The 72,089-nt window shown below is 43.7% G+C and overlaps 2 protein-coding genes across 5 annotated transcripts in view; both read right to left on the reverse strand.

Moving 5' to 3' along the window:
* Positions 1–32,868: 32,868 nt before the first annotated feature.
* AMER1 (APC membrane recruitment protein 1) lies at positions 32,869–49,176 on the reverse strand. Of its 4 annotated transcripts, none has more exons than XM_059910307.1 (2): positions 49,089–49,176; positions 32,869–36,390 (listed from the first exon to the last, which is right to left on the reverse strand). In XM_059910307.1, exon 2 carries the CDS (start codon positions 36,288–36,290, stop codon positions 32,910–32,912), a length of 3,381 nt encoding a protein of 1,126 aa, XP_059766290.1. In that variant the 5' UTR covers positions 36,291–36,390; positions 49,089–49,176; the 3' UTR covers positions 32,869–32,909. The 4 variants fall into 4 exon arrangements, with proteins under 4 accessions (XP_059766290.1, XP_059766288.1, XP_059766289.1 ...); XM_059910305.1 differs by lacking the exon at positions 49,089–49,176 and adding an exon at positions 48,387–48,526; XM_059910306.1 differs by lacking the exon at positions 49,089–49,176 and adding an exon at positions 48,228–48,351.
* A 16,609-nt stretch (positions 49,177–65,785) lies between these two features.
* The window catches only part of ASB12 (ankyrin repeat and SOCS box containing 12), a 6,661-nt gene continuing 357 nt past the window's right edge, over positions 65,786–72,089 (reverse strand). Inside the window, exons 2-3 of the mRNA XM_059911076.1 lie at positions 66,492–67,341; positions 65,786–66,062 (exon numbers count right to left, since the gene is read on the reverse strand). Coding sequence (XP_059767059.1) covers positions 65,929–66,062; positions 66,492–67,317 — 960 coding nt within the window. The 5' untranslated portion in view covers positions 67,318–67,341 and the 3' untranslated portion in view covers positions 65,786–65,928. The remainder of the gene's footprint in view (positions 66,063–66,491; positions 67,342–72,089) is intronic.

Here is a 72,089-nt window from a genome sequence, read left to right on the forward strand (position 1 = left end):
CAAAATTGGGATGATCTCAGCTAATATTTCTTCAAGTATTCTTTCTTTCCCTTTCTCTCTCTTATTGCCTTCTGGGACTCCCATTATGTGTATATACCCTTGATGGTGTCCCACGGGCCTCTTTATTCTTTCTCATTCTTTTTTTCTTCCTGTTCCTCAGACTGGATAATGCTAATTGATCTATCCTTCAAGTTTATTGATTCTTTCTTCTATCAGTTTAAATCTTCCATTGAGCACCTTTAATGAATTTTTTATTTCAGTTAACTTTTCAATTCCAGAAGTTTTATTCAGTTCTTTTTAAGACTTTCTCTTTATTAAGTCTATATTTAGTGAGACATTGTTCTAATACTTTTCTTTAGTTCTTTAGAAATGTTTTCTTTACATGTGCCATAATTTTTGGTGAAAAAATAACCTTTTAACTAATATAATGTGGCAACTCACGAAATCAGTTGCTCTCTTCCACGGGGTTTGTCTTTGTTGCTCTTATTTTTATTGCTGTTTTTTTGCTTAGTGGCTCTCCTCATCTAACTCTGTAAAGTCTGTATTCTTTAACATATGTGGCCACTGAAGTCCCTGCTTGGATAACTTAATGATCAACTAATAAATGGATAAAAATGTCCTTAAATGCCTGGAACCAGTACATTTTCCAACTGTTGCCAAGGAGCTCAGTGTGTATGTTGGAGCAAGCCTTCAAAATTCAGTCAGGCAGTTTTCAACTCTGTCTTAGCTTTCATGTTCATAGTGAAGTGCCTCAAAGTCAGCCAGAAATGAGAGATTAAGGCCTTTTCGTGTCTTTCCATTCAAATAAGGAAAAGAGCATAAATAAATGAAATAGAGAATATAAAAAAATAAAGAAAATCTGCAAAAAAAACCAAAAACAAAAACCTTTGTTCTTTGAAAAGGTAAAAAACTGGCAAACTTTTACCTCGTGATGAAGAAAAATAGAGAGAGAAAACTCAGATTACTAAAATCAAGGATAAAAGAGGGGGCATTAATACCAATTTTACAGAAATAAAAAGAATTATAAGGGAATACTATGAACAATTGTGTGCCAACAAATTAGTTATCCTAGATGAAATGGACAAATTCCCATGAAAACACAAATTATTGAAAATTATTCAATAAAAAATAGAAAACTTGAATAAACATACTACATATAAAGAGATTGATTTAGTAATCTAAAATCTTACTAAGAGAAGCCAAGGATAAGATGATTTCCTTATTGAATTCTACTACAGTTTTAAAGAGGAATTAACATAAATACTTCCTAAACTCTTCCAAAAAAATAGAAGAGAAAGGACCACTTTCCAACTCATTTTATGAGGCCAGTATTACTCTGATATAAAAATTAGATGAAGACATCATAAGAAAATGGGACTGCAGACTAATGTCCCTTATGAATATGATGTTAAAATTCTCAACAAAATACTAGCAAACAAAATATAGCAGCTTATAAAAAGGATCACACATCATGACAGAAATGGAATTTATTACAGAAATGAGAGGTTGGTTCAACATATGAAAATCAGTCAGTGCAAATCATGACATAATAAAGAAAAAACTATCAAATGTTCATCTCAATAGATACAAAGAAAGCATCTGACAAAATCCAAGACCCTTTCATAATAAAAATATTCAACAAATTAAGAATAGAAAGGGACTCCCTTAATCTGATAAAGCGTATCTACAAAAAACCCACAGCTAACACCATACTCAATGGTGAAATAGTGATATCTTTCCCCTTAAGATCTGGAACAAGGCGATGATGTTCATTCTGGCCACTTCTATGCAACGTTGTAGTTGAGATTCTAGTCAGAGCAATTAGACAAGGAAAAATAAAAGTTTTGCATATTAGAAAGAAAATAATAAAAGTATTTCTATTGTAGATGACATCATCTTAATAAATATACCCCCAAAAAGTAAACATTAGAGTTGATAAATTAATTCAGCAATGTTGGAGGATACAAGATTAATATACAAAAATCAATTGAATACACTAGCAATGAACAATCTGAAAACTAAAAAATAATAATTCAATTTATAATAAAATCAAAAAGAATAAAATACGTGGGTACAGATTCAACAAAAGAAGTGCAAGATTTGTACACTGACACTGTAAAACATTGTTGAAAGAACTTAATACCTAAATAAATGGAAAGCAACTCCATGTTCCTGGACTGAAAGACTTAATGTTAAGATTTCAATACTCTCCAAATTGATCTACAGATTGAATGCAGCCTACTAAAATTCCAACTTTTTTGCATAAATTAACAAGTAGATACAAAAATTCATATTGAAATTCAAGGGACCCAGAAAAGTCAAAATAATATTGAAAGAGAAGAACAAATTTGGAAGACTCATATTCCTAATTTCAAATCTTACTACAAACCTATATTAATCAAGATTGTGTGGCACTAGCATAAAGATACACACCTAGATCAATAAAATAGAATTGAGAGTCCATAAACATGCCCTTACATTATGTGTCAATTGATTTTTTTTACACACACACACACTGTATTTTATTTTTACAAGAGATAAATAGACTGACACCAAGCATTGTACATGGATGACTACAACAAAAGCAACAATGATTGCAATTACCAAACATGAAACACACTCATACTATGTCATAATATTGACATTCAGTCCAGTAATCAGAGGCAAAGAAATACAAATCAATTTTCACTGCAAAGTAAAGGAGCTGTTACAGTGGAGGATTACTGGACTGAGTGTCAACTGATTTTTGACAAAGATGCCAAGATATTTCAATGGGGGAAAGATTAATCTTTTCAACAAATGGTTCTGGGACAACTGGATATCCACATGCAAAAGAGTGAATTTGGATGCTTACCTCCTGCCATATATAAAAATTAACTCAAAATGGAACAGAGACCTACATGTAAGAGCTAAAACTAATTTAAAATTATAAAATTTCTAGAGAAAAACTGTTACGGGTTGAATTGCATTTCCCCCAAAAAATATGTTGCATTTCTAAACCTCAGCATGTAACCATATATGAAGATAGGGTATTTACAGAGATAGTAAAGTTAAAATGAGGTCATTAGGGTGTGCCCTAACCCAACATGACTGGTTTCCTTATAGAAAGGGGAAATTTGGACACAGAGACATACACACACAGAGATGATGCCACATGAAGATGATGACTGAGATCAAAGGATGCCTCTATGAGCCGAGGAACTCCAACAATTGCCAGCAAACCACCAGAAGCTAGGCAAGGGGCATGAAACAGAATTTTTCTCATAGATCTCAGAATAAACCAATCCTACTGACACCTTGATCATGGACTTCTAGCTTCCAGAACTGTGGGACAATACATTTCTGTTGTTTAAGCCACCCAGTTTGTGGTGCTTTTTTACAACATCCCAAGTATACTAATACATGAACATAGGAGTAAATCTTCATGACCTTAGGTCAAGCAATGTTTTCTTACATATGAAAGCAAAAGAATGAGTGACAAAAGAAAAAAGCAGAAAAATTAGACTTCATCAAAATTTTAAAATTTTGTGAATCAAAGGACTCTATCAAGAAAGTTAAAAATAACCCACAGATGGAGAAAATATTTGGAAATAATATAACTGATAAGAGCATAGTATTTAGAATATATGAATAAATTACAACACAACCAGAAAAAAAGGCAAATAATCTAATTAAAACTGGGCAGAGGATTTGAATAGATGTTCCTCCAAAGAAGATATACGGTAGTAAATAAGCACAAGGAAAATGCTCAGCATCATTCTTTATTAGGAAACCACAATTCAAAAAGTGCACTGCAATGCCTCTTCACACATACAGTTATGACAGTAACAACAACAAAAAAGTGTCTCCCTTTATGTAACTTATCTTTTCATCCTCTTGCTAGTCTTTTGCAAATCAAAAGTTTTTTAGAGATGAACCAAGATGGCGGAGTAGAAGGACGTGCTCTCACTCCCTCTTGTGAGAACACCAGAATCACAACTAGCTGCTGGACAATCATCAACAGGAACACACTGGAACTTGCCAAAAAAGATACCCCACATCCAAAGACAAAGGAGAAGCCACAATGAGACGGTAGGAGGGGCACAATAACAGTAAAATCAAATCCCATAACTGGAGGGTGGGTGACTCACAGACTGGAGAACACTTACACCACAGAAGTTCACCCACTGGAGTGAAGGTTCTGAGCCCCACGTCAGGCTTCCCAACCTGGGGGTGCGGCAACGGGAGGAGGAATTCCTAGACAATCAGACTTTGAAGCCTAGTGGGAATTGATTGCAGGACTTCAACAGGACAGGGGGAAACAGAGACTCCACTCTTGGAGGGCACACAAAAAGTAGTGTGTGCATCAGGACCCAGGGGAGACTGAACCAGACCTATCTGCTAGGGTTGGAGGGTCTCCTTCAGAGGCGGGGTGGGGGGCTGTGGCTCACCATGGGGACAAGGACACTGGCAGCAGAAGTTCTCAGAAGTACTCCTTGGTGTGAGTCCTCCCAGAGTCTGTCATTAGCCCCACCAAATAACCCAGGTAGGGTCCAGTGTTGGGTTATCTCAGGCCAAACAACCAACAGGGAGGGACCCAGCCCCACCCATCAACAGTCAAGCTGATTAAAGTTTTACTGAGCTCTGCCCACCAGAGCAACAGTCAGCTCCACCCACCACCAGTCCTTCCCATCAGCCCTCGTAGATAGCCTCATCCACCAGAGGGCAGACAGCAGAAGCAAGAAGAACTACAATCCTGCAGCCTGTGGAACAAAAAACACATTCACAGAAAGATAGACAAGATGAAAAGGCAGAGGGCTATGTACCAGATGAAGGAATAAAATAAAACCCCAGAAAAACAACTAAATGAAGTGGAGATAGGCAACCTTCCAAAAAAAGAATTCAGAATAGTGATAGTGAAGATGATCCAGGACATCGGAAAAGAATGGAGGCAAAGATTGAGAAGATGCAAGAAATGTTTAACAAAGACCTAGAAGAATTAAAGGACAAACAAACAGAGATGAACAATATAATAACTGAAATGAAAACTACACTAGAAGGAATCAATAGCAGAATAACTGGGGCAGAAAACGGATAAGTGACCTGGAAGACAGAATGGTGGAATTCATTGCTGTGGAATAGAATAAAGAAAAAAGAATGAAAAGAAATGAAGACAGCCTAAGAGACTTCTGGGACAACATTAAACCCAACAACATTTGCATTATAGGGGTCCCAGAAGGAGAAAGTACCCGAGAAAATATTTGAAGAGATTATAGTCGAAAAGTTCCCTAACATGGGAAAGGAAATAGCCACCCAAGTCCAGGAAGCACAGCAAGTCCCATACAGGATAAACCCAAGGAGAAAGATGCCGAGACACATAGAGATCAAATTGGCAAAAATTAAAGACAAAGAAAAATTATTGAAAGCAGCAAGGGAAAAACAAAAAATAACATACAAGGGAACTCACATAAGGTTAACAGCTGATTTCTCAGCAGAAACTCTACAAGCCAGAAGGGAGTGGCATGGTGTACTTAAAGTGATGAAAGGGAAGAACCTACAACCAAGATTACTCTACCCGGCAAGGATCTCATTCAGACTCGATGGAGAAATCAAAAGCTTTACAGACAAGCAAAAGCTAAGAGAATTCAGCACCACCAAACCAGCTCTACCACAAATGCAAAAGAAACTTCTCTAAGTGGGAAACACAAGAGAAGAAAAGGACCTACAAAAACAATCCCAAAACAACTAAGAAAATGGTCATAGGAACATACATATCGATAATTACCTTAAACGTGAATGGATTAAATGCTCCAAACAAAAGACACAGGTTTGATGAATGGATACAAAACAAAACCCATATATATGCTGTCTACAAGATACCCACTTCAGACCTAGGAACACATACAGACTGAAAGTGAGGGAATGGAAAAAGATATTCCATGCAAATGGAAATCAAAAGAAAGCTAGAGTAGCTATACTTATTTCAGATAAAATAGACTTTAAAATAAAGAATGTTATAAGAGACAAAGAAGGACACTACATAATGATCAAGGGATCAAACCAAGACGAAGATATAACAATTATAAATATATATGCACCCAACATAGGGGCACCTCAGTACATAAGGCAGCTCCTAAAATCTATGAAAGAGGAAATCGACAGTAACACAATAATAGTGGGGGACTTTAACACCTCAATTACACCAATGGACAGATCATCCAAAATGAAAACAAATAAGGAAACAGAAGCTTTAAATGACACAATAGACCAGATAGATTTAATTGATATTTATAGGACATTCCATCCAAAAAACAGCAGATTACACTTTCTTCTCAAGTGTGCATGGAACATTCTCCAGGATAGATCACATCTTGGGTCACAAATCAAGACTCAGTAAATTTAAGACCACAACACTATGAGATTAGAAATGAATTACAGGGAAAAAAAAGTAAAAAACACAAACACATGGAGGCTAAACAATACGTTACTAAGTAACCAAGAGATCACTGAAGAAATCAAAGAGGAAATCAAAAAATACCTAGAGACAAATGACAATGAAAACACGACGATCCAAAACCTATGGGGTGTAGCAAAAGCAGTTATAAGAGGGAAGTTTATAGCTATACAAGCCTACCTCAAGAAACAAGAAAAATCTCAAGTAAACAATCTAACCTTACACCTAAAGGAACTAGAGAAAGAAGAACAAACAAAACCCAAAGTTAGCAGAAGGAAAGAAATCATAAACACCAGAGCAGAAATAAATGAAACAGAAACAAAGAAAACAGTAGCAAAGATCAATAAAACTAAAAGCTGGTTCTTTGAGAAGATAAACAAAAATGATAAACCATTAGCCAGACTCATCAAGAAAAAGAGGGAGAGGACTCAAATCAATAAAATTAGAAATGAAAAAGAAGTTACAACCGACACCGCAGAAATACAAAGCATCCTAAGAGACTACTACAAGCAACTTTATGCCAATAAAATGGACAACCTGGAAGAAATGGACAAATTCTTAGAAAGGTATAACCTTCCAAGACGGAACCAGGAAGAAACAGAAAATATGAACAGACCAATCACAAGTAATGAAATTGAAACTCCAATTAAAAATCTTCCAACAAACAGAAGTCCAGGACCAGATGGCTTCACATGTGAATTCTTTCAAACATTTAGAGAAGAGCTAACACCCATCCTTCTCAAACTCTTCCAAAAAATTGCAGAGGAAGGAACACACCCAAACTCATTCTATGAGGCCACCATCACCCTGACACCAAAACTAGACAAAAATACTACATAAAAAGAAAATTACAGACCAATATCACTGATGAATATAGATGCAAAAATCCTCAACAAAATAATAGCATACAGAAACCAACAACACATTAAAAGGATCATACAACATGATCAAGTGGGATTTATCCGAGGGATGCAAGGATTCTTCAATATACACAAATCAATCAATGTGATACACCATATTAACAAATTGAAGAATAAAAACCGTATGATCATCTCAATAGATGCAGAAAAAGTTTTTGATAAAATTCAACATCCATTTATGATAAAAACTCTCCAGAAAGTGGGCATAGAGTGAACCTACCTCAACATAATAAAAGCCAAATAGGACAAACCCACAGCAAACATCATTCTCAATGGTGAAGAACTGAAAGCATTTCTTCTAAGATCAGGAACAAGACAAGGATGTCCACTCTCACCACTATTATTCAACATAGTTTTGGAAGTCTTAGCCATGACAATCAGAGAAGAAAAAGAAATAAAAAGAATACAAATTGGAAAAGAAGAAGTAAAACTGACACTGTTTGCAGAGGACATGATACTATACATAGAGATTCTTAAAATGCCACCAGAAAACTACTAGAGCTAATCAATGAATTTGGCAAAGTTGCAGGATACCAAATTAATGCACAGAAATCTCTTGCATTCCTATACACTAATGATGAAAAATCTGAAAGAGAAATTATGGAAACACTCCCATTTACCATTGCAACAAAAAGAATAAAATACCTAGGAATAAACCTACCTAGGGAGACAAAAGACCTGTATGCAGAAAACTATAAGACACTGATGAAAGAAATTAAAGATGATACCAACAGATGGAGAGATATACCATGTTCTTGGATTGGAAGAATCAACATTGTGAAAATGACTCTACTACCCAAAGCAATCTACAGATTCAATGCAACCCCTATCAAATTACCAATAGTATTTTTTACAGAACTAGAACAAATCATCTTAAAATTTGTATGGAGACACAAAAGACCCCGAATAACCAAAGCAGTCTTGGAGGGAAAAAACGGAGCTGGAGGAATCAGTCTCCCTGACTTCAGACTATACTACAAAGCTACAGTAATCAAGACAATATGGTACTGGCACAAAAACAGAAACATAGATCAATGGAACAAGATAGAAAGCCCAGAGGTAAACCCACACACCTATGGTCAACTAATCTATGACAAAGGAGGCAAGGATATACAATGGAGAAAAGACAGTCTCTTCAATAAGTGGTGCTGGAAAAACTGGACAGCAACATGTAAAAGAATGAAATTAGAACACTCCCTAACATCATACAGAAAAATAAATTCTAAATGGATTCGAGACCTAAATGTAAGACCGACCACTATAAAACTCTTAGAGGAAAAAATAGGATGAACACTCTTTGACATAAATCACAGCAAGATCTTTTTTGATCCACGTCCTAGAGTAATGGAAATAAAAACAAAAATAAACAAATGCAACCTAATGAAACTTCAATGCTTTTGCACAGCAAAGGAAACCATAAACAAGATGAAAAGGCAATGCTCAGAATGGGAGAAAATATTTGCAAATGAATCAATGGACAAAGGGTTAATCTCCAAAATATATAAACATCTCATGCAGCTCAATATTAAAGAAACAAACAACCCAATCCAAAAATGGGCAGAAGACCTAAATAGACATTTCTCCAAAGAAGACATACAGATGGCTAAGAAGCTCATGAAAAGCTGCTCAACATCACTAATCATTAGAGAAATGCAAATCAAAACTACAATGAGGTATCACCTCACACCAGTTAGAATGGGCATCATCAGAAAATCTACAAACATCAAATGCTAGAGAAAAGGGAACCCTCTTGCACTGTTGGTGGGAATGTAAATTGATACAGCCACTATAGAGAACAGTATGGAGGTTCCTTAAAAAACTAAAAATAGAATTATCATTTGATCCAGCAATCCCACTACTGGGCATATACCCAGAGAAAACCATAATTCAAAAAGACACATGCACCCCAATATTCATTGCAGCACTATTTACAATAGCCAGGTCATGGAAGCAACCTAAATGCCCATCAACAGACAAATGGATAAAGAAGATGTGGGACATATATACAATGGAATATTACTCAGCCATAAAAAGGAACGAAATTGAATCATTTGTTGAGACGTGGATGGATCTAGAGACTGTCATACAGAGTGAAGTAAGTCAGAAAGAGAAAAACAAATATCGTATATTAACGCACGTATGTGGAACCTAGAAAAATGGTACAGATGAACCAGTTTGCATGGCAGAAGTTGAGACACAGATGTAGAGAACAAACGTATGGACACCAAGGGGGGAAAACTGCAGTGGGGTGGGGATGGTGGTGTGCTGAATTGGGCCATTGGGATTGACATGTATACACTGATGTGTGTAAAATTGATGACTAATAAGAACCTGCAGTACAAACAAACAATACAATACAAATAACTAATACTAAACTTTCTTTGGGTTATTTGTATGGAAATATGTTAATATAAATGTTCCAGACATTACATGAAATTTCTAAAAATCTTATATGTTCTGCTATAATGTTATAAGTCATAATTCTAGTTATTAGTTTAAAATGTATATCTCAGAAATAACTAACTTTACTTGTCAATTTCATTATTATGAACTTTCATCAAATCTTTAACCGTCATCATTTTTAAGTCTTTTGTCATTTACAGACAGTTCTAGGTGTACTCTGATACTTTTGCAAAAATGTTCCTGTAAAAGGGTTTCATCTTCAAGGAATTCATGGAAAAGACTCTGAGAAGTACAGGTTTCTGGTAACTGACTATACTGCTGAACTGAATGAATAAGCATTTTCAGAACTCTAATGGAAAACTGATGAATTCATAAAAGTGCTAACAAAAGACCAAGATAATAAAAAAAATTAATTACATGGGACTGAGTGAACTGATGAGGATGATTATAATTTTTGTGACTTTCTGTTTGAATAAAAAATAAAAAATCCCACAAGAACTCAAAGGCAAAAAATATACAAATCAATTTTCACTGCAAAGAAAAGGAGCTGTTACAGTGGAGGATTACTGGACTGAATGTCAATATTATGACATAGTATGAGTGTGTTTCATGTTTGGTATTTGTAATCATTGTTGCTTTTGTTGTGGTCATCCATTTACAATGCTTGGGTCAGTTTATTTATCTCTTGTAAAAGTAAAAATAAAAAATAAAAAATAAAGTTTTTTAATTTTCCAAAGATCCAATTTAATAGTTTTTCCTTTTATATATCACACTTTTGTTATCAAGTCTAAGAACTCATGGCCTAGCCCTAGATCTCCCCAAATTTTCTTCTATTTTTTAAGTGTTATAGTTTTACATTTCACTTTTAAGTACCTGATCACCTTGAGTTGTAAATGATATTGGGCCTTTAATTTTTGCTTTACACATGTTCATTGTTATTATGTAGAGTTGTAATTAACTTTTGTGTATTGATCTTATATTCTCAACCTTGCTGAACTTTCTAGTCTTGGTTTTCCAAGGATGCTTTTATTTATTTCCCTTTATTCACAAGACACTGAATTCACAGTTCATTCTTCTTTTCTTTCAGCATTTGAAAAATATTCTGCCACTTCCCTTTGTCCTTCATGGTTTTTGATGAGAAACCTGCTGCCATTTAAATTCTTGTTCCCCTGGGGGATAGATCAAGATGGCAGCATAGGAGGATGTGATATTCACCTCCCTCCCTGCACACATCAAGATTACACCGACATGTGGAAGAATTCTCACTAAATCTAACTGGAAACTGGCAGAAAGGCTTCTGTACAACCAAGGTTGTAAGATAGATCCACATGTAACTGGGTAGGAAGGGAAAAAAAGTGATCAGGTCAGGACCTGTGCACCTGGGAAGAGACTCAGAGGAAAAGAGAGAATACATGGGTGGAGATCTACCCTGGGGAGTAAATGGTTTGAGCCATAGATTGGGTGCCCCAGTCTTGGGGTCTTACACAGGGGAGATGAGCCTGCTTGGCCGGTTGGAGAGCTGGGACTTACAAGAAGGCTGAGGGAAGCCTGGACTCTGCTCTTGAGGAGCATGTGAACCCTGGTTTGCCCTCCAGGCAGGGCAGAAAGGGCAGATTGAAACCACATGGCTGGCTGACCCTGGGTGGGGCAGCAACAGCCATTGTTGGCACTTATTCAAGCACTGCCTCAGAAGCAGCCCAGAACTGTGACTGCAGCCACTCCACCATAGCTCACATGCCAATATACACCAAGAGTCCACACAGGACTGCCTGCCCTGTCCAACAAGAGGGTGGGGGCTGCAGAGGCTGTAAGGAGTTGCCAGCTGTGGGAGACAAAGGGGACTTGGACCTGAGGCTGTGTCTGAGCAAAACAAAGGAAACAATTGCTGGTGCTGGCACAGGCAACACATCAGAGACAGCTCAGAACTCTTTCTGTGATCAACATGAGCTGAGAGCTCACATGGGCTCCCCTTGCCTCAGCACTCTCCCTCTCTGGGGCAAGGATCCCAGTGCTGGCGAGGGGAAAGCATACACTTAAAGGAAACTGAGCCATCTCAGGTCCGACCCCCAGGGCTGCTCCAGCATCTTGGGATCAGACCTCAGCCCAATCAGGTGGTGATAGCCATTGAGCAGAGGATAAATCCTATCTAACATCTGGCTCCAGCTGTAGCCCTTCTATCTCCAGCCCCACCCCTTATGAAGGTGATAGCTCCCAGCACATCCTGAGGAAAGATGTGACTTGTATCCATGTCAAATTCAGCTCTCCTACCAAAAGCACTAGGCACACACAGTCTGTATAGAGATGCTCCCACATCAGAATACACCTTCAAGATCACAACAGGTAACAGTTCACCTAAATTCATTGAGTCAAAGGAAGTTAAGCAAAAGGAAAAGGCAAAGGAACTCATCACAATTGAAAGAGTGAGAGAAAAACCCTGAAAAAATAATGAAAGAGAAATAAACAATTTCCCAGATAAAGAATTCAAAACATTGGTAATAAGAATGTTAATTGGATTAGGGAAAATAATATATGAATACAGTGAGAATTTTGCCAATGAACTGGAAAATATTTTTTAAAACCCAATCATAAAGGAAGAATTCAATAACTGAAATGAAAAGCGCACTAGAAGGAATGAATAGCAGACTATGTGTTACAGAAGAACACATAAGTGATCTGGAAAATAGAATAATGGAAATCAACTGTCAGAACAGAAAATAAAAAAACAAATTTTTAAAATGAGAACAGTTTAAGAGATCTCTGTGATAACAGTAAGCATATTAACATTCGTATTATAGGGTCACAGAAGGAGAAGGGAGAGGGAGGAGATCGAAAAAGTATGTGATGAAATTATGGCTGAAAACTTCCCAAATCTTAAGAAGGTAACAGATATCCAGGTACAAAAGCACAGAGGGTCCCAAACAAGTTGAACTCAAAAAGACCTACACTAAGACATATCATAATTAAAATGGCAAAAGTTAAAGATGAAGAAAGAGTTCTAAAGGCAGCAGGAGAAAAACAGGGTCATATACAAGAGAACCCACATAAGGCTGATTTTTCTGCATGTGATTTGTAGATCAGAAGGTAGTGGAATGATATATTCAGAGTGATGGAAGGGAAAAGCCTGCAACCTAGGATACGGTACCCAGCAAGATTATCATTTAGAATAGAAGGAGAGAAAAAGATCTTCTCAGACAAGCAAAATTTTAAAAGTTCATCAATACTAAACCTGCATTAAAATAAATGCTGAAGGGTCTTCTCTGAGTGGAGGAGAAGTAAGAATCTATACAAAAGGGGAAAACCATGTAAAATGAACTACAACTACAATAAACAGTTAAAGGATTAACATGAAGACTTAAAATATGACATCAAAAACACAAAATATGAGGAAGGGAGAAAAAACATAGATATCTTAGAATGTGTTTGAACTTAAATAACTACCAGTTTAAAACAAGAAGATATGGGTCAACATATATGAAACCCATGGTAACCAGAAACCTACAATAGATACACAAAACAAAAAATAAAGGAACACAAGCATAAAACTAAAGAAAAGCATCAAACCATAAGGAAAGCAACAAAAAGAAGTAATGGTCAGAGCAGAACTAAAAAGACAACCTGAAAACAAGTATTAAATTGGCAATAAGTACATACCTATGAATAATTACTTTAAATGTCAATGGAATAAGTTCTCCAATCAAAAGACATAGGGTGACTGGATAAAAAAGCAAGACCCATCTATATACTGCCTACAAGAGACTCACTTCAGACCTAAAGACACACACAGACTGAAAGTGAGGGGACGGGAAAAGACATTTCATGCAAACAGAAAGGACATGAAAGCAGAGGTAGCAATACTCATATCAGACAAAATAGACTTTAGAACAAAGGCTAAAACAAAATATGAAGAAGGGCATTATATAATGGTGAAGGGATCAATACAAGAAGAGAATATTATACTCTTAAAATATATGAACCCAATACAGGAGCACCTAAATATATAAAGCTAATACTGGGCTTCCCTGGTGGTGCAGTGGTTGGGGGTCCGCCTGCCAATGCAGGGGACAGGGGTTTGAGCCCTGGTCTGGGAGGATCCCACATGCTGCAGGGCAACTGGGCCTGTGAGCCACGGCTGCTGAGCCTGCGCGTCTGGAGCCTGTACTCCGCAACAAGAGAGGCCGCGATATTGAGGGGCCCATGCACTGCGATGAGGAGTGGCCCCCGCTTGCAGCAACTGGAGAAAGCCCTCGCACAGAAACGAAGACCCAACACAACCAAAAATAAATAAATTAATTAATTAATTTTAAAAAAATTGGGCCTGTCAAATTAAAAAAAAAAAGCTAATACTAACAGACATAAAGGAAGAAATATACAATAATACAATAATAGTAGGGGACTTTAACACCCAACCAACATCAATGGACAGATCATCCAGGCAGAAAATCCATACGGCAACAGTGGTATTAAATGACACAATAGACCAGTTGGAATTAATAGATACCTACAGGACATTCCAACCAAAAACAGTGGAATACACATTCTTTTCAAGTGCACATAGAACATTCTCCAGGGTATGTCACATGTTAAGTCACAGAACAAGGCTTAACAAATTTAAGAGGATAGAAAATATATCAAGCATTTTCTCTGATCACAATGTTATGAAACTAGAACTCAATTACAGTAAGAAAAATGGGAAAAGAGCAAACATGTGGAGATGAGACAACATGCTACTAAAAACCAAAGGGGTAAATGAGGAAATCAAAGAGGGAATCAGAAAATACCTCAGTTCAAATGAAAATTCAATCACAGCTCTCCAAAATCTACGGGATCCAGCAAAGGCAGTTTTAAAATGGAATTTTATAGCGATACAGGCCTCCTTCAAGAAACAAGAAAAATCTCAAAGAAACAACCTAAACTACCATCTTAAACAGTTAGAAAAACAAGAAAAAAAGCCTGAAATTGGCAAAAGGAAGAAAATAATAAAGGTCAGAGAGAAAATAAATGAAATAGAAACCAAAAAACAAAAATCAATGAAACCAAGAGCTATTTTTTTAAAGATAAACAAAATTGATAAACCTTTAGCCAGACTAACCAAGAAGAAAAAGAGGGGACACAAATAAACAAAATAAGAAACAAAAAAGGGAAAAGAGCAACCAATACCACAGAGATATAAAAAATCATAAGAGAATACTATGAACTATATCACAACAAATTGGACAACATAGAAGAAATGGACAAATTTCTAGGAGCATACAACCTGCCAAGAATGAATCAAGAAGAAACAGATAATCTGAAAAGACCAATCAGTAGAAGTGAAATTGAATTTGTAATAATAAAAAACGCCCAGAAAGCAAAAGTCCAGGACTGAATGGCTTCACAGGGGAATACTATCAAGCATAGAATGAAGACATAATACCTATCCTTCTAAAACTATTCCAAAAAATTGAAGAGGATGCACCAATCCTAAATTCATTCTACAAGATGACCATTATCCTGATACCAATACCAGACAAAGACCCTACAAAAAAAGAAAATTTCAGGACAATATCTTTGATGAATATACATGCAAAAATCCTCAACAAAATATTAATGAAATGAATCCAACAATATATAAAGTGGTCATACACCATGATCAAGGAGGATTTATTCCAGGGACTCAAGGATGGTTCAATATTCACAAATCAGTCAATGTAATATACCACAGTAACAAAAGGAAGGATAAAAATCATATGATCATCTCAATAGATTTAGAAAAAGGATTTGACACAATTCAATATCTATTCATGATAAAAACTCTCATCAAAGTTAATATAGAGGGAATGTATCTTGACATTAGCAAGACCATTTATGACAAATCCACAGTTAACATCATACTCATTGGTGAAAACCTGAAAGCCTTTCCTCTAAATTGAGGGAAAAGACAAGGATGCCCATTCTCACCACTTCTATTTAACGTAGTATTGGAAGTCCTAGCCATAGCATTCAGACAAGAAAAAGAAATAGATGGCATCCAAATTGGGAGGGATGAAGTAAAACTGTCACTACTGTCATCTACATGATACTTTATATAGAAAACCCTAAAGTCTCCACCAAATAACTATTAGAACCAATAAATGAATTCAGTAACATTGCAGGATACAAGATAAATATACAGAAATCTGTTACTTTTCTATACACTAATAAGAAACTATCAGAATGAGAAAGTTAAAAAAAGAATCTTATTTTTAAATCACATCAAAAAGAATAATATACCTAGGAATAAACCTAACCAAGGAGTTGAAAGACTTATACTCTGAAAACTATAAAACACTGAGGAAGGAAATTAAAGATGATACAAAGAAATGTAAAGATATCCAGTGCTCTTGTATTGGAAGAATTAATATTGTTAAAATGGCCAAACTTCCCAAAGCAATCTACAGATTTTATGTAATTCCTGTCAAAACACTCATGACATTTTTCACAGAATTAGAATAAATAATCCTAAAATTTATATGGGACAACAAAAGACCCCAAATTGCCAAAGCAATCTTGAAAAAAAAGTACAAAGCCGGAAGTATCACCCTCTTTGAATTACAACGCTACAGTAATCAAAAGAGTGCGATACTGGCACAAAAACAGACACATAGAACAATGGGACAGAATAGAGAACCCAGAAGTAAACCCACACAGCTATGGCCAATTAATCTATAACAAAAGTGGGAAGAATATACAACAGGGAAGAACAGTCTCTTCAATAAGTGGTGCCAGGAAAACTGGACAACTACATGTAAAAGAATGAAATTAGATCATTTCCTCATACCATACAAAAGTAAATTCAAATGGATTAAAGGCTGAAATATAAGACCTGAAACCTTAAAACTCCTAGAAGAGAACATAGGCAGAACATTCTTTGACATAAATCATAGCAATATTTTTTTTGGATCTGTCTCCTCAGGCAAAAGAAATAAAAGCAAAATTAAACAAATGGGAAGGCTTCCCTGGTGGCGCAGTGGTTAAGAATCCACCTGCCGATGCAGGGGACAAGGATTCGATCCCTGGCCCAGGAAGATCCCACATGCCACGGAGCAACTAAGCCCGTGCACCGCAACTACTGAGCCTGCACTCTAGAGCCCGCGAACTACAACTACTGAGCCTGTGTGCCTAGAGCCTGTGCTCCACAGCAAGAGAAGCCATGACAATGAGAAGCCCGCTCACTGCAACAAAGAGTAGCCCCCACTCACCACAACAAAGAGTAGCCCCCGCTCGCCGCAAGTAGAGAAAGCCTGTGCACAGCAATGAAGACCCAACACAGCCAAAAATAAAAAAATAAATAAATAAACAAATGGGACCTAATTAAGCTTAAAGGTTTTTGCATAGCAAAGGAAACCATCAACAAAATGAAAAGACAACCTATGGAATGGGAGAAAATATTTGTAATTGATATCACTGCCAAGAGGTTAATATCCAAAATATATAAAAAGCTCATACTACTGAATATCAGAAAAATCCAATCAAAAAATGGGCAGAAGACTTGAATAGACATTTTTCCAAAGAAGATACACAGATGACTAACAGGCACATGAAAAGATGTTCAACATCATTAATCATCAGAGAAATGCAAATTAAAACCACAATGAGATATCACCTCACACCTGTCAGAATGGCTATCATCAAAAAGTCTACAAATAACAAATTTTGGTGAGGTTGTGTAGAAAAGGAAACACTTGTACACTGCTGGTGGGAATGTAAATTGGTGCAGTCACTGTGGAAAACAGTACAGAGGTTCCTTAAAAAACCATAAATAGAACTACCATATGATTCAGCAATTCCACTCTTGGGTATACACCTGGAAAAAATGAAAACAATAATTTGAAAAGATACATGCACCCCAATGTTCATAGCAGCACTATCTACAATAACCAATATGTGGAAGCATCCCAAGTGCCCATCAACAGAAGAATGGATTAAGAAGATGTGTTATGTGTGTATAATGGAATACTCAGCCATACAAAAGAATGTAATTCTGCCATTTGCAACAACGTGAATGGACATAGAGAATATTATGCTTAGTGATTTAAGTCAGAGATATCACTTATATGCGGAATCTAATAAATAGTTTGTTTTATTTAACAAACTAATATATATAGTAAAATAGAAACAGATTCATTGAGATTGAAGAAACAGATTCATTGATATAGGAAACAAACTAATGGTTCCCAGTGGGGAGAGGGAAGGGTGGAGGGACATGATAGTGGTACAGGATTATGAGATACAAACTACTATGTATAAAATAGATAAGCAACCAAGAATATATTGTGCAGCACAGGGACTTATCGCCATTATTTTGTAACATCTTTAATGGAGTATAATCTAAAAATACTAAAGCACTATGCTGTACACCTGAAACTAATATAATATTATAATCCAACTATATTTCAATAAGAAAAGAATTATTTCTGAACCATTGAAAGTTTTTTATTTATCTAATAAAACCAGAAAAAATAAACTGAATAAAATTGTGACTTTCTTTAATAATTATTAAAATAAAATCAAATTCTTGTTCCCCTATAAATAATATATTGTTTCTCTCTGGATGCTTTCAAGGTTTTTTCTTTTCTTTAGTTTTCAAGTTTTAATTATGATTGTTTGTATTGGTCCTATTTGGGGTTCACTCAGTTCCTTGAATATGTAAGTTTATATCTTTCACCAAAATTTGGAAGTTTTCATCCATCATTTTCTCATATACTCTTTCACCTCCATTCTCTTTTCTCTCCTTCTGTGACTCAAATGATACAAATGTTATATCTTCTGTTTTTGTCCCACTGGTATTGTGGTTTTGTTCATTATTTTCAACCTATTTTCCCTCTATTGTTCAGATTGCATAAATTCAACTAATCTGTCCTCAAGTTCACTGATTCTATCCTCTGTTATATCCTTCAATTTTGAGTCTATCCAGCATTTTTTAAAAATTCAGTTACTGGTTTTTTTTTTTTTTAGTTTTAAAATTTTCATTTGATTCTTTTTGATTACTTCTAATTCATTGCTGAGATTTTCTATTTTTTCATTTGCTTCAGGATAATTTGTTATTGGCTGCTGAGGCATTTTTATGATGGCTGCTTCAAAATCCTTATCAGATTATTCCCAACATCTGATTTATCTCAGTGTTGGCATCTGTTGATTGTCATTTCTTGTTAAAGTTTGATTTTCCTTGCTCTTGTATGATGGGTGATTTTTTATTTTATCATGGATATTTTGCATAGTATGTTAGGAGACTCTGCATCCTATATAAATGTTTTATGTTAGCAGGCAGTCATCCTGTTTAGGTTTAACATGCAGGTCCTGGACTACTTTTGTGGGCTGTGGCTTCAATGGAAATTTAGTTTTCTTTGTGGTCTTTCTGGTAATATTTTAGTCTTCTTGGTCTACCTGGTGCTGATGGAATTCCCATTTGTTTCTGATGTTGCTGCCTGAGGGGTGGAGAGAATCCCCCAGGCCAGGCTACCTGGTGAACCTAGGTTAGGGGGAAAATAGTCAGTGTCCTGCAAGGAGGATGAGCATATCCCAAGCTGGGCCACTTGTTTTGCTAGGATAACCCTTGCTGGTACCACATAGTTACCTGATGTCTCTTAATAGTAGAGAGGAATCTGAGGCCTGGCAGAAAAAGAGAATGGCTCCTTTTACTGCTTATTATTAGCAGAACTCCCAGTCAATCCTCTTTGCTGGTGCTGTTGGAATCACATGATGTTGTCAGAGGGACATCTGTTCCTTCTGGGAGAGGGTTAAACTTTCCTTGGCTGCTTTCTGTTGTTAGGTTTGGGGTCAGGAAATACCAGGCCCATGTCACCATTTTTTCATGGGTTGGAGGATGCATGATGTCCTGATGTTGTGCTATTTTCCTCCAATTCTATGATCCCTAGCCAGCTCACCTCTTCTTACCACTTATCAAGTTCTCCTTTGGTTGTGTCTTATGTTATTTCCAGAATTTATAATTGTACTTTAGGGGAAGTACATCTGGACAAGAAGACCCTGTAAAACATTTTTAAAAAATCATTATTACCTGTCATAAAGATGAGTAATGTATTATTTCTGCCCTTAAGGAATAATAGGCTAGTCAGAGAGATGAGACAAGAATATAAATATAACAGCAGCATTTACTATGTTTCAGTTTACAGTTAACAAACATTAAGTTAATAAATGTTTAACATTTTATAACAACCTCTGAGGGAGGTACTAATATGTTGCCCATTTTAAATATGCACAAGAAAAGTTAAGCAACTTTCTCAATGTGACACAGCTAGTAGGTAGCAAAGGCAGGACTGGGACCTAAGCAGTCTGGCTTAAAAGCTACTACTCTTACGACTATACTAAGTTGATTAACAACACAGAAAGGCAAATGAATAGGGTTCAGAACAGCAAATGAACCTCCTATGATGTGGAAAACAGAAGGAGGTGGCATTTAGGAAGTGTAATGAAGGATAAGTAGGATTTCAATGGATGAAGGTGGTGGAAGTCTAGTTAGAGGGAAGAGCATGTATAAAGGTCCTGTGGTGGTAACAGTGGGGGCCTATTGAGGAATCAGCTAAAGCATCTAGTATATAGAGTGGTAAGAGTTAGGACTACAAAAATGTTTGGAGCTGTAAGATAGAAGGTTTTGAATGCCAGGTTGAGGAAGTCAGTATTAATTTCATAGGCAATCGTGACTTCACAAGAGGCATGGCCTGAACAGTTGGGTGATTTCTAAAGAGCATTCTGGTGGCAGCAGCTGAGAGTAGATGCATGGAGCTCAGTGGAGACTAGGGGTGAAGGCCTGCCCTAGGACCATGGCAGCTGAGATGGAGAGGAGGTGATGGATTCAAGAAATATTTAAAGGGAAGAGTCAACAGAATTTAGTGAACGATTAGATATGGCAACTGAGCAAAAGAAAGGAGTCAGTGATGACTCTTGTTAAGAGTCTGGCTGGCTGGTAATGCCATTAAGTGAAATGTTGAATTCTTCTGGCTTCAGGAAATGGAAAAAAGCAGTATAGCACCCCCTGTATATCTGTCTTTTGAGATGTGGACATTATTATTCTGTTGACAGGCAAATTTCTTTTCTCAAGGCAAACTTCCTTTCACCTTTCCTCATAGATCCTATTTCCAACTGTTATAATAACTTTCCTTTGCTCTCCTCTGGACATAGTCTAATTTCTTGCACTCTTAGGATGCAAGACACAGGAAGACTGGTGAGGGTGGGGGTGAAGAGAAAGAGTGAGGGAGAGAGAAAGTGTGTGTTTGGGACAATGAGGCTATGGAATAAGGATATGACCTGAATTCTAACCTTAATTTAGAGGAGACAATGAGGTAAAAGGCCTGTGGTTATCTTACCCAATCAGTACTGTGGTTTTCATGTCAGAGCCTTGTCCATTTTGACAAGGAACCAGAGGAAAATAAAATGCTAATGGAGACTTCAGGGTTAAGACAAGGAACTAGGAGTTCCGGGGCCTAACTCCAGCTCAGCCTCAGGTCATCTGAGGGGACTTGAGAAATCCTTTTCCATTCCAGGTACTCCCCTCTGCTAAAGATGACATTCTATTAGGTTGAAATATATGAAATTGCCAGTACTCAACTAGTTTTGACTGGCACAAACAGCAATATCACACGGTTCAACTTAGTACTTTCCTCTTATAATCATGTGCCTGCTTACCTTACCACTTTCCCACAGTATGTATGCATGTGCAGTCACAGACATACACACACAGAAATACACACATACACACCACCGCTAAATTGGCAGCTCCTTTATGATTGAAACAGTTCTAGATCTCTGAAAAAAAAAAGTTCCGTATTTGTAGTGTTTGCCGATTTCCATGGTGGAAATTACTCTCACCGTTGCCAATTTTATCTACCAATGTGATGTCATTGAATGCGGAGTTGGAAAGAGATGTGCACAATCGGTTCTTGAGAGCTGGTACAAGCTGGCTGTAACACACCACTGCTTATCTCTACACCCATTTATAACACTTAGCACAGGATCTCAGACTTAGTATGAGGGCAGTAATTGTCAATTTGAAGATGCAGCCTCCTCCAGAAGAATCCAAGCTGCACAGATAATGCCAGTAATGACAACCATTTGGCACTTTGCTTTACAGTTTTCCAAATAACTTGTATATCCATTTCAGGAGGAAAACAAGAGGGAGACAGGACAGGAATTCATATTCTTACCTGATGGATGAGGAAGTTGGGGATAAACTGAGATTGAGGAGTTGGGAGAATCAAGAAAGTGAATTCCTTTAGTTGCGGCAATTTTTCAAAATAAAAAAAAGAAAACATACCCCCCACACATACACGTCAAAAATAAGACTTTAAAGTCACTGTATCCAATGACTGGGTTGTTACAATGTAGGATGTGGCTACTGGCTTTCCATAGGGCCCTGGCTTTGTGAGAGAGATGAGCTCATAGAGGGCAGACAACCAGTGCCAAAGCATTTGAGTACTACTATCACATTGCATTTCTGTAGCCTTTTACAATTTTTTAAAAAGTACTTTCACATTTAGTGTTTACTGCATTTTCCAGTAGGAAAATGAAGGTGGTCTCTGCTGAAGCACAGGATTGGTGGGAGGGAGGCTGAGTAGGCATTAATGGCCCCATTTAGCAGGTGAGAAAATATGCTCAAGGCTGATGACAGACCTATTCAGAATCTCAAGGACTTGCCTGTTACACACTCTGGCTGCTCCCAGCACAGGGCTGCCTCAAGCCATTTTTTCAGCTCCCAGGTGAGTAGAGTCCTTCTTCAGACTGGCCTACCACTAAGCCCAGCCCCAGAAGTGGCATTATAAATACCCTACAAGTACTTGGCTTTAAGACCTGAAAGCAGCCCTCAAGGTAGGGACCCTGAGGAAAGCATTTTGGTTAGTCCTCTGTTTGCACCCTGTATGTAGATACAGCTCACATGCTTACACAAACAGCTGTTGGGAACTCATAAAAGCCCAGCTTTGACACCAAGCACCAGCCACTGTTTATCTCCTTCACACTCACCTGTTTGGTCCTCCTGTTCCTCACTTTCTTCCTCTCTTTGTACCTGGGCTTCTCATGCCTACTTTAAGCTCCTTACTTAGATGATGGTTTTAATCCTGATTATACAGCTCAGACCTTAGCATGCTCTTCCAGGTACAGCCCATTACAGATTTCCTGGCTTCAGGCACCTCCAATTTCTGATAAAAGAAGTCAAACTTGCCACCCATTCTCCTTGAAGTCTCCAATCCTACCTTCCCTTGGGGTAGGACATGGGACCTTGATCCTAGATACTGACAGCCCTGGCTTTTCTGGGAGCCCCAAGTCCAGCCATCAACAGGCACTCACAGAACTCAATGGGAGAAACATGATGGGCCCATACTCTTACTTCCCCAGCAGCTTAGGCCTTCACAGAGGGTGACCAGGTTGACTAGATTCTCTCCCACTACAGGTCCACACCTACCAAGGATCCAAATTGAGGCTGTCTATGTGCCAAGGATACAAGCCACAATGACAACTTAGATTGACCATCATCTGGGTAGGGCTCACATGGGCCAGGCACTGTATAGAGAAGCTTTATACACATCATCACTAATCCCCACAAGATACAGATTATTTCTTCCATTTTACAGATGAAGATGTTGAGGCTTAGAGAAGGTCTCACTTATCCAAGCTCACATAGCTGGTAGGTCGTGGAGCCAAGAAGAGTATCCAGGTCTGTTTGGCTCCAAAACTAATACCAGTTAGCCTCTTGTAGGTGTCCAGGAATAATGAAAAAGCACCCAGGTGAATTTGTCTAAAGAGTCTTGTTCTGGGACCCAAACTTGAAGAGGGCCACTAATACTGGAGTGCGTCCAGGAGGGATTGAGAAGGCTGGGGAAGGGGCTTAGACCAAGGACATATGAGGAAAGGTTGGAAGGACCTAGGGCTGTTTAGCCTGGAAAAGAGACAACTCCAGGTAACACATGAATCAGGTCATGTCATTCTCTGCTCCCATCTAACTAAGGACAAGAGTCAAAGTCTTTACAATGGTCTTCCCACCTCCCCCACTCCAACATTATCTCTGTGACCTCATCTCCTATTACTGCCCCCTTTACTCACTCCACTTCAGGCACACTGGCCTCCTGGTTGTTCCTGGTATTTATTATCTGCTCTCACCTCAAGGTTTTAGTTCTTCTCTCAAATGTCACCTGCTCAGTGAGTCCTCTCTTGACCACTCTATTTTAAATTGCAACCTCCTGTCTTTCCTTTATTTTTCTCCATTGTACCTATCACCATCTGACATACTATAACTTTTGTTTATTCATTTCGTTTTATTCTCTGCCCACATGTGGAAATAAGTAAGCTCCAAAAGGGTAGGGATTTTTTAAAAGCTTGCTTATTCACTGTTGCACCCTCAGAACCTAGAACAGAACCTGGCATATAACAGGTACTCAATATTTGTTGAACCAAAGAACACCATCTCTGCCTTCCGATCTGGAAGGACTGTTACAGGGCAAAGAGAGTAGATAGCAAACAGGATCTGTGTGGCTCTCAGGGACTAAGCTAGGCCTATTCCAGCTCAATATAAGTAGGGACATCTTAGGTATTAAAATTTCCCCAGGATTCTATGTTAGGGGAGATGAGCAGCAACAAGACAGATGTTGTAGGAGAAATTTAAGCATCAAAAGGGAAAGGGTGAGGAAAGGACCACAGCCTGAGATTCTGTGTTCTCCAACCCCTCATTTAAGGATGTAGAAACTGAGGCTCTGAGAAATCAAGTTTCCATCAGTTGCAGGCCAACTAAAGGGACTAAAATCTTGGTGTTCTAAATTCTAAGACAGTGAAAAATTTTTTTCTTCAATAAGGCAGTATTTTGTGGCAGGGTAATTTCTGGAAATATTCGTGTTTGTTTGTGTCTGTTGTCCCTCTATGTCCCCACTCCCCATTCTCCTGCTCCATGGAGGTAACCAGGCCTTTGAAAGACCTCTTGCAAGATGGATTTCACAGTATAGAAAGCCAAAGCAGACTGAAGTCACTGAATCTATCATTCTTTTATAAAAGTATGACAATCCCATTGAAGATATATAGTCATAAAGGAGAAGGAAAAGCGCAGAGAGAAAAAATAAATAAAAGAAGAGAGATCCCTAGCACTCCCAGCCCCACCTGGAAAGGGAGAGCTCCTGAGTCTGGGGCAGTAGAGAAACACAAGCACTGCTTAGGGCAGTGCCTCTAAGATGGGGAGGAGATGGCTTTAAGGTACCCAGAGGGAGGCAAGACCTAGGACCTCAGGGCTCTCAGCTTCCCTTCCCTCACTGCTGGCATGGAAAATGAGGGTATCAGTGGTGACTGGAATAGATTAGAGATTAGTTGCCCTTGCCTTAATTTCTGGGTAATCGAAGTACCCCTTGGATTCCAGTGCCACCCTTGAGTGGGTCCCCAGTCATGACAAACATGGAATTTTCTGCTTCCCTGCTAGGATGGGAGGTTTGGAGTCAGAATTCAGTTACTTTAAATAAAACAAACAAGGACTATTTCTTGCCCACCCACATCTGAGTTTGTGGATGGAGATGGATGCTTATTCCATTTTCAGCCTCTTGAAGGACATAACATTACTTTTAATCATAGCATTTGTGGACACACAGAGCATCCACTTCCTGTTGGCACTGGGTTCTGCATAGGAGCCCTTGGGAAACCTCATGAGGTTCTCGATGGGCTGGGAGAACCACATAGAAAATATGCTCAGGCATCCAGAAGGAGGAAGTGGAAAAGCAGGAGAGAAACTGAAGGAGCAGAGGAGAGCAGCCTTCAAGAGCCCATCAGACAGCAATTATTCTTCCAGAGAATGAGACTGTTTCCCAGTGTGGCTATTAAGTGATTTGCAATTAAGTAACTCTTCATGAGGCAATGCTCCAATTGATGGTGAAGGTCTGAGTGGCCAGAGGCCAGTTCTCCAGGCTCACGTCTATTGACTCACTCTGCCATTCATCATTTTTCCCAGGCTGCTTATTAGCAGGTTTAAGTGGGAGAAGGGTTGGGCCCACCTGGCTGGGAACGATTCCCAGAGATCCAAGGCTGGAGGTGGGAGTGGGGGAAAGGGGTTGCTCCCTGGGCTCACAAGGGCCTCTGACCTGGGCTTGGAGCTGGGAAGCTAGGCTGGGCTCAGTGGGATAAGGAAGCAGCCAGAGGTCCCTTTTAGCTTTAGGATGCTCTGACTTTGGGCCTGCTGCTGAGAACATTGCTGGGATTCACCCCTAGCACCCATAATGTACATTGTAACAGCAGCTTCACTACAATAGAAATAGCAGGAGATTTGAAGTCTGGTGATCTGGTTGTGTGAACTTTGGCAAGGGTCTTAACCTTTCTGAGGCCCTGTTTTCTTATGTGAAAATGCAGATAACAACAATGTCGACCTCATACAGTTAAGGTAAGGATTACACAAGATAATGTAAAGTGTCTATGGCCTGGCACACAATGATATTATTATGTGTTTGGAAAATTATTATTATTAATCTTTCTCTTCCACCACATCTTCCACCCCAGCCTGCCCATCCTCTTTCCCACCCTGATTTGCAGTCAATGTTCTAGATCACCATGAGCAAGTCATTTCACTTCTCTATGCCTCAATTTCCTTACCTGTAAACTGGGTATAAAATCATCTGTTCTGCCCACCTGCTTCAGGGGCCTTTTAGAAGAAAATGGAGATGGAAGGAATTTGCAGACTAGAAAGTGCTACTACAGGTCACTTGCTCCTATTGGCTAGGTTTGGCTCCCGAAAGTCATGCAGGCTGGTCAAAGTCTAGGAATTATCCAGAAGAGGAACACAGTCAGTAGGGCCCAGAGCCCAGTCAGGGTGGGGGCAGTGGGGAGCTAGCAGCTTGCCCACAGCATCCTCCAAAAGTCTTGCACAAAGTTCTCTTGTCTGCAGGGTTTCCATCTGCTCTAAACAGAAACTGGGAACAAAGGCAGCCCATTTGCTAGGCACAACCCCAGCCCTCAAGCAGACCAGAGAATAGCACTAGAGCTGACCAAGCCAGTTTTCTTGATGATCTAAGGAAGGTCATAGGAGGTTCCCTCCACCAATGGCCCTCTCTAGTATTGCAAAGGACTCCCCAGGATGTCACAGTGAAGGTAGCTATCAGTCACAGCAGAACAGGAAGAGGTGCAATACGTCAGTCATGTCGGGTACCACAAAAAGAACTCCCCCCAAGGCCAACTGAGTTAGAATCAGTGTGGGGAGTGCTGGACTTAGGTAGTTGACAAAGTTCCATTGGTCACTCTGAGGTAGCCCAATCTTCTGTCTTACATACGGAAACTAGTCTAGTCAAATCTATGCCCATGCCACCACATATTATTGTTGGGGAAACTGAGACTCAGAAGGAGAAGGGATTTGCCCAAGTCCTCATAGATTAATGAGGGGCAAAAATTCGGGCAGAAGCCCAAGCCTCCCTGACTCCATGACTCCCGTGAATTTCCAATGGATGTAATAAGGCCTTCCCAGAAGGTCTTGCTCCAAAATCTCCCTGAGCAGCTACAACACTCTTCTTCCTTTCATGAGCAGCCCAGGGTGGAGAATTCCATTTCTATACATTATCAACTTCCCTCCCAGGATGTTCTCTTTTCTCTCTTGGTAATTTGCTTCTATTTTGGCTTTGCTTGATTCACGAGGTCCTGGGGGCCAACAAGCTTCTTATCTAGTCTGAAAAGGGGCCCCAGGGAGCCTAGCAGCACTATCCACAGCACGTTCAAGCGGCTGCTATTTCAGGCCTTCTGGCTTGTACATGGCAGTTGGGCAGAACTCAAGGAAGCCCACCAACAGGTGCCAGATGCCCTTGCTTACCAGGGCCAGTGGTAAGAGTTTGGATTAGAGAAACCTGAGCCATTAGCACAATCACCTTCTCCTGTTTGATTGCACAGGTAGGTCTTTATGTGGGTAATAGAAAAGGGAAGGTGATTACTGCCTAGGCTTGGACAGGCCTGGATATCAGGATATGACACAGGTGACTGAGTTGTTGCTGTGACATCTGTTGACCCAGGTGACATCTGTTGCTGGTGCCAACAGATGAGGTGCCTTGCAATAAGGGGCAGAAGCCACATGCTTCCCAATCATCCCCACAGCTGAATAGGTGGGGCAGTCAGCTGCCTGGCCAGCATCTCTGCCCATAGGCCTGGGTAAAGTATGCTATTCCTTTCAGGTTGGCCTGAGAGTCCCACCATTAGATGCATCCTTTTGCTGGAGCCATCAGGAGGAGGTCCACACCTCTGCCTCCTGGCTGGTGGGGAAGCCAGCACACTTACATGAACTGAGGCTAATTTCAGAAGTGCTAGCCAGCCCCCAGGCAGGTCTCAGGGCATGGACGGTGTGATGGAGAGCAACACATCATCAGACTGAGATGCAGGGCATGGCTTGGATGAACTGAAGTTTCCTCTACTTTCAGTTTCAGCTCTGGCTTCTGTTCCCCCTACTTGTTGACTCCCACACACCCCCTTGCTTTTTTTCATTTCCCTTCAAGGGCAAACCCAACAACCATGGGTCACAGGCATGTTGCTGTGGAACAAACCACAAGAATGCACTTTAGTGACTGGGGGTCCCTCTTGAACCCAGTTTATTAGCATTCAGCAAAAGAAATATTTGTTACAAACAGGCAGTGCATCAAGATATCCAGATGTCAATGAGAACTAGGATTGGAGAGGTCACAATCCAGGTAATTCCATGATGTCTCAGGGATAGGGAAGGGGAAGCTAGGGCACATTCAGGGGCCATGCTCCCGTTTTGCACTGGGAGAGAAAGAACTCTTACACCTGGGGTGAGGATGTACTGCAGTTTCCAATTTCTTCCCTTTGTCCCCCAGCCGTTTTATTTAACATGACCTAAATATACATTCCTGGTTTCTTCCCCCCCCCACCCCGTATACATCAGGGAAAATAAGCACCAATAGTAACAAGAATAATAATTAAAGCCCTGCCTCTCAGTAGGCCCAACCCTCACACATATACACGCCATGTGGATTTTCTTCTTTGGAGTGACTATAGGATGGAAAAGTAGGGATCAGGCCAGCAAGCCATCACCCTAACAGTCACTGTTCCCCAAAGTCCCATCAGTGTGTGAGCTGGAGCAGGGCAGGGGAGTGGGAATGGTGGCAGAGGAAGAGATTCCCCCAAAGCAGCAAGAGGGGTCAAGGAATTCCCCAACGTCTCTTCTGGGCGAATGTCACAATCAACTGAGCTCCTGGAAAGTCCCATGTAAGGGTTTCCTCAATGAGATGGACAATTCCTGATGGTTCAAGCATCACTTCCATCTGTCTCCCCCAGCTTCTTGGGGAGAGGGGGAATAGTTGAAACCCCCTGCCCTCCTCTCTGGGTGGAGAATATCCCCAAAATGCTCCTTTGCAGAAACTCAACACGACAAATAGCAAAACGTGGGCACTCTGGTTTCAAAACTAGAGCACAAAACATAGAGGAAAGAGGGACAGAGACAGAAGGTCTATACACGGGTAAGGGCAAGGTCTGAAAGAAAAAAATAAACCATAAACGACACACTGTCTACCAGGTTCCACATGCCTGAGTCACCTGGCATTTGTCTTAGTACCTGGGCATCTTCTGCTGTCTCTATCATGGAGGGAGGGGATGGACAGTACGATACATCAGGGATGGGGAGAGGGGAAAGAGCGAGAGTCCTGGGCAATTGAGATGCCAGCCCTCTGCACAAGCAGCAGCAATTTTTGTGTCATCTTCGTTTTGTCTAAAACTGTAAACAGCACCGCTTAAAAATAAAATATATCAGAAAAGAACAATTGATAAACATTGTTTTCCATGAATATAAAATGCAAACAATACAAAAATAGATAATTGACTTTTGATATATATATATTAAAAACAACTTGGATGCAACATACACATGGGTAAACTTGAAGTCTCCCTGCTAAACCCCCTATGCCTCCCTCTAGCTATTGGGCCTGGGGGCCGAGGGCAGGTGGGGCGGTAGCACTGGCAAGGGTGGGAAAGTCACTGGCAGCAGGATGAGGGGAATGCACCCTGGGTGTGGGAAGATACTTCCCTCCTTGGTACAGTACTGAGGGAGAAAGACTGGTTTTGACCAAAGCCTTTGGCCCAGGAGGCTCATGGACTGGTGCCCAAGCTGAGTCCAGACGATTGGGGCAGGCCCTAACTGAGCCCCAAGGCAGGACTTCCTTGAAGGCGTTAAAGCACTGAGAAACTGACAGCCCTGGGAGAGACCTTCTAGGTGGCCTTCTCTATCCAGTCACTGGTCCCCTGAAGGCCAGTCTCATTTGAGAATTCTCAGGATCAGAGCTATCTGACACTACATATGCCTGCTTGCTGGGTAGCAAGATAAGAGCAGTCACCTTCTCTCAAGTCACATCTTCCCTTGAAGTCATATCCAAAAGCATTATCCCATGACCTTGCAGTGCAGAAATGGTGTTCATTTGCGGACTTGACATCTACACATTTAGTAGTCCGGGACATATTTGATGTTAGCTAAGCAAACACTGGCATATGCTTGGGGAGAGGCCTGGAGCTTGGTTGGCTCTCCCAGTGTCACCCTGTTCTGTCATCATGAGTCCCCAGCCAGTCTTCCTTCCTCTTCTAGGCTGCAGCTGGGATTCAGCCATGAACTGCTTGGATCTAGAGTGAGACTCAAAGGAGCCTGCTTCTGCAGCCATGCACCCTGACTGCCTTACTTTTGCTGGTGAGGATCCTGTCTCTGGGCTGGCCGGGACAGTGAAAGGACTTGCAGGCAACAATGTTCAAACCATGAGCTGATGCTCAGTGCTAAAACTTACTGTGATATGCGACCTTCCAAAGCCCAGCAAAGTATGTCAGGGCTATGACTGCCCCCTGCAGAGGTGGCACCTCTTGCTGCCCTCTTGTTACAGAGGACAGCTCTCAGCCCTTGGCCAAAGGCTGACAACCTACTTTTTCTCTTCTCAGATAGACTCAGCAGGCTCTGGAGGTTGATGATGGCTCTACTACCTGCTGTGACTGGCACAGTCCACATATAAACAGCAGCTTAGGCTGCCATGAAGGACAAGCAGAGACAGAAGAGGCAAGTGGTGGGTTTTCCCCTGTTGTAAAGGCATTTGGTGAGTGTTTCCTGCCTGCCAAAAAGCCAGGCCAATTTCAGCCCCACCCTCCCAGGGCAGCTTTGGTGAGAGGCCAGAATTTGGGCACTTCTCTCCTGGAATGCTGTGCTAGGGGTGAGGAGGGCCTTCCTCACCCTATTTGATTCTCCAGCTCCATGACTAATGCATTTCTTCACAATGCAGACAAAGTCAGCCTGGAGAGCTGGTCTGGGTCCCTTGAGTGTTGGTGTCAGTGCCATGCAAATTCATGTGGTGCTTCCAGGGGTACAGCTTCTACCATCCAGGTTTGCTCTTTGTGGTGAGGGGCACTGGGCCAAACCCAATCTGAGAAATGGTGACAAAGACCAGCACAGACACATCCCTTGTCCAGGTGGCGGTTTGCCCACAAAGTCATCTTGACTTGGGGGGCCAACAGCATCTGTTCCTAAGCTAAGTTGCCATATCTTGGGAATAGCAAGAGCCCTGTTTACCACTTCTCTTAACAGGCATGGAGATGGGTGGGGGATAGGGACAGGGTCAGGGGAGCAAGGATCATAATTTGGGTCAACATATCCAGGTAAAAAATGTTCCATATACCATTTCCAATAAAGAAATTTAAAAGGACCCCTCTCATGTTGGTGATTAATGAGAGGTAGAGCCTAGCAAGATTAGCCTGTTGCAATGTTTTCCTGACAGCAACTCTTCCCCACAAATATTTCCAAGCTAGTTTAACATGAAAACTGTGTGAATGCAGAAGGGAGGGTGCCATTCATTCCATAAAGGGCTTCAATTACCATACAAATCAGAGTCCTTCAGCTTGGCAGAGTGAGGGCAGGTCACAGTCTTTTCTCTCAAGAAGCACGGTCCTTTGATGATGCTAAGAACTTGGCTAATTGGAAAATGAAAGGTCTTTAGAGAGCCTGGAACAGCAGCCTAAATACCCTTGGTGTCCTGTCTCTTGGGAATGCTAGCATGGAGCCTCTTTACTGCGTCCAGTGAAGGGGTAGGCAAGGATTAAGGAAGTTTTTGTCTTTGGCGGGGGGAAGCAATTTTCCCAAAAGAAGCTGAGTTGCCATGAGCTCTGCAATGTATGAAATCCTCTCTCCTGATGGCTGGACAAATGAACCTCCTTTTTCTATCCTCTTGCAACCTGCAAAAACCCCAGCCCCTACCGCCAAGCCTAATTTAGGCCGCTTCTCTTCCTGTATATCAATTAAAAGAATGTGTTCCTTGTAATAATAAAAATTTCCTTTGGAGGAAAAAAGAACCAAAATTCAAAAGCATCTGCAATTCAGGCAGTCACAAGCTTAAAGAAACAAAGAAGGAAAAAATCCTATCATTCCAGAGCTCAAGACTTATGGCAGTGTCTACAATAGAACCCTATTTTGCCTTCTGTTTGCAACTAGATGAATTTGATCACTCCATTAAGGGAATTAGCGTTTTTGTCTTCAACCCAAGCTGTAGCAGGCCAGGTTAAAAGGCCCTCATCTGGTTATGATGCCAAAGTCCACAGCAATAGGCAGTGAGACACATGCTACTTGATCCTCTCTGAGGACAGCTAGCTGGGGCTAATAGATTATATCATCTGATGTAATGGTGGCAGCTATGCCAAGACCAAAGGAAGTGGGGGTGGGGGGATCTGTACCGTAATTTCACATTGCTAACAGCAAACAAGCTCCCTGTCCCCAAGTGGGAGGCATTGTAGATGCGGCTGCTCATCAGTGGTTCATCATTCACTGGGTGGAGAAGTGGCGGAGGGTGCTAAGGGTTCAGTCTGTGTCAAGGATGCATGCTATATATATATAATCACTACCTTGGCAACTGGAATAGGCACAAAATTACAGCATCCCAAACCCTGCATGGGTCACAAGAAAAAAACCCAAAAGCAAAAACTGGAGCACAGCAGCAGCAGCAGCAATCTCCCAGGGCAGATGTACTTGAGCTGAATGTGGCCACAGATGGCAGACAAGGGAAGTGGGAAAAAAAAGGTGAAAACTCATAGGAGCTTTCCTTGGCCAAAAGGATTTTCAAGTTAAACAGCAACCCCCACCCCCCACCCCTCTGCCCAACCCTGATCCCCATTCACATGCTCAGGCCCCATGCCCCCCACTCCAGAATTGATGATGACTACTCAGCTAGGTTTCCATTCATGGCAGTGGAGGAGTAGCTGGTGGGGAGAGAGGCACCTTGCTCGGCCCTCTCCTTTGACAGGTCAAGGCTGGAAGCCCCATAGTGAATGGGCTGAGGCTCTGTGGGCTCAGGCCGGACCCTGGGCAGCTGAGGGATGCCATGGGTAATGCCTACAGGCTTGGCCTGGGGCAGAGGGCTGGGGCTGAAGCCTCCAGAAATGGAGGAGCAACTGGGCTCATCAACAGGCAGCAGCACATCTCGAGGCCTGGCCCTCGGACTCTGGGAGGCCTTTGGCTGGAGGTTATAACAAGGGCCCGTGGGCAGGGGTAGGTGCGAAGGTCGAGCTAGATGAGACTTGGATTCCCTAGGTGCCCTTGGCTCTGGCCCTGATACTGACAGCAACATTGACATGGCGACAGGAGATACGCAACAGACTGCCTGTCTATGTAGAGACTGGCTGGAAGGCCCATACAACTGGCTGGGACTTATTCCTGCAGGGCCTGGCCCCACTGTGAGAGGACAGGGAGCCCAGGCAGGCCAGTCGTAGGTCCCTGGAGGTTCAGTATAGAGGGACAGGGGACTGTCTCGGCCCCATTCTTCCTCCTCTTCTTCTTCATCTGAATCTTCTTGCTGAGCCTGAAGCTCATCAGACTCCATGTAGCCCTGGCCCAGGTGAGAATTGGAGAGCTCCAGCTCCAGGGTCTCAGCAGTGTCAAGGGAGCGGCTCCTCCTGTTGAGGGCCATGGCAGCAGGTGGAGGACGAGGGTGCATGCCAGGCAGTCCCAAGTATCGAGGGAGACTGCTCACACCCCAGGGTAGGCCTTGGTAGAATCGGCTGTGGTAGTTGTTGAAGGCGCGTTTCTGGTAGTAGCCCAGTTCAAAAGCTTCCAAGGAGGCTGCAAGGTCTTCATCATTGTGGAACTCAGGATTTTCTTCACACTTGCCTTCCCCATCCCGTTCCACATCAGCGATGTCAAAGGTCACCATGGGGGGCAGCTCAGGGAGGTTTTGAGTGAAGGATGAGTCAGAGTCAGAGCTGCAGGACATGCTGGAGAAGAGGTTCCCATTGCTGGTGAACTCCACAAGGGCCTGAGAGAAACTCACAGTGGCATTCCCTTCCTTCTCAACCTCCTCTTCCTCTGGCTCCTCAGGGGGTGAATAAGTAGGGTAAGCCCTCCTGGGAGATCCTCCAAAATTTGCTTCTTGCATGTCTGGCTCAAACATAGCATCACTCTGGAAGAGCTGCATCAGGCAGGTACTTTGATCTTTCTTGGAGCAGGTTCCCTCGAAACGCTTCTCCAAAGGACGGAAGTCCCTCCAGTCTGGCTCACTGCTTGCAGTGGCAGGGAAAGCTGAGGTGGTTCCTCTGTGGGAAGTCTGAGAGGCCCCTGATGCCCCTTCCACCAGGCCCATCACTGACGGCCCTAAAGGCCTCATCTGATACTCCATGATAGGCTTCTCCTGCCGGACTTGGACCTCTCGGACTTGAGCCTCTCGAGCACGGACCTCTCGGCCACAGGCCTCCCTGGCATAGGCCTCTCGAGCTCGGGCCTCTCTGACATAAGCTTCCCGGGTGTGGGCCTCTCGAGCATGGGCCTCCCTGGTGTGAGCTTCTTGGGTGTAGGCCTCCCTAGTGTGAGCTTCTCGGGCACATGCCTTGCGGGCCTCTCGCTGCTCCCGCCGAAGTTCCCAATACAGCAACTGTTTCTGGATGGTCACTAGCCGTTCTTCCTCTGTCTCCATTGCCCCAGGTGGCCGAGAGGAAGAAAACGGCTCAAAGTTCAAGAAGGGGTCAAACATCTCAGAGCTGTGACCATGGAGGTCATAAAGGCAGTCATCCCCAGGTGGGGAGTTCTCAAGACTATCATCTGGCTCATAGAACTCATAGAGGGCATCGCCACTATAGCTGTCTCGGGGCAAGCAATCCCTGCGGACAAGCCCCAGGGCCTCACCTGAATCATCCTCAAGTCCAGGTGTGGTGGAGTCATAATAACCCTCATCACTATTGGGGGCAGACTCTTGCTGATCGCTCTGAGGAGTCAAAAGGTCTCCAGGGGCTAGGCCAGGATAAGACCTAACTGGGTCAAGGAGCATGTAACCGAGGTGGCCTGGGGATGTGGTGGGATGGTAGCCTGGATTTAGAATGGGCCTTGGGTACACCTGGGAACTTGCCCACAGATATTCTAAGTCATCGTCTTCTTCCTCCTTGACTTCCTCTTCTTCCTCCTCCTCTTCCTCTTCTTCCTCGTCATCATCATCAGGCAAGGCCATCTCCTCGCCCCCTCCTTGGTAGGTCACCAGGCAGGAACTTCGTTTGGTCCCATCTCGGTTGGCCCTCTGGCCTCCAGAGGCCATGCTGTCTGTCATACTATCCATGTCCTGTTCTGCTATTATGTCACCACAACCTGTCAGTGAGTCAAAACTTTTCAGGGATGTGACATCCCCAAAGAGGAGGCTCAGCTGGTCCCCCACAGCGCCATTGGGTGGATTTACCTCTCCTGCCACAACCTTCTCCCCTGTTTCTGGGCTATGGGGCTCCTCTGGGCCACTGGCTTCAGGGGCAGATTTGGGCTGCAGGAGTGCTGAGGCACAGGCCTCCATGGTTTTTTCTGGATCTTTGCAGGCTGTCTGCTCAGTGGCTGCTGGAGAAGTCTCTGGTACTGAAGAAACTTTTGGCCCAGGGACATCTTGGGATTTGGCATTTTCCTTTCTTGGGGCTTGGAGGGTCTCAGTGTGGGACAGAAGGGCTGAGCTCACATGCTCATGAGGCCTGCCTCTGGTCCCCTCAGGCTCCTTGGCTCTTGGATCACTTTGCTCAGCCCCAGAGACCTTGCTCTTCCGGTGACGGCGGATACTGCTGAAAAAACCTTTCAGGCCTTTTTTTGGCTTGGGTACAAAGGGAGCCTTCTCAGCCCTAGCTTTCTCTGTGGCTCCAGCCACAGACGTCTTGCGTCTGGAGTCTGTCTCCAAAGATCCATGGGCACTCTGAGAGCTGGGAAGTCGGCAGGATGACTCAGGCAAAGGTAAGGAGAGGCCATTTCCTTCACTGACAATGTCTTCAGGGCCATGGACTGCTTCACTCAGGCCATCGTGGGTCTTGCTCTTGTTAAGACCCTTCTTAGAGCTGCCTTTCCCAGAACCTTTGCTTCGTCCCCCTCCAAAGAAACTAGGCAGGGTACAGATGCTCTTCTTGCCACCAAAGAGTTTCATGGCAGTTTTCTTCAGCCTACCTGGGCCAGATGAGGGTTGCTCTGATGCTGGCCCTTCTGTCATCTCAGCTGCCTTGTTCTTGGCTCCTTTCTCTGCCCATTGGTCCTGGGTATCCACAGAGACTGCTGTTCCCTTGGCCTGAGCAGCTTCATCCTTTTGGGTCTCCATGATGGTGGGGACAACTCAGGTATGTTCAGCTGAAAAATGCAGCCTTCTGGCTTCTGGGCACTGTTATAACATCATCAGTCAGGAAGCATCGCAGTTGGGGCTGAAGATGAGAGAGACAAAGACAGAGAGACAGTACTGGTGAGCAAGCAACCAGGCTGGGTTTGTTTTCACAGGTGTCTGTGGTTTCAGGCTTGAGTGGAACCAGAATGTAAGAGAAAATGTAGGGAAAACCTTAATGCACTCCATATGCTTGACTTGCTGGGCCAGCCTCCTCTGGGCTCCAAGGCAGCAAAACCCTACACTGAGCAACGTGCAGCCATCACCCTTACCCCACTTGCTGGGTCCACTCACTTCAGGTCACTTTAAGCTCAGGGGAGCACTGGGCAGGGGGAACTGCAGATATGAAAAAGGCCCACAGTGCTACTGGTCATGAGAGGGATTATCAAAGGGGGTGGAGTAGAGAGGCAGGAAAGGCAGAAGGGAAGTCAACTCCTATGACATAGGATTTTTGAAAAGCATCTGGCAAAATAGCCCATTAAGTATTCACTGGGTTCTGCAACATCCAGGCCTCAATTTCACATTAGCCAGGGCTCTCACTGACATTTTGCCTTGGGCTGGGTAGAAAAGTAGACCTGAAGTTTCACCTTCTTCCCGCAGGCTCCTTAAATTGCCTGTAGGACCATGCTCAGACCTTCAAAAGCTCAGAGTAGGAGCCTTGCAGACCCACATTCCAGAGCTGCAATCCAGGATCAGCTAAGATGGCATGGTAGCCTTGGGGCAAGGCACTCTCCGGGATTCAGTATCCTCTGTCCAAGACACCTAGAAATACCTCCCTGTCATAGTGGTTATGTGAGGGGTAGGTCTAGGTCAGACTCTCTAGTTACTGTCCTGCTGCGAACAGATTTTAATGTGGCCCTCAGCAGCTGAAACCTCCAAGTTCCACTTTAGAACCATGAGGCAGACTGTTTCTTCTCTGCTCCTTTTGTTACTTTGGCCCCCATCTAGCTCCCTATCTAGAAAGGGAACTCCTTGAAGGCACAACTCCACATGATTCATGTCCCTGGTCTGGGAGTTAGGCTCTCAACAGCTATTTAAATAAATAAACCTGGTGCAACAGGGAACTCTACTCAATGCTCTGTGGTGACCTAAATGGGAAGGAAATCCAAAAAAGAGGGGATATATGTATACGTATAGCTGATTCACTTTGCTATACAACAGAAACTAACAAAACATTAGTTTCTATATGCTAACATATAGTAAAGCAACTATACTCCAATAAAAATTTTTTAAATTAATAAATAAATAAATAAACAAACCTGGTGCAAGACACACCCTTCTGGTCTAAGCTCCCAATCCTCTAAATATCCAAATGTCACAGAGATGGAATAAAAAGACGAGCTAGCCACCACCTACCCCAACATATCCCCCTCCCCAACCCCACTGTCTGATGTATTCATTCCAGTGACTACAACTGATTGACAGCTGGATCAGTGACCAGCCTGCTAAAACCCAATGACCCCTCCCTGGAAAGTCCCTCACCACTGTTCCCTCACTGTAGGGTAGCCGCCAGCAGATAAGGAGCTTGGGTAGGGAAGGGAGGCAGAACAGCTGCTGGGAGCCAGAGAGAGAGAAGGAGAGGCAAGCAACACTGTTGTCCTAAGAGCAGCTAGCCAGCACATCAGCCCTGTGATTGGTTGCCACGGTAATAACACTCACACATTCACCTGCAGTGAAACTAAGGGTCAGCGCTGGAGGTGGAGAGAGCCTGGCAGCTACACTCTGGCCTTTGACCTCATTAGAGGAACCTTGCTGGAGTCCCTGATCTTGTCTAGCAAATATTAACTTTGTGCCTTGTGCCTTGTTTGGCCTGACACTTGAATCATCAATGTGATCCAGGCTTCCATCAGGGGCTCTGCAGAACTGAATATTAAACTAGGAGCAAGATAATGCCTGGTTATCCAGAAAATAAGAGAAAAAAAAAAAAACCTCATCTGATCCCCTCTCTGCAGAGATCTGTATTGCCATTTGCTCAGGTTAAGTTTTTGTTTTTTTGATTCTGTGTGATATACTTTAACATGGCATTGTTCCAGCTCAGCCCTGTAACTGATAGACTCACAATAGACAGTGCTACCCCTCAAATACACAATCATACACACATACACTCAGAGTCCTCTGCCCCAGGGTCTCATGGGAATAAGGGCCCTATCATCTATCTGAATCGCTCATTTTCCAGAGCACAGATGTTTTTACCTCAGCCCTGAAATTACTGACAGTGTTGTCATTATGGTGCTGGGCATTGAGGAGATGGGGTGGCAATAAATGGAGTTATTTGTGAAATTCTACCCCCCTCTGTGGAATTCATGAAATGAACCTCTCCAGAACATTTGGTTAAATGATAGTTATTAAGCTCAGTGCTGCCAGAAGGGGAAACCCCAGTCCTTGCTTTTGGGGATCCCCTAGGCTAACAGGTAGAAAAACCTATATATAACAGTCTGAAGGCACAATATGATGCAGGCCTTAGAGAAGAGTCCCCATTATTGCTTAAGCAGAGTGTTGAAGTATCATTCTTCAGACCTTGTGATCATATCCCAGGATAAACTTGAAAGGCAGAAAGATAGCTCCTGGGCTCAGAGAAGCTGCCTTGATAAGGAGGCATTCAATCTGGGCCTTGTTAGACAGGAGTGAGTAAAAACGGCAATTATTTAGGGGAAAGGATGGGCAAGACTAGTCATCAAGGAAGACCAAGGGCTAAGTGAAAAACCTTATGGGCTTACCCATCCTTGTGAATCAAAGGCTTAATTGTCCTACTGGTTTTGGAGCTGGAATTCCTGTGAACAGAAGAATTAGGCAGACTGAATCTCAAAGAGGGCTGCTTTCCAGAACCTTGATGCCTTGGCTTGAGGGTAGTCCCTTTGGGCTTTCTCTTGCCCTTGCTTCTGTGCTCCGTTGGAGTAGAGGCCAGTCCACTGCTCTCTACATTGTCCCCTTCCCTGTCACAGGGATCTGCAGTATGTTGTGGAAGGAGCCATGGGCCACAGGGCTGTGTTGCATACCATGCCAAGGAACCCTGAACAGGCCAAGGCACTCCTCTGAGCCTTGGGTGTTTGTGAAATGGAGATCAAAATAGCTCCTCTATCTACCCCCTCTATCTCCCCAGTCCACTGCAGTAATGTGAGGTTAGATGGGATAATGGACACCAAAAGCACTTTGTAAACTGTAAAGTGCAAAGCAAATGAGAAAGGTTGGCATTACCGTTATTTCAGGTCAGATCCCAGTTTCTTAGGAAGTAGTAGACCATGTGTAAAAGGCCACTCATTTGAGAAAGCCATTCACTACAGGAAGTCCAAGGGACTAGCTGCCTTGGCTCATGCTGAGGAAGAGCCAGGTGTGACGGGATTTTAAAGACATGTTCGTGGATTTATACAAAGTCCTTCGTTAAGGGCAGTTTTAAAAGCCCTCTGTGTATGTGGTGGGAGTGGGTGAACTAGGCAAGGCTGTGTCCCTTGGAATGAAATTCTCTTCCCCCAGCTTCAGGCTTTCCTCCTAACTAGGCCCAGGGTTATCTTTGCTGGCAAGGACCAGCCTTGAAACTATGCTGTCTCCTACCTCCCTGCCTTGTCCCTCCCAGAGCCATGTACCCCACTCATAGTGTCTCTTCCCTGTATCCCCCTGCAAGACAGTAGGACAGGAGGTGGCAGGAATCACCCAGAGCTAGTAGCCCCGCTAGCCCAGCCCCACCTAACCACTTCTGGCCCAGGTCCCTTCTCCATACACCTTACTACCTCACCAGGTCCCAATGCTGTCCTTCCCCAGTGGGCTATGCTGCCTTTATTCGGGACCACAGAGTACACTGGTCAGCAGAGTGAGGTGGGGCAGAAGGCAAAGGGGACAGCAAAGGGACAGATTCTGCAGCTCCTCCAGGCTGAGGCTGGCTCCCTTCATGGTTCCTGCCAAGAAAGTGGTCCTGCTAAATGCAGAGCCCCTCCACCCTTAGGTTTCTCAACCTGTACGGCTGTCTAAGTTTCAGGTGGACTGGTGGGTGAGGGAACCCTCTAAGGCTACTCTGTGGTCCCTGGCAGGGGCCACTTGCTACAGCTGTTGCTAGCATGGCCAGAATTGGGCTGTGGGCAACCCTGCTCCCGAGGCCAGCCTCAGGCCATTCTCGGACCAGTGAAAGGCTAGGTCAGAGCTAGGGCAGAGCTTCTTCCTTCTCCCCTCCTTTCAAAATACAGGCAGGAGACCAGTCACAAACCTGACCCAGGAATCCTTCTCGATAAGGAGGAAACAGCTCCACCAAGTCTTAAACATTCTGCTCCCAGCCCTATTTCCTGGGGCCAGCTCAGCCAACTTAGAGAAGGCTGAGTTCAGGGAAGAAGTGTGTGGATTTAAGCAGTAGCTCCAGAGGCATGGCCTCAACTAGTCATAGTTTCCCAGACCTCCTCCAAGAAGTTTTCCTGGGAGCAAGCCCACTCTGGGCCCATCCTGCCCTCATGTATGTGGGGGAGGGTGGTCTAAGGAAGGAGTAGTAAGGACAGGAAGCCCAGCCCCCCACTCCCTGAGAGTCAGCCAGTTCTGCACTGTAATCAGCTCTGCCTACCTGGGGGAAATCCAGCAAGTTCTTTCAGTTTCCCCAACTGGAAAATGATGCTACTAAGAGTGCCTACCTCTTAAAGCTATTTTAAGGAACAAAACCGATGTATATAGAGTACCAAATAAAATGCATTATATAACAGAGGCTCAAAAACATGGCAACTAGTTTTATATGTATTTTATTCAAACTATAGTTGGACAGTTTCTAGCAGCAAAACTACCTCAGTCAGGGTTGACTAAAGTGCTCCCCAGTGCTCTAAGGGTATGTCACCAAACCTGCTTGGGCCTCAGTTTACCCAAATGGTAAATGAGGGTGACTGTGCAGTTATCTCACAGGAGGCTTTAGTTGTTCTTTTAGCCAACATTTGACATTCAGGAACTCAAAATGTTGCCTCAAATCAGCTACTGGCTAACAGCTCTGGATTATCTGGGAATTTCAAGTAGCCAGGTTCTCTAGCCCAAGCCAGAAAGGTCAACAATTCAAACTCAGCTAAAGTACCAGCATCAAAGGAAATGCAAATCAGCGGATGTCCTTTATCCACTCATGGTACTTATCAGCTTACAAAGTGTTCCCCACTTCCTCACTCCCCATTTCTCCTTCCCAGCAATCCATTAATCAGGCCTGGTAGGGGATGGTAACTCCTTGTCACAGAAAAGGAAACTGCCTAGGCTTGGGAAAAGACTTGCCTAAGGTCACACAGTGGGATGATGACAGAGCCACACCAGTTTCCAGGCCTCTTTGAGTCCCAATTCTATGCCATTCTGCTGCACCGTTCTGGCCCCTAATCAAAGGAAGAAGACTGAGAGTAAGGACTGTGCAGGTTCCCCTCACACCTGAAAGAGCCATCATCTCCCCCTCCCATCACACTCCTGTCCCAACCCAGCTGAGCCTTCTCTGAAGCATTTCCAGTCCTCACTGGCTACCACTATTTTGGCCCCACCTAGCACATTCCAGAAAGCCTGCTGACTTCAGAATCCAAGAGCTGCCAACCCAGCCTGTGGCTGTTCTCCTCATCAGCAACCCCACCATCACTACTCCCAAACCGTGGAATATGTTCCTCTACTCTTCTTTTCCTTGGGAGATAAGTTTGAGGGGCCAAAAAAAAGGTCCAAACAGAAACCTGCCAGTGGGGACAAAGATAAAGGTAAAGACAAAACGGGGACAAAGAATTTGAGCTATTATTTAAGGAAAATGATCTATGAGATTTGGAATTTGAATCAACCATTTCTAAAGCCCACAGCCAAAGTCTACTCTCAAAACCATTTTTTTCAGGACCTGAAGAAAGGGCTGTCTAGCTTGGTATTCTTTGGTGGAGCTGTAAAGGCTGCTGGCAGAGCCCCACCCAAGCTATCCCTGAAACCACTCCTCCCCTAATTTGCAGGCTTCCTGAGGGGCACCTCTTCTCAAGGGGGCATCCCACCAACTCTAGATGCAGCACAGACCCCAAACTGGGCCCTCTAGCCCCTGCTCCTACTCCCCCACCACTAGTCCGTCAAATGAATTAACATACTCAGCCTTGGGCAATTCATTCTGGCAGCCCTCAGTCTGTCTTTTCATTTCTCTCAATGCACCCGCCTTCATCTTATACGGTAGTCACCATATCTAGCACAGAGCAGGAGCTCAAACAACGCTGGTTCAACTGAATTCTAATTTAGCTGGAGTTTGTCAGCCCAGAACTAAAATGCCAGCTTCATCCCTTTCAGGCTGTGGGATATGAGAAAGTGGCCTAACCTTTCTGAAACTCAAACGTCTTATCTATAAAATGAAGAAAATGCTACCTACCATGTAGAATTGCAGTAAGGATTAGAGATGATAAATGTAAAAGACAGATTACTTGCTAGGTACCAAGCAGATGTTCAATAACGTGCCCTTGTGATGGGGCCTCTTACAGCTACCTTCTCCACTCCAGCTCGTCAGATTCCCCCCCACCCCTCACGGTCCTATGAGGATGACAAAAGCATCTTAGCAGAGTTCCCTCTGGTTCCTCCCTGCCATGACACTGAAATCCCACCCCGTGCCTCCCCACTTCCATCTCATCCATCCTGCACACCCTTGCCAGATTCATTTTCTTACAATCCTGATTTCAGCACATCACTCCTCTACTTACCAAATATTCCGCTTTGCCTACAGGATCAAGGCCAAACTCCTTTGCCTGACTTTCAAGACTTGCTCTCTGCATGCCCTTTGCAGGTTTCCTAGGCTCACTTCTCTGCCCCTTAGCTTCAGCCCCAAATATACAGGGGCTTCTCCAGTCTGGGAGGTGTGGTCACCCAGACACTGCCTCTGCCTAGAAACCGGCCTTTCTGGTGAATCTTCTTGATGCTCCATCTTTCTCCTCAGGCTGCTGAGGCTGCCTACCCAACTTGCCTGGAACGGTGGGGGCTCTGGGAGCCACCTACTTGCCACTCCCCTCTCAGGCTTCCAACCCCCTTAGAGAGGAATGTATCCAAGGAAGGTGTCATGCCTGCATCATAAGGCTTCCACTATGTCAGTACTAACCCAGCAAGGGTGAGATCAAAGACAGGCACTACCTCCTTCCACCCCTGTTCAGATGAAGAACAAGAGAGGAGCTAACCCCAGGGAAACAGATGTGACAAGGCAGCCGAGGAAAGCCTGCAGAGGAGCAGCTGGGTGGAGTGAACAATAGAGACTCCTGACTTTCCTATGTATCCACCCCTCTGTATGCACCATACCCTATGTGAGAGACCAGGTAAGGAAACTGAGGTTTGGGGGGTGGGGATCAGGATCAGTGTGCTTAGAGAAAGAAGCCTAGAATTGGGGGCCAGGAGCTTTGTGCTCTCATGTAACCTTGGGCAAATAAATCCCTTCCCTGTTCTGGGCCTCTGTTTTCCCATGTAGAAATGGGAGCTCGGACCGGGGATCTGCTTCCCCCAGGATGCATGAGAAGCTGGGGAAAGGGCGGTCCTGTGTCCAGTTTTCTAGTGGCTGCTGAGTCAGGAGGCATGTTGAGGGAATGGGATGTTGGGGATCCTAGGCTTCACTGGGAGGCCTGGATGCCTAGCTGGTTGGGTCCACTGCAGAACAGAGGTGTACTGTGGCCCAGCCTCACTCCTCATGCCTCTCACTTCTACCCCATGCAAGACCACCCAGCATTTTACTCTTTCTGAATGCACAAAGCCTAGCCTATGAATATTTCATACATATACAGAGAGGAGGGGGACCACAACTGTCTGGGCCTAGCCCTCTCTCTCTGGAAAGAGCTGCAGCCCCCAGCAGGGAGGGCTGAGGAGTACTGGCTAGAGAAGAGGGGTTAGTATCTGCTTCGAAACCCAGCAGGGGGGAAAAAACCTGTAGGAGATGAAAGCAATGAAGGCTCTGCAGCAAGAAATGTAGATCAAAGGGTCGCAAAGCTCCCCCACCCCCACCCCCTGCAGCACCACTATGGCTGCCTCTGACTCCACCAAGCTCCCTCGGGCCATTTCCTCCATTGTTCATATTATCCCCTAATCCCAAAAGGGGAGGTGCAGGGGAGCAATGCACCCTCACTCGGCTGGCACCTGCACCTCTGCAGTGGTTCTGGTTTCCCTGCCTGCCTTGCTAGTGATATACTTACACATGCACAGGTTTGAAAAATAAGACCAAGGAGAGGTGAAAAGACTGTGATTATTTAATTCAGAGAATAGAAGTTGGAGGTGGAAGAGATGGTTTAATGCCCATGAAATCTCCAATGAATTGTTAAGCAGAAGAGCAATGGTGGCCAGCTGCTCTCAACCCCACCCCCCAACACACACACAGTTGGTTTAAGCATAGCATGAGAGGCTCAGGTTAGATCTGAGAAAGAATTTCCTGGCAATGAGATGGGTAACCCAGGAATGAATGACACAGGAAGGCTATGAAACGCCTCCTCCGAGGGCTTTACTTTCATCACCTAGTCTATCTGCCTGGTCACGATTTGAGGCAGGGGCACTGATGAAATAACACTGGGCATGCCCTCTTGTAGCCCATCTGTAAATGAGGGGGCTGGAAGCCCTTCTCCCTCTTTGATTCTACAAGCAAACCAGACTTGTTGCTATTTCTCTCATTCCCTTCATCCCCTGGTTCAGAGATTGTAAATGTAACAGTTCTTGAGGAATTTTTAACACCTCCACTATACTAGGAGAGGATCACTGGACTGCCAACTTCTTTCAATTACCTCCCTTCCTGAAACTTTCAGCCCCTGACAGGCTGTAGACCAAGACTAAAACGCAAGAGACATGCCAGGGGAGGAGTTCCTAGAAAGCTAACTTAGCATCCCTTCACTCTTGATGAATGGGTGAGGTAAGATGAGGGGTTAGTTAATACAATTTGTGCTGATTTGTGTTGAATGGAGGCTGCTGGAGACAGTGGGATACAGTGGAGTCACTGCACAGGAGGCAGCAGCCTCTCCCTAAATGCTGTGTGACCTTAAGCAAGTCCCTGTTGCTTTCCAATGCCTCAGGATTCCCATCTGTAAACATAGGTGTCCAAACTGGTGCTCCCTGAAGGCCTGTCCAGCTGGGAGAAAAAGGATCAGCAGAGGCCTGAGGGACACTTAGCCTCCACCACGTTGGTATGTAGGCTCCAGGCTCCCTCCTTTCCCCCAACCCCCTGCAAGGCCAAAGAGAGGCTGACAAGATACAGTTTCCCTCTAGAGATAGCCTGCCCCCCAGTTCTTTCAGATCCAAAGGTGGCCTCTTACCTGCCCAATTTATGGTGCTCTTCCTATCCCTTTCTAAGACCCCATTCTAAAACCCTTTCTAAAATCCCATTTTATTGTGGCATATTTGCACACAAAAAATATCAAAACCTCCCAATTCCCCATTCTTTGATGGCCCCTTCCTCCATTCCCCCAAGATCAGATCCTCATTCCACAACCTGGCACTTGGGAACCCCACCACCACTGGGCCCCAACCTCCTTTCTACCTTACAGTATCAACCAAAAAAGACTGTCACTGCACTCAGCCTGCTTGCAAGTCACCCCTTCCTACTCCTAATTTTGCTTATACCACTATCCTTTGCCTAAACAAACCCCTCTAATTTCTGGAGGCTTCCCAGGACAATTCCCCTGTATATACAGATCTCTCATCTCTCTCCGTGGTAGTTTGCCTCTAGACTCATGAATCAGCAACCAAAGGTAGTGTAGTCTGGGGACTGGGCAGTCCAGGTCCTGAGCTTATTGAAGGGAGACATCATGATTTATTTACTTTTAATTTCAGATGTAACCCACCCCCCTTCTCAATCTTCATTAAGTATACTCAATAAATATCTGAGCCTTCAGTATCATTTTTCTAATCATTTTCATATGAACCAGGACAAGTGCCAGTTGGAGAGGTAAAGGTCTTCTCCAAAGCTTTACAGACGGCAAGTCCTTCTGGAGCATTCATTAACTGCTATGTATGCATTGCTAGGCTTTGAGGGGATTGTGGCTGAGATCCAGGTTTCCTTTACCCCCCTGAGAGGTTCCAAAAGAACCCAAACATCCATGATATCAGGGAGACAAAGTAGAGGCAGGGAAACTCAATTATAATTTGTCTCCTATTATAATTTAAGCCCCAAAATGCCCAAGGGATGCAGGCAGCCTGGAGGAGTTCTGAGAAAGAAGAGGTCATCATGGACTGCAAGAGACAGGCAGGAAAGGCACTGAGGAGATAGGCCCAGAGCTGAGAGGGAAGAGAATTTGGACAGTGCAGAGTGAGGGGGTTTGGGTGTGGGGAGGGAGTTATATAGGGCAGATATGTTAGGTGGCTGTTGGTTTGAGGCAGTGCAGAGGACATGTCCAGCTCTGGGCCAGGGATGCCCAGCTGCAAATAGGGGGACTGTATTGGTGCTTGGTCAAAGTGAGAGGAGGTGACTGTAGTGTAGTATCTGCAGTCCTGGCTAGTGTCGCAAAGGTCCCCAGCTAGCCTTCCCTTAAGTGAGGGATTTATTGGGTCTCACTGTCTCCTCTCAAAGGTACCTAGGCTTTGCCTGGGCCCTGCAGCCCACAGAGTTCTCCACCCTCAGAGGTGGGTCAAATGTCCAAGAAAAGCCTTTCAAGCCCCTAGGTAGCTCCCTCCCTCTTGTTCCTCAGAAAGGCCTAGAGTCCATTGCCAGAGGCACACAGCGGTGGATGGGGCTGGGGCCGAATGAGGGGGAGCTGCACTCGGGGAGGGGGCTCTGCTGGAATCCCCAAGGGGTGCAGAGTCCAACAGCGCAGCACCCTCCACCCAGCCCAGATGAATGCAGCAGGCAGGCAAAGCTGCAGAGGGAGATGTTAGTGTGTGAGGGGCAAAGGCTCACCTTGACCCCGCGGCCCGTGCCAAGACAAGTCTGGCCAAACCGAGGCCGGCTCTGCGGGGCCAGTCCAGCTGCCGCCTGGGCTGTGGCGCGCCTGGAGGGCACGACCCCTCACCACCGGAAAACCTAGGCAAAGTCCAGCGGTCACCAGTGTCAAAGGTGTCTGCAGCAGACAATGACAGCGGCCCGGCAGCCTGGGTATTTTAAGTAACTGCGAAGTTGGAGGGTTTGGCTGACTCTCTAGCTCTCTCACACACACCCAAACGGTTCGTTCCCTACTACAATAATTGCTCCCTCGGCCTCTGGCACAGAACACCCTCCCCCCCACATACACACACACCCCACCATGCTTATCGCTATTTTTAAACCGGAGGCTGGAGAGAAAAACGCGGCCAGTGCCCTCCAAGGGGAGAGGAGGCGAGGCGAGGCGAGGCGGGGGTGGGGGGGGGGGGACACAAAGCGGCCTTGCAGCTCTAACCCAAGGACTAGCTTGAGCTGCTGCCCTAACGCAAGGTACAGCGAGAGCCGGTTGCCAGCCCGCCTGTCCGCGACGGGGTGGGGGGTGGGGGGCGCCAGATGCGCCCGGAGGCCCAGGAGCAGAGGGCGCGGCTGTTGGGGCCTCAAGGCCGAGGTTCCAAAGGGAAGTGAGCAGACCACAGGCCCAAATGAGCTCCCCCAGGGAGAAGGCAGACAATGTAGATACCCCAATCCACGCCAAAGTAAGTACCCGTCGGGCCCAGCCTAGCGCGCTGGCTTCGTCCCTAGAGGACAGGGAGAGGCAGGAGATGCGCAGGGGAGGGGAGGGGCGGGGCGGCAGCCGAGCCGCTGGGGTGAGCAATACCCGCGTAACACAGCTGTTCCAGCTAATATGCTACAACAAAGCTGTAAAGCTCCTGGCCTACAAATGCACCGCTGGGAGTGCTGGTTGGCTGCTCCCCTCCCGAGACCGCAGGGCAGCACGTGTGGGGCCCCATCCCCGCCTCCCCCGAGAGCCCCAAGGCATGGCCCAGGATAGCCCGCCGGCCTGCCCACCTCTTCTCCGCCTCTAGCAGCGGTCGCTCGCGCCCAGGGGACACTGCTCTGGCCCTCACCGGACAGTCCTCAAAGCGGGTTCCAAAGGGGAGCGCAGAGCGGTCCGGATGCCGACCGGCCCAGCCCTTAGATCTCCTCTCCAGGCGGCCAGAGCGGAGCACGCGAGACTGCACCGGACGGCGGGCAGGCGGAGGCTCCTGGCCGCGCGCAATGCTTACCCGGCCCGGTCCGGTTTCCAGCCCGCTTATTGTCTTTTGCGCCTCCCTGGCCGGGGCTGGAACCTTGGCTGCCACGGCTGAGAGAGTCGCCACCGCCACCCCTGCCGCCGCCGCGGCTCCAGTCACCTCCTGCACCGGCTCCCCTACCCCAAGCTCTGGGCAGCTCCCCCATACCCTTCCCCCCGGACTCCACGGCCACAGGGTGGGGCATCGGCGCCCTGATTGGCAGGCGTATGGCCCAATCGCCACGGTGAGAAGGCGTTTCCCGACTCGCCCACTGTTTTCCTTGGTGCGTTTCTCTTTAAATGCAAATAAGCGCGGGCGTGGTGTTGGCAGGGGACTTAGAGGCTGCAGAACCCCTCGCTGGGACTCTCCACTCCCCCCACCCCCCAACGCCAGGCCGGTCGCTGCTTGGCGACACCGCAAGCTCGAGGGGCTGGTCCCGCCCGGATGGGGCTCGCTGGAGCCTTGGAGCTCACTTTCGATTTTGCATGCGTTCCCATTTCCGTGGCCGCGGTGCAATCGCGCTGCGGCGCCCTGGCCGCCACCCGGCAGTTTATTCCAGAGCGAGAGGCCGGCGGGGAGAGGCGGGGGCGGAGAGGTTGGGGACTACAAAGCCCCTTGGCACCTTGCCGGGCCCATCCTTAGGCATAGAAACAGGGCCCCGGGGCACGCGCCCCTGGGCCGCGCCGGAGGACTCACCTGCCAGGAAAACGAATTGCAGCGCCCGCGTCCCAGCTTCCTCCGCCTCTTCGGCACACTGGAGCCTTAAGAGACCATAGAATCCAGCTTCCACCAGTTACTGAAGGGCCTGCTGCTGCCCAGAGAAGAGAAAGTGCTTCCCCAAGGTCACCTACCCTGCCAGCGACTGGGGCAGATTTGGAGTTCAGAGCCCAGGCTCCCAGTCCAGGGCTGCTTTCACTTTTCTCTGTAAAGACCTGTTTTCGTGATTGACCCTCACCCAAATTTCCCAACTTTTACGGAATTTGAGGGGATCCCCAAGGTCTCTAGTGACCTCCTCAACCTTTTAATGGTGAGCTAGGCTTTGTGCAGTTTCCTGCCCCTGAAAAATATGGATATTGAGAGAAAAATCTTGTCTGGGCCCCAGACTGGAGGTCAAAGTTGAAGGTGGAGTGAGGATGCCTGTACTAGCCTTGCCGCTGATGTGTCTGAGATGTGGCAGGGGGCCAGCCTGAACTTCGGTAGTCTCTAAATAGCCTGAGGGCATTAAGTGGCATTGGTGGCTGCCAGGGCCAGGTGAGCAGAGGAAACAAAGAATCCAGTTCTACCACTAGCTCAAGAATATCCAGAAGGCCCAGCCCTAAAACTCTGTGAAAGTCTAAAAAGCAGGGGGGGTGGGAGTGGAGGTGGTAAAGTTGAGGAGAGGGGAGGGGTTAGAGAACAATGCCTGCCATTTTTGCATTGCAGGAGGAGTGTTCTCTGCTGCTCTATTAGGTCCTGTCTGCCTTGAAAAGATCCAGCTGCTAAACTAGTAAGAGGAGGACTGCTGCCCCTGCATGTGTGGGGCACAGGAAGTGACATGGCTGCTAGAGCTGGGATCTGGCTCCAACTCTGCCTCAGAGTTGCTGTATGACCTTGGCCAGTCCATTTTCTTCTCTGGGCCAGTCCATTATCCCATCTCCACAAGGAGGGGGTAAGACTGTTCAAGCTCATTGATGTCTTCCAACTCTGACAGTTCAACTCAATTCTTTTTATAATATTACGTGACTTTCCATGACATTCTATACATGGCCAACAAAAATCAGTATTTGAACATCAGACCTCCTCTCCTAGTCCTAGGTCCAAATAAATGTCAGGGAGGAGGGGGCTGTGGCTAACTCATTGTGCAACTTTGTTGGGCAAGTGCCTTCTTCTCCCTAGCCTCAGTTTCCCCATCAGGATGGCTGGACTATAATGTTTCCCTGGTGCTGTGCTTTCCTGCTTTTCAAAGTCCTGATTCTCATTTATTGGACCTGATTTGGAGGTGTCTTTTTTTCCCCAGCACCTCCTTCATAGGCTTTCTCACTGCCTCGTGCCTCTAGTTGCCTGCCATCTGTTCCCTTTTCACCCAGAACCTTGATTCACTGGAGTAGACCAAAGATTACAATTTGGAGAAGACAGTTTCCAAATCTGGAGCCCAGGGAAACACAGGGCCAGGACAGTCTCAGCTGTGGGAACAGGGAGAAGAGACGTCCAAAATAGTCAAGTGGTGGGCTTGAAATAACCCTGAGGTGAGGGGGCACTGTTGCATGGCTCGTGTCACAGGAGCTAGTCCTCCATATCCTCTACCCAGCTACCAAACATTCTGCCACACCAGTCAGATTTGGGACTGATAGATATTTGACATTGGGCTGGGCCCAAAATAAATAGGGATTGATGAAAATGAAAGTAGTCTTTGACATGCTAAAGAGGTCTCAGCTGGTTGCCCTTCTTGGTCCTGATATTTCCAAGTCTCAGGTAGAGATTGTGTATGTACACATTAAGGTAGAAGGGATGTTGGGGGGGGTGTGTGACACAGCTCCTTGTTTGTATGGCCCACTCCTCCCCAGGGACAACGTATGGCAAGACCAAGTATGGGCATAAACTTGTACCTCAAACTGCCTTCTTGAAGAGGGTGCCCTCCAGGCCCCCATTACACATGCTGAGTGATGCATGATCAACTTGTTTGGTCACTACAGGGGCTGGTGGTGGGGAGCAAGAATACTTTCTTGTCTTAAGTTTCTTCACCTCCAAAGTGGAGATAATCACTCTGCTGCTCAATACCTTGTTTCTGTGGTGAAAAGCCCATGAGAACAGATGTGCAGGCTGTGTGGAGGCAACTCTATAAACTCAGGTAGACAGACTGATTCACATGACTATACTGCTCATTTCTTTCTTCACCAAATGTTCCATGGGCACCTCCTCTATGCCAGGCCTGGTGATAGGCATTGGGAGGAGTGGGTATAGTGGTAACATTCTGGGAGAAAGGGGACTCTGACGATGGAGTTCTGAGAGGAGCTGAAAGCTAGACTAGAGGTCTGGCAAAGGTGATCTGGAGTATTGCAGATGAAGAGGTTCCTTCCCTCCAGGGTAGGGAAGGGCATCAGAGAAAAGTTCCATGGAGGATGGCCTTGAGGATTATGTCAAGTCAGAAAAGTAGGGAAAGGGTTCCTGCCCAATACAAAGCCCATCAGTCTGAGAGAGTATGGTGGGTTAAGCAAAAGCTAGGATTCTAGACATCTGGGGCTAAGTATTTGTATAGAGAGAGAGGAAGAGCTGGAAACTGGGCTGGAAAGATAGGTCTGAGACGAAAGTGTAAAAGACCATGGCTGTCTGGCTAAATTGAGGCTCAGTTAGCTAAGTTTGTCCTTCCTATGGAAGCAAGCTAAATAGTGTAGTGGCTCTGCTACCAGACTGCCTGGGTTGGGATGCTGGCCATACCACTTTGGAGCAGTGTGAACTGGGCAGGTTAATTCCCCTCTCTGAGTTTCAGTTTTCTCTTCTGAAAAAAAGTAATAATAAGAGTGCCCATGTCACAGAGTTGTGATAAGAATTAAATGAGTATTACACATAAGTACTCAGCACAGAGCCTGATACATACAAAACTCTCAATAAATGTTAGCTGCTGCTACTGTATTATTATTGTTGGTCTACTTCTGATTCAGTGTACAGCTCTTCAAAGTTATAGAACTAATTTTGAAACCATTTTTTCATATAAACACACAAGAGCCTGTGACTCTTTATACAGAGCTTTTTTTTAAACTTGCTTATTTTATTGAAATGTACTTGATATACAATGTTGTGTTAGTTTCAGGTGTTCAGCAAAGTGATTCAGTTATACAACATATATATCTTTTTTTTTTCCAGATTCTTTTCCCTTATAGGTTATTGCAAAATGCTGACTCTATAGGTCCCTGTGCTATACAGTAGGTCCATGATGGTTATCTATTTTATATATAGTAGTTAATCCCAAACTCCTCATTTATCCCTCCCCCCAACTTTCTCCTTAGGTAACTATAAGTTTGTTTTCTATGTCTGTAGATCTGTTTCGGTTTTGTATATAAGTTCATCTGTATCTTTATTTTTTTTAAGGTTCCACATATAAGCGATATCATATGATATTAGTCTTTCTCTGTCTGGCTTATTTCACTTAGTATGATAATCTCTAGGTCCATCCATATTGTTGCAAATGGCATTACTTCATTCTTTTTTTATGGCTGAGTAATATTCCATTGTATAAATATACCACATCTTCTTTATCCATTCATCTGTTGATGGACATTTAGGTTGCTTCCATGCCTTGGCTATTGTAAATAGTGCTGCAGTGAACATTGGACTGCATGTATCTTTTCGAATTATGGTTTTCTCTGGATGTATGCAAGGAGTGGGATTGCTGTATCACATGGTAGTTCTTTATTTAATTTTTTTAAGGAACCTCCATATTCTTCTCCATAATGGTTGCACCAATTCACATTACCATCACCAGTGTAGGAGATTTCCCTTTTCTCCACACCCTCTCCAGCATTTATTGTTTGTAGACTTTTTGATGATGGCCATTCTGATGGGTGTGAGGTGATACTTCACTGTAGTCATTTCTCTAATAATTAGTGATGTTGAGCATATTTTCATGTGCCTTTTGGCCATCTGTGTGTCTTCCTTGGAGAAATGTCTGTTTAGATCTTCTGCCCATTTTTTGATTGGGTTGTTTGTTTTTTTTGATATAGAGCTGCATGAGCTGTTTGTATATTTTGGAGGTTAAACCCTTGTCGGTCGAATGATTTGCAAATATTTTCTCCCATTCTGTAGGTTGTCTTTTGGTTTTGTTTATGGTTTCCTTTGCTGTGCAAAAGCTTTTAAGTTTAATTACGTCCCATTTGCTTATTTTTGTTTTTATTTCCATTACTCTAGGAGACAGATCCAAAAAGATATTGCCATGATTTATGTCAAAGAGTATTCTACCTATGTTTTCCTCTAAGAGTTTTACAGCATACGGTCTTACATTTAGGTCTTTAAGCCATTATGAGTTTATTTTTGTGTATGGTGTTAGAGAATGCTCTAATTTCATTCTCTTACATGTAGCTGTACAGTTTTCCCAACACCACTTATTGAAGAGACTGTCTTTTCTCCATTGTACATTCTTGCCTCCTTTGTCATAGATTAATTGACCTTAGGTGCATGGGTTTATTTCTGGGATTTCTATCCTGTGACATTGATCTATATTTCTGTTTTTTGTGCCAATACCATACTGTATTGATTACTATAGCTTTGTAGTATAGTCTGAAGTCAGGGAGCCTGAGTCCTCCAGCTCCCTTTTTCTTTCTCAAGATTGCTTTGTTATTTGGGGTCTTTTGTGTTTCCATACGAATTTAAAAATTATTTTATGCTAGTTCTGTGAAAAATGCCATTGGTAATTTGATAGGGATTGCTTTGAATCTGTAGATCGCATTGGGTAGTATAGTCATTTTAACAATATTGATTCTTCCAATATAAGAACATGGTATATCTTTCCATCTGTTTGAGTCATCTTTGATTTCTTTCATCAGCATCTTATAGTTTTTGTAGTGCAGTTCTCGTGCCTCCTTAGGTAGGTTTATTCCTAGGTATTTTATTCTTTTTGATGCAATGGTAAATGGGATTGTTTCCTTAATTTCTCTTTCTGATCTTTCATTGTGAGTGTATAGAAATGCATCAGATTTCTGTGTATTAATTTTGTATCCTGAAACTTTATGAAATTCATTGATGAGCTCTAGTAATTTTCTGGTAGCCTCTTTAGGATTTTCTATGTATAGTGTAATGTCATCTGCAAACAGTGACAGTTTTACTTCATCTTTTCCAATTTGGATTCCTTTTATTTCTTTTTCTTCTCTAATTGCCGTGGCTAAGACTTCCAGAACTATGTTGAATAAAAGTGATGATACTGGAAATCCTTGTCTTGTTTCTGATCTTAGAGGAAATGCTTTCAATTTTTCACCATTGAGTGTGGTGTTGGCTGTGGGTTTGTTATATATGACCTTCATTATGTTTAGATACATTCCCTCTATGTGCACTTTTTGGAGAGTGTTTATCATAAATGGATGTTTAATTTTATCAAAAGCTTTTCCTGTATCTTTTGACATGATCATATGGTTTTTATTCTTCAATTTGTTAGTGTGGTGTATCACACTGATTGATTTGTGGATATTGAAAATTCCTTGCATCTCTGGTATAAATCCCACTTGATCATGGTGTATGATCCTTTTAATGGATTGTTGCATTTGGTTTGCTAGTATTTTGTGGCAATTTTTGCATCTGTGTTCATCATTGATACTGGCCTGTAATTTTTTTTCTTGTGGTATCTTTGTCTGGTTTTGGTGTCAGGGTGATGGTGGCTTCATAGAATGAGTTTGGAAGTGTTCCTTCCCCTACAATTTTTTGGAACAGTTTCAGAAGGATAGGTGTTAACTCTTCGCTAGATGTTTGGTAGAGTTTGCCTGTGAAGTCATCTGGTCCTGGTGTTTTGTTTATTGGGAGTTTTAAAATCATAGATTCAACTTCAGTACTTGTAATCATTCTGTTCATATTTTCTGTTTCTTCCTGGTTCAGCCTTAGAAGATTGTACCTTTCTAAGAATTGGTCCATTTCTTCTAGGTTGTCCAATTTATTGGCATATAGCTGCCTGTAATAGTTTTTTATGGTGCTTTGTATATCTGTGGTGTTGTTTGTAACTTCTCCTTTTTCATTTCTAATTTTATTGATTTGAGCCCTATCCCTTTTTTTCTTGATGAGTCTGGCTAATGGTTTATCAATTTTGTCTATCTTCTCAAAGAACCAGCTTTTAGTTTCATTGATCTTTGCTACTGTTTTCTTCGTCTCTATTTCATTTATTTTTTGCTCTGATATTTATGATTTTCCATCTACTAACTTTGGGTTTTGTTTGTTCTTCTTTCTCTAGTTGCTTTAGATGTAAGTTTATGTCGTGTATTTGAGATTTTTTTGTTTCTTGATATAAGCTCGTATCACTATAAACTTCCCTCTTAGAACTGCTTTTGCTGTGTCCTGTAGGTTTTGGTTCATTGTGCTTTTGTTTTCATTTGTCTCTAAGTATTTTTTTTATTATTATTCTTTGATTTCTTCAGTGATCCATTGGTTATTTAGTAGCATATTGTTTAGCCTCCACATGTTTTGTGTCTTTTGCAGTTTTTCTCATGCAGTTGATTTCTAATCTCATAGCGTTGTGGTCGGGAAAGTTGCTTGATATGATTTCAATTTTCTTAAATTTACTGAGCCTTGCTTTGTGGGTTAGCATGTGATCTATCCTGGAGAATCCATGTGTACTTTATTAGAAGGTATATTCTGCTGCTTTTGTGTGGAATGCTCTATAGATATCAATTAAGTCAATATGGTCTAATGTGTCATTTAAGGCCTGTGTTTCCTTATTGATTTTCTGTCTGAAATATCTGTCTGTTGATGTAGGTGGGGTGTTGAAGTCCCCCAATATTATTGTGTTGCTGTTGATTTCACCTTTTATGGCTGTTAGAATTTGCCTTATATATGGTGGTGCTCCTATGTTTGGTGCATATATATTTACAATTGTTATATCTTCTTTTTAGGTTGATTCCTTGATCATTATGTACTGTCCTTCCTTGTCTCTTGTAACAGTCTTTATTTTAAAGTCTATTTTGTCTGATATGAGTACTGCTACTCCAGCTTTTTTTTGATTTCTATTTGCATGGAATACCTTTTTCCATCCCCTCATTTTCAGTCTGTATGTGTCTCTAGATCTGAAGTGGGTCTCTTGTAGTCAGCATATATATGGGTCTTGTTTTTGTATCCATTCAGCCAGTCTATGTCATTTGTTGGAGCATTTAATCCATTTACATTTAAGGTAATTATCAATATGTATGTTCTTACTGCCATTGTGTCCTTTGTTTTGGATTTTTTTGTAAGTCTTTTTTCTTCCTTTCTTCTTTTGTTCTCCTCTCTTATGATTTGTTGACTATCTTTAGTGTTGCGTTTGCATTCCTTTTTCTTTTTTGTGTGTATATCCATTGTAGATTTTTGGTTGCTGTTACCCTGAGGTTTTGTTATAGCAGTCTATATATTCATGATTGTTTTAAGTTGCTGATCTCTTAATTTCAAATACATTTCAAATGTCCTGCATTTGTACTCTACTCCTCTCACAATTGCTGGTTTAGATATATTTGTGTTTGGATGATTTCCTACTTTTACTGTATGTTTGCCTTTACCATTGAGCTTTGCCATTTTGTAATTTTCTTATTTCTAATTTTGGCCTTTTCTTTTCCTCCTAGAGAAGTTAATTTAGCATTTCTTATCAAGCTGAATTCTTTAGCTTTTGCTAGTCTGCAAAGCTTTTGATTTCTCTGTCAAATCTGAACGAGAGCCTTGCTGCATAGAGTATTCTTGGTTTTAGGTTTTCCCCTTTCATCACTTTAAATACATTGTGCCACTCCCTTCTGGCCTGCAGTGCTTCTGCTGAAAAATCAGGTGATAACCTCATAGGAATTCCCTTGTATGTTATTTGTAGCTGTTCCCTTGTTTCTTTTAATATTTTCTCTTTATCTTTAATTTTTGTCCATTTGATTAGTATGTGTCTTGGTGGGCTCCTCCTTGGGTTAATCCTATGTGGGACTCTCTGTGCTTCCTGCACTTGGTTGACTGTTTCCTTTCCCATGTTAGGGAAGTTTTCAGCTATCATCTCTTCAGATATCTTCTCAGGCCCTTTCTCTCTCTTCTTCTGGGACGCCTATAATGCGAATGTTGGTGCATTTGACATTGTCCCAGAGGTCTCTTAAAGTGTCCTCATTTCTTTCCATTCTTTCTTCTTTATTCTATTTCATAGCAGTGATTTCCACCACTCTGTCTTCCAGCTCACTTATCCATTCTTTTGCCTCATTTATTCTGCTATTGATTTCTTCTAGTTTGTTTTTCATTTCAGTTATTGTATTCTTCAACTTTGTTTGGTTGTTCTTTATATTTTCTAACTCTTTGTGAAAATTTTATTGTAACTTATCACTCTGTGCATCCATTCTTTTTTTTTTTTAATTAATTAATTAATTAATTTTTGGCTGTGTTGGGTCTTCATTACTGTGCGAGGGCTTTCTCTAGTTGTGGCAAGCAGGGGCCACTCTTCATCACGGTGCGTGGGCCTCTCACTATTGCGGCCTCTCCTGCTGCGGAGCACAGGCTCCAGATGCGCAGGCTCAGTAGTTGTGGCTCAGGGGCCCAGTTGCTCCGTGGCATGTGGGATCTTCCCAGACCAGGGCTCGAACCCATTTCCCCTGCATTGGCAGGCGGACTCTCAACCACTGCGCCACCAGGGAAGCCCCTGTGCATCCATTCTTCTCCCGAGTTCTTGGATCATCTTTATGATCATTACTCTGAACTCTTTCTTGGGTATATTGCGTAACTCCATGTTAGTTATTCTTCTGGGGTTTTATCTCATCCTCTGCCATCTCATTTTGTCTCGATTTCTTTTTGTATATTTATGTGTAGAAGGTTAGTTATGTTTCTCAACCCTAGAGAAGTGGCCCTTTGTAGAGTATGTCCTATGTATCCCAACAGTACACTCCCCTCTTGTCACCCATGGGCCAGGAGCCAACTCTTCCCAGAGTAGGTTCTAATCTGTATTTGCAGATTCAGTTCTGCAGTGTCCTGGATAGTAGCTTTCTTGCTTCTTGTGTTTGCCTCTGGTGGGCGAGGCTGATCTAGATGTTTGTGCAGGCTCTTGGCAGGATTGGCTGGTGCCTGCCCACTGGTGTGTGGAGTTGGGCCTTGGCCCTCTAGTGGGCAGGGCTGTGTCGAGGGGCACGTCTAGAGTCAGCTTTGGGCTTGGGAAGTCTTTAGCCAGCCTGTCTGCTGATGGGTGGAGCTGTGTTCCCACCCTATTGGTTTTTTGGCCTCTGGCATCCCAGTGCTGGAACCAACAAGCTGTTGGGTGGGGCCAGGTTTTAGTGCCAAATGGCAACCTCCAGGAGAACTCACACTGATGAATATTCCCTGGTACCTCTGCCTCTAGTTTTCTTGTCCCCACAGTGAACCATAGCTCACCCCTGCCTCCCGAGGAGACTCTCCAAGACCCACAGGTAGGTCTGGCCCATGTTCCTATGAAGTCACTGCTTTTGCCCTGGGTCCTGGTGTGCATGAGACCTTGTGTGAGCCCTCCAAGAATGGATTCTCTGTCTCCCCCAGTTCTGTGGAGCTTCTGCACTCAACCTCCCCTGGCCTTCAAAGCCAGATGCTCTGGGGGCTCTGACATAGTTACTGACATAGTTTGTGCCTCATTTCCTTCAAATGTCTCTCAAATGTCACCTTATTAGTGAAACCTTCCCTGGATACTTGAATATAAAATAGCAATCCCCATTCCTAGTCCCTTTACTCTCCAATCCCTTAATTGGCCTCTTTTTCTTACCCATAGCATTTACCACTTCCTGGTATATTATTTTTATTGTTATTTATTTGTTTTTATTGTCACTTTTTAATTTTCTATTTCCCATCATTATAATGAAAGCTCCATGAGGGCTGACAATGAACAAAATACATAAGTAAAGTATATAGTATGTCAGATGGCAATAAATGTTATAAAGAAAAATAGAGCAGGAAAGGGGTAGAAGGAGTATTGGTGCTGCTTTAAACAGGGCAATTGGGGTAGGCCTCACTGAAAAGGTGAAAGTCAAGCAAGGATCTGAGGGAACTGAGGGAGCAAACTATGAGACTATCTGGAGGAGAAGCATCCCCGGCAGAGAAAAACAAGTACAAAGATCCTGAGGTGGGAACATTCTGGAATATTAGAGGAACAACAAGGCAGGCAGTATAGCTAGAGTAGAGTGATTGTGGAGAAAAGTGGTGGGAGAGGGGGTCAGAGAGAACATGGGAGGCAGATGGCATATGACTTTTTGCATTATTTTAAAGACTTTAAACTTTGCAGATTTTGAGCTGAGGAGTCGGCATGGTCTTAGTGAAATGTCTAGGGAGCTGTAGCAGCAAGGAAGGAGGAAGCAGTGAGATCAGGACAGAGGCCCCTACAGTGATCCAGGTGAGAGGAGATGGTGGCTCAGACCAGGGTAGAGGCACTTGAGGTGGTGAGAAGTAGTTGAGTTCTAGATGTATTTGGAAGATAGAACTAGCCAGACTTGGTGATGAAGGGTGTGAGAGAAAGAGAAGAGTAAGGAATAGGAGCTTTCAAAACTCTGAGAGGGAGGGATTGGCAAGGTGAGACCAGAGCCAGGAGAGCTGACTCTCCCAGAAGCCAGGGGAGACAGGAGTTTTATAAAAGGTGATATTACCAAGAGTGTATGTGTCAGATGCTGCCCAGAGGCACAGCAAGATAAAAGTAGAAAAGGTGCCATTGGATATGGATCTGAGTAGTCACTGGTGATGTGGGCAAGGCCAGTTTGGAGCAGATGTGAGGGTGTATGCCAGACTGCAGTGGAGTGTCAAGAATTTGGTCTGCAAGGAAAGGGAGAATGTATGCAGCTTCCTTGCTCTAGAAGTTTGCAAAGAGATAGTAGGTAGAGGGGGCTCTTGTGTTCAGGTTTGTTTTTATAAGATGGAAAGATATGAGCTTGTTTATATGCTGAGGGGGAAAACCAATCAAGGTGAAGATATAGGAAACAGGATAATTGATGGGTGGGAGGCCCTGGATGTGGTTGGGGATGGGACCCAGAGCCCCTACAGATGAGTGGGCCTTGGCTGGGAGGAAAGACTAAGACAAGAGGGAAGGATGTGTGGATTCCATAGAATGTGTTGTTATGGAAAGTTGATGATATCACATCTAATGACCTCTACCTGCTCTGGGAACTGGAAGGCAGAGTCCCCAAAGTGAGAGGAAAAGCAGTAACTGGGGAGATTCAAGGAAACTTGCTATTATTGGACAAAGTTTGAAATAGTTACTGTAGAGAATGGGCAAGTCGATAAAGGCCTTTTTGTTATTATTATTATTTCTTCTATAGTGTTCATCAGTCCAGGCTTAGGAGAGGACAATGGCTTGATCCAAAGTTTGTGTGTTACTGGGTGAGAGATTGAAGTGATTTAATGAACACAGGGTCAAAGATAGACAGGGAAGGAAGTGAAGACAGGGGAGGGAAACAAATGAAGAGAAGGTAGGAGATAACATGGTCCCTAAAACACAGAGCCTGGCACAGAGTAGATCTCAATAAATATTTGTTGTGTGAAAGAATGGGAGATTCTGTGGGGTCAAACCATAAGGTTCCAGGAATGTCTCTTCTGGAAACAGGCAGTTCTAGCTAGAAAGGAGGACCAGCATTTCCAGGTGAAGCCAAGGGAGCAGGTGGTAAAATGGAGGGTAGATGATGTTGTGAGAATCAAGGAGGTGAAGGAACTGCAGGTGAAGGCATTGGAGGAGTCACTTGAGCAGACCTTGCCATCAGCCCAGGCTCCACTTTTCTACTGAGAGGAGGCAACCTGTGCTGGGAGGAGACTGGCAAAGTAGGAGCTAGCAAGTAGACTAGTTTCTGGAAGCTAATGTCGACTGTGACTGTAACTTAGAAGGTACCAGGATGAAACAGATGGTTGTTCATCTTGCATCTTCATCAAGAAGATGGCTTGAACATGAAAGAGCAGGGTTTCCCTGAGGCTAGGAGAGCAATGAAACCTCTTTAGAGCTTGGAAATAACCAACAAAAATAGAGCAGGGGGAGGGAGAGCTCTGCTCCTCCCATATGTCCAGACCCTCACTCTGGACTTGCCCCAAACCCTTTAGCCTATCCTCAGTGCCTGGGGCTGCCACGGTTCCTTGCTTGCTGCATTACTCCTGAGTGCCAATTCTATCATGGGGATAAGGGCTGGGGTCTCTGACAACTAAGGGGCTGCCACCATTCTCAGTAAGAGAGAGCCCTGTATATACACTGCCCAGGCCTATGAAATGAAGTCAAGGCTTGCCCCTCTCTTCCCCAGTGCTCCCACTCACATATGAGGTAGAACATGGTATCCTGTGAAAAGCCCTGTCTTAGACAAGAAACCTCATGGGTTCTAGTTCTGGCTCTACCATTGCCCCACTGTGTGACCTTGGGCAACTTTCTTCCCTTCTCTGGGACTTAGTTTCCACATCTGTACAAAAACTGTTCTGCCTACCTCAGAGTTATAATAGAAGTAAATGAAATAATGGATGTGTAAATGTTTTGTAAGCAGTCAAATGCTCTGGGCCCACAAGAGAGTGGTTAAATTAATGCTGCCAGAATAAACCTAAGCATATATGGTCAATTAATTTATGACAAAGAGCCAAGATATACAATGAGGACAGGACAGTCTCTTCAATAAATAGTGTTGGGAAAACCGGACAGTCACATGCAAAAAAATGAAACTGGACCTCTATTTTACACCATACACAAAAATTAACTCAAAATGGATTAAAGACTTGAACATAAGACCTGAAGCCATAAAACTCCTAGAAGAAAACATAGGTGGTAAGCTCCTTGACCTCAGTCTTGGCAGTGATTTTTTGGATTTGACACCAAAAGCAAAGGCACCAAAAGCAAAAATAAACAAGTGGGACTACATCAAACTTAAAAGCTTCTGCACAGCAAAGGAAACTATCAAAAAAATGAAAAAGCAACCTACAAAATGGAAGGAGATACTTGCAAACAGTATATCCTATAAGGGGTTAATATAAAATATCAAAAGAACTCATACAACTCAACATCAAAAAAACAAACAACCTGATTAAAAAATGGGCAGAGGACCTGAATAGACATTTTTTCAAAGAAGATACAGATGCGCAACAGGTACATGGAAAGGTGTTCAATATCACTAATCATCAGGGAAATGCAAATTAAAACCAAAATGAGATATGACCTCACCCCTGTTAAAATGGCTGTTATCAAAAAGATAAGAAATATCAAATGCTGGCAAGGATGTGGAACAAATGGAACCCTTGTGAACAGCTCATGGGAATGTAAATTGATGCAGCCACTATGTAAAAAAGTATGGAGGTGCCTCAAAATTAAAAATAGAACTACCATATGATCAAGCAATCCTGCTTATGTATATTTATCCAAAGAAAACAAAGACACTAGATATGCGCACCCCCATGTTCACTGCAGCATTATTTACAATAGTCAAGACATGGAAGCAACCCAAGTGTTCAAGAATGGATGAATGGGTAAAGAAAATGTGATACACGTGCGCACACACACACGTGCACACGCACATACACACACTGGAATATTATTTTGCCATAGAAAATAATGAAATCTTGTCATTTGCAACAATATGGATTGACCTGGAGGGCATTATGCTAAGTGAATAATTCAGAGAAAGACAAATACTATATGATTTCATTTATATGTAGAATCTAAAATTTAAAAAAAAAAAGCGAGCTTATACACACAGAGAACAGATTGGTGGTTGCCAGAGGCAGGGGTTGGGGGTGGACAAAATGGGTGAAGGGTGTCAAAAGGGACAAACTTCCAGTTATAAAATAAATAAGTCATGGGGATGTAATGTACAACATGGTGAATATAGTTAATAATACTGTATTGCCTATCTGAAAGTTGCTAAGAGAATAGATCTTAAAAGTTCTCATCACAAAAAAAAAAAAGTTCTCATCACAAGAAAAAAATTGTAACTGTGTGGTGATAGATGTTAACTAGATTTGTTGTGATTATTTCACAATATACACAAATATTGAATTCTTACGTTGTACACTTGGAAGTAATATAATGTTGTATGTCAGTTATATTTCAGTAAAAAATGTAATTATACCAGATTTGCCCTGGGAAATCAGGGAACATGTTCTCTATACATTCAGTAAGTCATTCCTATGACTATGCATGCCCCATTCTAAGGATTGAAATCTTCAAGTCCGAAAGACCAGGATATTCAGAGCCATCTCCAGTCTAGTCCCCAGCCGAGCTCTTGTTGAAACACATTGAACTCGAACCAGACTAAATTGGTTACCCAAACTGCCCTGCTTTTTCCCACTTCTATGTCTTTGCTCATTGAGTTCCCTCCACTAATACCTTTTCTTTCCTCTCTACTAATTAAAACACTTTACATCCTTCAAGGCCAAGATCAAACACTACTTCTTCTTTCCGAATAAAGCGAAAGAATTTTCCCATTGCAGGGAAGAATGCAAACTGGTCAGTGGCATGTGCAGAGCAGAGCCAGCCCTAGGCTAATGGCAATTCCAGGAAGGGAGGGAGGGAAGGAGAGAGGGAGAGAAGAAAGAAGGAAAAAAGGGAAGTTAGGAGGAGACAGGGAGAGAGGGAGAGAAGGGTTAAGATTCAGCTTTCTTGGAAGCTGCATTCCCACTTGTTCAGTTTATAGTCAAGATCTAACTGGGAAGACAAATTACCTGGAAACTGGTGGTTGTAATGGAGGGTGGGGGGAGGCTAGGTTATTATCTGAGGGCAATGCCAACAAGAGACTAAAGGCCAAGGGTGACATTTCATTCCAGGAACCTCCTCCTCACACCTCCTAGGGAAATTTGCCTCAGAAGATTCATCATCAGAATTTGAGATGATCCCTTTTTACTCCAGGCCTGTTGTCTGGATGGGGAAGAAACCAAGGCATCAGGCCTTAAAGTTGTTTCTGCCCACAGCAGCACAGGCAACTGGAAGAACAACAGCTCAGAGAGGTCTGGAGAGCTGAGCTGCCAATAACATGGGCACTTAACTTTGAAAGTTTCTCAGTCTGCTCATCTGGGAAATGGGGCAAAGAGTTTCAGCTCTTCCTCTCTGCCTAGAATTTGGTATGCTCCTACATCCTCATCAAATGCAATTCTTTTGATATGCCCAGAGTATCTACGTGCTTTCAAGGGTCAACCAGAGAATCGGTGTTCCAGATGGCACAAGGGAGGCCACTCTGGCCAGGCCCCATTTGAAGGGTGTACTTTCCTGGGGTCCTAAAGTAGATGGAGCTGCTGAGCTTGATTCCTAATCTCCTAAGCCCTGAGTAAAGGGATGGGGAGCAGAGTGAGGAGTGCAATCCCAGATAACTCACCCTTCAGGAACCTAGATTGAAAGAAAGGTAGAAGAGACCTGCAGCTCACTGCCCTGAAGTCTGTGTTTACAGTCCAGTCCTTCAGTTCTCTTGCCCCTTGGAGATAAACAGTTGCACTGCTCTCCAAAATGCTTTATGCATTTGAAAGTCTGGAAGCTGAGTGGGGCAGGACCATGGGGATAGATGTCCAATATTCTTGCCTTCCTTCCTAAAGTCTCTTAGGCACTAGGAGCTAGGGTGAGTGGGAGAGGTAAGAACGGGGAGAGACAAGTCAGTTCAAGACTCCATTCCCTGCCTCCCTTCCTGCATGATGGGAGATAATTATGTAGGGGCGTGGGGGGTGGGTCTGTCAAGGCAGCTCCCAGGAAAAGCTCCAAACATCTAAAGTACTCCCCATATATAGATTATCTGGGCTCGCATCCTCTACCCCTTCACCTTGTGTCTTTTTCACTGCTCATCCACATCCTCACCCATAGTGGTGCAGGAGATATAAAAGAAGGTACCGTGGAAAGATGAAGATTTAGCAAAATTGAAGGTGCCTGGATCTGGATTTGGGTGGTTATCTGTGCTGGTCCAGGCCCTGGTTGCCTGGACCAGTTAGGAGGACTAACCACTGCAGGCTGTGTTTCCCAGGCTCTCATATTAGTTGACTTCTAGTTTCCCTCAGTGAGACAGACATTGAAAGCAGATTGAAGGACAAGAATGAGGGAAAGGAGAGGGTATTTCTTCCTTTTCTTCCTTTTCTCTTGTTTGGATACCCATGATAAGCCTGTGATTCTACTTTCTATCAGGTGACCCCTGTCCCTAGAGTCTGGACATACTTCCTCCCTCACCCCTCCAACCTAAGGGTGATGTTGGCCTCCTGCTGTCACTAAACTCTGGGTTAACTTCCTGTCCTTCTTAGATTCTCTGCCTATCACCTATGTAACCAATTTCTTCTCTGTGTTAAATTCGTTGTGACAAATATTTGGTAGTTTGTTTTCCTAGTTAGATCTTGACTATAAAATAGACTAATGTAATTGCAGCCTATGATTCAAGGTGAGTGAATGGGAGACTCCTTGGTCACTTGACTCAAATAGGGTATTGGGCAACAGCCCCTGAAAAGGCTGAAGCCCCTTTACTTCACCACAACCCGGTGTCAGTAGATTGGCTGTGGACCCAAGTTTGGTTTGGTAACAATAGCAGCCAGAGATTCAATGGAGATACAGGGCTGAGCAAGATGATGCTACCCTTATACTTACCTGAATTCTTCAGGACCTTGCTTCTAAGACATTACAGCTCCAAATTCTCTCAAGGATCTTGGTGGGGATGTATAGGCCATTGGGTTAGTTTTCTCTTTCAGTGGCTAGACTCCTATGCCTGTTGAATGCCCGATCACTCTAATCCTTCCCCATGGCCAACCAGACCCTTTCCCCCAGTGAACTCCCCCACCCCACACACACACCAACACAACAGCCCCCAGGATTTATTTTGTTGAGGATTTTATTGTGGAGGATAATACAGGAGAGCAGCTTCAGGCGAGTGGGTAGAGCTGTAGTGCCCTCAAGCTACCTGGGTCCCCAGGTGGTTTTTTGGAGGCATTGTGTGTTTCTGGGCAGGCTGCAAGGTTACAGTTGGTGTTTAAGATAGCTAATCAACACAGGGGGAATATCCAGCTGGTCGATGGCTTGTGGCTGGCTGGCGTGGCACAGGGCTCTGCGGATAACTAAACGAGCCTGTGATAGTAGTGACCGTGGAGTGGCTACAGGAAGGAAAAACAGGTCATGAGAAGCAATTCTCAGTGTAGTTCTCCCACCCAAGCTTACATCCATCCTGCCCTGGCTACTGAAGCCCTAATTGCTCTCTCCCTTCTAAGAAATGTCCCCTCCCTGCCCTCAATGCATGGTACCAATGGGGACACACTGAGGCCTAGAGAGGGCATGTTCAAGGCCACAAAACAGTCATGGGCAATGCCAGAAGGAGAAACTGGGCTAGTGCTATCCCCTACCTCATCTTAGTGATCCCTTCCGTAAAAAGGAATCTGTAACCTCTTCTCTACTGGGGCCCCAGGAGAGGGAAGAAGATGGTGTTTTCTCCAACTCATCCCAGAAGGATTAGCTTGGGGGGTGATTTGGGGCCCTCGGCCCTCCAAGCCAGGAGACCTATTAGAGCTGGTCTGCCTGACACTCACCTCGGGCCTGTAGCAGCAATGCAGTGCCTTTATCATATTGTGAGTTCAGGTCCAGGGAGAGAGATGGAAGGTAGATGTTAGCACCAAAATCAATTAACAGCCGGATGTACTCTGGCTCACAATTATGGTGCAGGCAGATTTCGAGGAGGGTGCAGGGCCTTGGGACTCGAGTCAGTAGGTGCTGGTCAGTACAGTTGTAATCAGGGTCTGCCCCATGGAGCAAAAGCAGGCGGAAACAATCAAGGTGACCGTAGACTGCAGCCAAATAGAGGGGGCCAGAACATGAAGCTATGTTTGATGCCCAGACTGGTAGTTTTGCCTTGACGTTGGCCTCTGCACCATGACCCAGGAGCTCCTGCAGGATGGCAACAGCACCATCACGGGCAGCTGTGAGCACAGGGGAGCAGTTGTTGTAGATGCTACCACCAGGACAAGCACCAGCTTCCAAAAGCACACGCACACAGTCCAGATGGCCATGACTGACGGCGGTAAAAAGTGGTGTCTGTGCCTTGACGTCCAAGCTGTCAACATCAGCACCATGTGCCAGGAGGACCTGCAAGCAGCTAAGGTGGCCATAAGAAGCAGCCAAGCGCAAGGGTGTCCCAGGGACGCCCCAGCCACTTCTACTGTTGATGAATCGTTTATAACGCTCCTGGCGCAAAAGCTGGTCCAAGGTATAAGAGTCGTTGTTGTACACTGCTTGATTGAGAGCCTGCTTCTCCCCCGTGTCGGTGTCCTCCTCCTCCTTATCGGGCTGCAGGAGGGAGAAGATTTTGGTGATGTCCATGAGGTTCACCTTGGCTAATTGGAGCAGAACTATTCTCATTATGAGCAGGAGGATATGCCAGATCTGTGGATGACAAAAACAGCAGAGACTGAGGGCTCCCATCAAAAGCCTGGATGCTTGCCCCCCATCTTTCACATCAGGCTCTTTACTCATGGGTCCCCTGCTTCTAACTCCTACTCCATCTTATTTCAGACCCCAGAGATGGCTGCCAAAATAGATCAGGCCATTTCACAGCCTGGTGCCTTTGCATATGCTCTTCTGTCTTCCCTTCAAACTCCTACTTCTGGGAAACCTTCCCTAATCTCTTCCTCCTCTGCGCAGGGATTCCAAAGGATTACAACTAGGCTTTAGCTATGAACTTTCACATCACATTTCCACTTATCTGTGCTTCATCAGTGTGTAAACTCCAGGGTGAGGACTCCTGTCTCCATCTTATTATTCCTCCACTCCCAGTAGAGCCTACATCATGACCGGGGTGTTGGTAGATACATCTTCCTTGGTTCAGAATGTGTGGACTAATGAGGTGGTTCTGGTCTGGTAGTTGCTAGGCCAACAGAATGGTGTTTTGTGGTGTCAAGCTGTCATCCCTGAGCATTCTGACATCAGTCTCATGGGGCAGGCCCTCAACTCTACCTCTCAATCTTTTAGATGAGATTCAGCCTCTTCACAGCCCCTCATATGTGACCTCCCCTCAGACTCAGGCCCCATGCTTCAGGCAACAGGGTTGCTCAGGAAATGGATGTTGAATGGCATTCACTGATTAAATAAAGAGGTGACATTACAAGTAAAAGTAAAAGGTGACTTCAAGTAAAACATAGTCGAAGAGATAGTAGGAAATAGTTGAGGTTTCCAGGACAAGTCCTCCTCTCTGTTGACAACTGGTTTTTCCACCAGGACCATTTCAATCCAGGAATCCCTTTGATTGCCAGCATCTCTTTGGAAACTATGGTTTCCCAATCTCTCTGAGTCGAGCCTTTTCCCATCCTCTCTGTTCCACCCAGCCTGGAGCCTTGCCTCAACCCTCAACTCTTCTCTCCTCATTATCCCCAGGCCCTACAAAATCACCCATGGCCTAATGGCTGACTCAACTTAAACCCTTGGCATTTCTAGTCCTGTTCCTAATGCTCCAAAATCAAAGTCACCCACCTCAGCTGGTAATGTCATCAGGGTAAGCTGGTAGGGTTTTCAGAGGTTGAGTCTCCCTCTTATCCCATACCCTGCAGCCCTGGGCTCAGGGCTTCAAACCTCCTTTTATTCATTGTCCACCTCCACCCCTCTTTGTTAGCCTGGGGCCTCAAATACACACCTCATAGAATAAATTGTGAGGTGGGTGGGTGGGGTCTCCCTCAACTTTAGCCCCCCTGCCACAAGTCAGCATCAACTCCATATATGGTCTTTTATTTATTCACTTTTGAGGTGCAATTATAAGAAGATAATTTTAGAAATCAGGCAGACCTAAGTTTGTAACTCAGCACCCCCATTTCCTATCTGAGTAAGCTTTGGGAAAGTCTCTTCCCTCCTTTTTTTTTTTTCAGTGCTCCCAATTTTATTTTTATTTAATGCTAAAATTTAAAGAAAAAAAAAGGTACTGTAAATCTGACAAATGACAGAATGCAGGTGATATTTCCATAGCGTGATTTTAAAATAGAATAATGTTGATATCTGAGATTACACTCATTCAGTTTCCTCGTTTATAAGACAGAAATGATAGTCCCTGCCTCATGGAGCTGTTAAGAGAAAGAAAGCAACCATATACTAGATCTTCAAAGGTGAGCTTCCTCTGTGCCTTCAACCTCTCCACTGGCTCCTCCCCCTCAATCATCTTTGGAAACAAAACTCTTCTGTGGTCCTTTGTCCTACTCTAGCTACCTTTCTTTTCTTCTCTCTCTTTTTCACCAAACATCTCTAAAGAGTTGTCTACCATCCATTTCCTCACCTCCAATTCCACCCTCTGCAGTCTGTCTCCACCCACCCTCAATCACACACTGAGATATTTCTTTAAAACTCATCCTTGTAGTTAAATCTACTGGCTGTTTCTCAGCTCTTTCCTTTTCTGACTTTTCTGGGACATCTGTCTCCACTGACCACTTCCTCCTATGTAGTCTTCCCTTGGCTTCCTGGCCAGCACACTCTTCTGATTTTTCTCCCCTGAAATAGTTTTGTTCCCCTTGTTCTCTCCTTGTTCTAGAGCTGTAGCTCTCACCTTTATCAGGATGATTTCAAGCCTACCACTCCAAGTCCCCCAGCTCTCTCTTCAGCAAAAGGTATGTATTCACTGAGTTCTTTCAGGTACTTCAAAGTCAGCAGTATCACACCACCACTACTACTATCACCATCACCAAACTAGATCCACATCTCAGTTCCTCATCATCCAACTGGTCAACCAAACCAAACGCCCAAGACTAATGTCAGCCCTCTTATCTCATTGTTCCACTCGCATCTAATTGGTCATCAAATCTAGGATTTTACTTCCTAGAGGCCTCTATAGGCAACCCGATTGCCAGTGCTTTATCCAGACCCCCATCATCTTTTGCATCAACTGTTGTAGTAGTCTCCTAGCTAGTTTATCTTTTCAATAATTTCTCCACATTTTGGCTAAAGTGATCATTTAAAAGTACAAATCTTCTCTCTGCCAATCTTATATTTTAAACCTTTTAATCACTCCCCTTTCTTTCAGAGTATAGCCCAGATGCCTTGCCAGGCTCACAGGTCCTTCATGAGAAAACCTTGGCCAATATCTCCAGCCTCATTTCCTACCACTCCTCTACTTATACCCCAAGATCCATTGATAAGGGAAGAGAAATGATGGCTGTTGATATACATCATGCTTCCTTCTGTCACATGTAAGTCCTTCTGATGGGTTAGTTCCTTGAGTCTTTGCTCTTAATAGTACTATAGCAGTCATCACACTATATCATAAGTCCTTCTATATAGGTCTGTTTTGCCCCCAGTGCAGATTGGGAAGCCATATATGGAAGTAGTAAAACATGGTCTAGGATTCTGCTTCAATCTCAACTCTACCAATTAGTAGTTGTGTGATCTATGGCAGATCATTTAATCTCTCTGTGCCTATTTCTTCATCTGTAAAGATAGTATGATACTAGTATCTGCCTCAGAGGGTTATTGTTAGGATTAAATGAGTTAATATCAATACATCTTAAATGTTTAGAATACCACCTGTATGTAGTACTCAGTAACTATTTTCACTATGATTTTTATTATTACTTAGGTCTCTAATTTCTATGGTTGTTGCTCCCTCCTGAGGTTAAAGCTCTATAACTTCAGAGATGGAATGCACATAATAAATTATTTACTTTAATCTCCTCAATTTAGAGATGGGAAAACCAAGGCTTAGAGGAGAGCAGAGACTTTTTCCTAAGGTCACATGGCTGTTATTGACAGTTGTCTCATTAGCAAGAACTCAGAACACATCTATAATCGTGTGCTTTTCAGAGCTATTTCACGTAGTGGAATAGGTAATATTATTCCCATTTTGTGGATGAGGAAACTGAAGTCCAATAGGGTAAGGGATTTGCCAGGTGCCTTACATCAGGGCAATAGCAGAGCCAGAAATAGAATCCAGGTTTCCTTATTCCCCATCCTGTTCTTTCTACTGCCACCTGAAAAATAAACACATACCCCTCCCCCTTGCCTCAAGCAGTCATATTGTAGCTCTCAGGATCCTCAGGTTTGAGGGTCATACTGGATTCCAGGATCTCAATCATAGAAGGTTGCTTTACAAATCATTTCTTCTGACAGCCAGTAGGGATTCTCTCCTTACTATTTTATTTGGGGCAGTGGTGTTCAGAGAAATGAAGAGGAAAGGGAGTGTGAAGGGAAATGCTGAAGCTCTCACCAAGGTCATACTATGAACCCACAGCAGGGCCCATATTATGAGCCTCCAGAGGGAGAACAAGGCATGACCCCAGCTACCTTGGGCATTTGAGTGAATTGTGCCTTATCTCATTAGATAGGATAAGAAAACCTAACTCATTTTTTGTTTAATCTCACCATACTGTGGTTTATTAATCTAAGAGTTTCTATGTGTGACCATTCTGTGCAAGGATCCTCGTCCTGATCCCCAAAGTGCAGGGGTTTTAAACCCTTTTTTGGTGGCATTGGCCCCTGTGACAATCTTGCTAAGTCTCTGGTCCCCTCTCAGAATGATTTTTAATATATAAAATATATAGAATTAAAGGAAACCAATTATATTGAAATACAGCTATCAAAATATTTTTAAAACTGCATGATATAGTAATAGAAGTTCTTTACTAACACGTTAAATAACAAGATCTACTAATAATTTCTAAGTGATTATGAGTATAAATGACATTTCCAGATCTCTGCCACAACTGTAATATGATAGGGAATATCTATGATTTCTTCTGGTGACCAAGTTACAGGAACTAGTAATACTATTGCCATTTGCTGCCTGCATTCATCCTTGAAGGAAATGGTAAATTTCAGTTAGAGATTAGGGGGATATAAAGGTGATTGTTTGCCCCATCTGTATTTTTGGACCCTTTGAATTCTATCTAAGGCCCTCTTGGGGGGAGGGTCTGTGAATCTAGGTTAAGAACTCCTACGGGAGAGTGGCTGGTTTCAGTGGGCCCTAGAATAGTCTGCCAGGCATTAGTAGACTATTTTTAGTACTCATCTTCCCCGCCCCCCCCACACACACACTGAGGAACTCTGCCCTTCTGCCCTGAGCCCACCCTGCTGCATCCACACACAGACTCACAAATACTACACAGGGACACAAAGACAAAACTTCACCCTCCCTGTATTGCATAACCGCAGCAATTTCCCTC

Source organism: Balaenoptera ricei, chromosome X (genome assembly GCF_028023285.1).
Source record: "Balaenoptera ricei isolate mBalRic1 chromosome X, mBalRic1.hap2, whole genome shotgun sequence".
Lineage (NCBI taxonomy): Eukaryota > Metazoa > Chordata > Mammalia > Artiodactyla > Balaenopteridae > Balaenoptera > Balaenoptera ricei.

Coding starts and splice junctions, on each gene's coding strand:
- AMER1 (XM_059910307.1), bottom strand. CDS start 36,290: ATGGAGACCCAAAAGGATGAAGCTGCTCAGGCCAAGGGAACAGCAGTC.